A 72,089-nucleotide genomic window follows, 5' to 3' on the forward strand; every position below is an offset into this window, starting at 1 on the left:
TTATTTACTTAACAAACAATGTGCATGAGAAATGGAATTATGTCTCCCACTTCATTCCCCACACCTTTTTTCCTTACACCTCCATATTCAAAAACCTTACTAGATCTCAGAAGCAGATCTACTCAGCATAGAAAAAGTCCTAAATGTTTTCAAACCTTGACCAGATCCATTCCAGGTTGCTGGATCACCCAGGTTCTCCTATAGTAATCTATCTTCTTCAGTCTTGAATAGCTTTAATAAATGACTCAGAGCTGGGCAGGAACCTGGGGGAGTTTTCCCTCCATTCTTCATTTAGGTCCTGTGTATTTTAAGCAGATTTCCACTTGAAACAATACATCTTCTATCCTGTATTGTGACAGATTTCCAATAATTTTAATCGGCAACAGACAGGGTGTAATATGATATTTGTGATATTTAAATCTAAGCAAGGCCGAACTAATTGTTAAAAGTTCTCCCATAAAAGGTGTCAAAAATTAGGTCCCCAGTTTATAAAGCAATCAAGATGAAATTGGGACAATATAGGTATTATCTCTGAAATATCTGAAAGGGAAGGTTCATGCCTGCCTCTGAGTTGCATATTTCTACATGGCTCCCAGTGGATGGCACCAGGCAGCTTGAACACTTGCATGGCAGTTACAATTCAAAAAGAACCAGTATCTGCCATGTGCACAGCTTGTGGCAGTAAGTAGTACTAGTACTGGCCACTGCCACCCCTATTCATTAATTATCGGGCTGCCACAGGGAGACACAAAATGTAGGAAGCAGTAAATGCACCGCAACCTCACTGGCAGTGTGAATTCAGTCTTAGTAGGCTGGAACAAAGTCTCTATATTTGTAACATTGTTTAACACGTGGTTTTACAGGGCCTGATCTGCCTAATACATTTTTAAATTGTGTATAATGATATATTCTATTTTTGTCACAACGTACTTTCATTTTCCTAGGATGTGGTTAATTTGTATTTCATTGCCTCTAAAACAGTAAAGGAATTAATTTCTTTGAAAAAAAAAATGAGGCTTGCTCCGCGTTGCAATAATTATATTAGCTGCTCTTCCCTCAGGATAATGTCAAGTGAGAAATATGGAAGGGGCGAAGAAATCTGACATTTAAACATGGTGTTGGTGATAGTTTTACACTGACCTCTAGTAATACAACATTGGATGATTCTTAAGTATGTGGACAGAAGGTTAAGCTTTAACAATATGAGCACATATTACTATTGAGAACATCCCATCAGAGAATATGGTTTTGTTTTTTAATCATCAGGATTAATATTTTGTGTACATGTATTTAAGCTGATAAATCAAACAAACCATATTCAAAATGTTCAATATCCAGTATTCAATAAGTAAATCAACATGGAATGAAACTAAAGGTTTCTTTTATTAATCTTTAGTTTTAAAATGTTATATATGGAAAATAAGTGACTCTGTACCTCAGTAAACCTTTGTGCTCCAGTGACTATGGCATTCTAGTGACCCTGTGTGCTCCAGTGACCCCATACCCCACTGACCTTGTGCTCCAATGACTTTGTGATACAATTACCTTGTGCTGCAGTGACTCTATTCTTCAATGAAAATTATAAAATAATAATTTTTGACAGTTTTTTTTTTTTTTTACAAAAGTGCCTATTTCCACAAAATTACTCAAAATAATTCAGTTTACCTTATCAATGTTTGTTTTTATATTATAAAAGAATATGAATACCAACATCCCGGTCTAGGGGTACAAATAGGTCTACTGTATATTAAATACACTCAGTGGGTGTCATGAATACATTGGATTATCATGTGAAATCATAAACTAATTTAATGTTTCAGGAGGAGGAAAATCACTTGGAGACATTTAGGGTACTCATATTATAGCAAATAACCTATAGCAGCCTCTGCAAACAAGCGTTGACCATCATATGCTGTGGTATAGTACTTTGTAAAAGAAATGAAATATACAGACTACATTTGAACTTTCCTGATATGTCTAAATATATAGTATTTATTATCTCTTCCTTTTAATATAAAAAGCTGGTCTCTGTCACACTGTGTCAACAAAGGTGGCTCTGTCTTTCTGGGAGAAAAGAAGATGAAGGCATTGTAGAAATAAATACTATGATCACAGAGAGGTCAAATGTATGATTATCATTAGCATGTATGTACATAACAAGGGAAGAATATCTAATGCCAACTTTAATTTAAGTGTAACACTTTGTCACATTCCCTGTGAGATCCCACAGAGGCCCCATTGAACAGTCCATCTCACAGTGGTCCCCACTGAACAGTCCATCCCACGTTGCCCCCCATTGAACAGTCCATCCCACAGTGGCCCCCATTGAACAGTCCATCCCACGTTGCCCCCCATTGAACAGTCCATCCCACAGTGGTCCCCAATGAACAGTCCAGCAGTGTCCAGCTCTGGACTTCCTTGCACTACTACCATGCCTTTGTCTGCCCTGACCTTTGCCTGGACCTGGATTACCCCTATCATCCTTTGCAGAGTACTTACAGTACAGTGATGACCAGGTCATGACTTTGGGTGATCCCATGTTACCTGCCAGATAAGATTCTAACATATTTGTTAACTACAACATTTTTAAACATGCCTAAACAACAAGTTTATCTCAATTTGTTTATTTAGGCATGTTAAAGCATGATATACTACCATTCCTTTAGTGAAGTTATACAAACAGAACTTAAGGAAAGGCAAGAACATTGTTGGCAAAATACAAATTTTCCTACTTCCATTTATATACCTCACGTGGTATAGAAAAGGCTAATATGTGCAACCATTTTAGTGAGCCTCTATGCTACAGTGTAGTGGAGTCTCAGGGTGAAACCATAGGGAGCTGTATGGGATCAAGGGAACAGATACTCTTGTAGATGATTTTTTTCCTCAACAGGGACTAATTCCAAAAATCGGATCTGTTTAGCAGTGCAGTTACTAAGCCTCTTTTTACAGGTAAAATGAATTATTATTATACTTTTTTTGCAACAGGATCACGGCAATTCAAATTGTAAACATTGAACTCTACGTTCTACAAGCTTATGTTTGAAATAAAACTCTTCTTAAAACGCTTGTTTGAAGTAAATTTTCTTTTAGTATAGTATAATAACTCATTTCCCTCCCTTTTTTCCCTGCTTCTGAGTAACTATGGTCCCTGGAGCCAGGGGCACAGTTTCAGCTCCAGGGAAAGCAGTTGCTAGCAAATGAATTATTAGATTCCTCTTTAAGGGTCAGGAATGGATAAAGTAAAATACAATCATATTTGTTTTATGTATAAATATAATTCCTCTTGTTATTTTTAAATATGAGTTCAATTACCCCCCATAAATACCTTACACATTTTGTAAAGAACTGCATATTCCTATTGCCTGTGGCTACAGTGCATGCTCTGTTCAGAATGTTTTCATTTATAACCACGTCATTGTGTTATATAAAGCTAAAAACCAGGTATAAATACCCTCTTCCCTGATACCCAAACCAAGGAATCATGGGACATGTAGTTTTCTTATAAACTGGTAGCTAAATTGCAGCTGCTCTTCTGCCTCTGGTGTTCAGGTAGAAAAAAACTCTTTTACTTATACAGATAGAGATCTCCTTTACCTAATAAGGTTGGCACAAACCAATACTATGAAAAATCATTCAAGAGAGAACACAAAGCTACTACTATACCATCAAAATTTACCTGGTATGATTTGATCAAAACAAGCCTTGCTCCACAAATATCAGATAATTCTTATTGGCAATCCTACCTGAACAAGCCAGATAATTCCCACTAAATCCTACTTGGGTGAATTTGGCTATTTTCCTGCATGCTGACACATGGACCTTTTAAAAAAAATGATTGCATAATTTAAAAAAATTAACACAAAGCTTGAAGAGTTTTTGATCTGTATAGATTCACATGAGATTTTCGGTAATGATTACCAAAAATGGAGCTGTAAGAAATCAAAATGTATGTATCATTTCTTTAAAAGGGAACTAAACCCTTGGGATTTCCACTTATTCCTGTTGCATTATGGGCACTGCCATCTTCTCCCTTCTTTTCTTCCAGATTCTTAACCTCAGTCATTTTGTTTGGCCAGACTGGGATGATGTAAAGTCCCTACACCCATAAAGAAAGCAAGAATTCCCGGGCATCTCTGGCGACAAACGTTTATCTGTGCATGTGCAGTTCAGCAAGTTATGACAGCTGGGTGGTGATCCGGCAGGTAAGAATATTTAGTGCTAAATTTTTCAAGTGAAAATTTAGTTATACTTTAAATGTAACTTTCAGTTTAGTTTCTTTATATATATTTTTTTTAGTTTTGCTAATTATATATCCTGCAGCCACAATTTATTCTGACTACAGCAAATTTCAAAAGGTAACGATTTTATAGCCTGGTTTATTCTCATTAGTGTGTTTCTTTAAGGCATTTTACTGTATTGTGTGCTAAAGGGAAACGAAAAACACAGAAAGGATACCAAAGATAGAACACCAGAAAATTGCAGACTTCAACTTTTTCTTGAAATAAAAATAGCTATGCCAAGTCTCCTAAATGTTTAACCAGGGATAAAGAAACCCTTTATAGCCTCTGAAAAGTCACCTTCTTGAATGTAAAGCTGGTGGATATCACGCATATGTTGTAAAAACAATTAAACATGGTCATGATCATCATCACATACACCACCAGGAAGATTACATTTTGTTTCTGTTCTGCACAGGTTTTCCGGCTGGGTGAGCATAATCCACCGAAGAGTGGCGTGCTGAATCCAATTAACTACATTAAGCAGCTGTTATTGTGAGCAGTAGAATAGCCTGCAGATATGCACTTAAACTCATGCATCACAAAATTAAATGTACCCACTGCACTGCCCAGAAGCCCACACTAATAAAATAATTGCTAATCATTCAAAGATATATGAACCCTGACTTTGGAGGGAAGGGGGGTGGTTAACATAAAACCTGAGAAGGATTTCAGGCTCTCAATATAAAACTCACATTTCCTTTGCTTCCTAAATTGAAAGATACATGGAGTAGCAGCAAAGTATGATATAAATCAAAATGTTCTGGTTATGTGTCAGTGCTTAAATAATATAGAAGAATTCTGCTTCAGTGTGTCTTTTATATCAATCAGTTAAATAAAGACCTTGAAATCATATACCCTTTGTCATTAAAGTAGGATTTATTGAGTGTGTAAAAATGAAATGATATTACACCTTTTAATACATGGTATACACATCACAAATCAACATTATGTTATCCTTTGACTTTCTTCTTGATTTGTGAAACTTTTTCCATCCAGTATTACATGCACCAAATCTTATAATAAGTTTTTTTTATAGAACCCAGGTGGTATCCTTTTATATAATATTTTTCTGGTGTTTCCGATGAACAAAATATAACTTTTGAAAAAAATTTAGCAGCTGAAACACCTGCCCCCTCCCTTCTGCTCTGCTCAGATGGTTTTGGAGAAAGAGCCTAAAAGCAAACAGCAACTGATGTGTTCTCTCCATTTGTAAAATAAAATTTTATAAAAAGTAGCACAAAATAAACAGTTTAGTAATTAGAAACATTTTAACAAAATTAAACAACATTGAGTCCATTGAGAACATGTGAGAACATATGTCCATCACAATCCATTTTGGTCATTGGGCAGCCACTGATAATGTAACTCCTTTGCATGCGAAGTAAAGAAGGCAAAAATGTCTCTCCAATACTGAGAAATTACCAGAAAATAAAATAATATGTTTGTGGTGGACTGACCCTTTAAATACAATTCTAACTAAACTTTTTGGAACTATTTTGGATAGTGAACATAAGTATCAGAACCTCCACCATTTTTGTAAATAATGACAGTGTCCCCATTGTGGAGGAATCTCCCAACAGAGTCTTTTCCTGTGTTACGAAAAATGAATAAAACAATGCTTGGGCTGTATATAATATAATCAGCTTTCATAATATGTAATGAGTTGCTGTTTTAGCCTTGTTCTTTGTGTTGCATTCAGTTATGTTTTGGTTTTAAGCCATGGGTACAGATTTTCTAGAGGGTTTATGATAAGAAGCATAAGCTGTGTTTCCGGATACTGCACTCATTATGCATGCTAACAGGAAGAATAGTTCATGTAGAGTGAACAAGGGATATCTTTATCAAGCCACTTCCAACAATATTAGCATCTATTTGTGTATTCAAATGTGAAAAGGCAAAATACATGCCAGCCTGCAACAAGTAAACAAACACCAGTTTGATCTGACAGTGACTGCTTGAAGTGCTTTAAGTGTTTGTAGTATTGACCAGTGAGTACACTTAAGGGACAGATTACCCTTATGGTAGATCTTCCACTAAAAGATAAAAAGTAAAATAACAGGTCTCCTCCTACCCGGCATGGAAAAAGTTTATTGCACAAATTACCTCTGTGGTATGGGATGTTCTTGTAGGGCAGGGCATAGAACCCATTAATACATTGCTACTAGTGTTGGTCGAATATCTCACTATTCCATTCGACAGCTATTCGATCGAATAGGGGGATATTGTTCGGGTGATTGGATGTCGAATTCGAACACCAATAAAGTCAATAGTGGAAGAATTCGGGTTATTTTTAGGATCTGTGAAGAACTGCAAGAGCAATCAGGGGAGCAGAGCTGACGGCTCCGCTAGCCTGATTGCTCTTGCAGCCCCTTACTAGTTGTATGTGGTCTTGGATAGAGTTTCTCGATCCAAGAACACAGGGAGCTGGGTAAAGAAAAATCCTGATGACACTTGAGTTGTCATCAGGGTTTACCTTTCCTCAGCCAATCACAGAGCACTAGAGGTGATGAATGGGGAGACATTTAACCTCTAGTGCCCGGGGATCCCACACTGACAGGTGGATTCCCACAGCTGAATTCTAATTGTGTTTACTCCGCTTGAACCTTCACAAGGAGATGTAATGTTTGTGACCATTAAGTACTGCTTCAGTGTTAGTACCACGGGGTTGAAAGCAAATACAAAGCAAATTATTTCTTTATTTTCACAATCTGAGATTGCTCAAAGACACAACTTCTTTAAATAAGGGCATGGAATGCTGGGTACTGCTACAGGGAAGATGCACCAATGCAAACAAAAGAGAGTTTTTTTTTAATGTGGCTTTGAGAGAAACATTATTAGTAACATGCTTAGGGGATTCCTTAAAGCTTGATGAACAGTCACAGCTGGGGTGTACCCTGGAAGTGCACATTTAGCTGTGGAATATTTTCCTTTAGGTTTAACAATGACACACACAAACAATTTGCTATAATGATCTCTACTTTTGGTAATGCTAACTGACTTGCTGTTGTCCAATTTCAATTCATTTTCTTTATTAAGAAATAAGATGATACAGCAGTGTAAAATTGGACAACAGCAGGACATTTTTAATGGGAGACAACTGGTTGAAACATGCTAGAGAAAGAGAGCACAGACAGACTGCCAGTTAAGACCAAATTTACCAGTGACAATGAGCAGAGGTTGGGGCTTTACTTCAAGAACTTCAGTACTGCAAAGAATACACATCAGTGTAATACTGACTTTATTAAAGCCCCAATAATAAACACAAATAAAAGGAGGCTGGTTCCCTAAATAGATAGCAATAAAAAAAAGTAATTTTTTCTATCTGACTTATTTACCTACAGCAGCTTGCAATGCAGAGACACTATGTATTCTCTATGCCAGCTCCCTCTTTATATCAAGTGTGTTAGCTTTTCCAAAAAAACATTTTATGTGTTATACATGTTGTTATGAAATAAAGGCCATGTAGCGCATAATTGCCATTTTAACAGTAATATATATATATATTTTAGGCATGCAGGCAAATTTGCTTTTCAACTTTCCAAGGTGCTGACACCTTTCAGCATAGGGGAATTAGGTGTCTTTCTAACCTAAAAAGAAACATCAAGGCCTCCCTCCCCAAGCTAACCAGCCCAGCACACCAGGCATGTGGAACAAATTCTTCTATGTTGCTATGTTGATAGTGGTCCATATGCGCTTAAGCGTTGAAGAGGGGTTCTTCAAAATGGTTCGGAAAAAAACAGCAGCTACACCAATAAAAGAGGGTGTCTGAAATGGGGGGGGGGATTCATGTACCAACTACGTGTCTCCCACAGGGGTAGGTGTTTCCTTTCTGGTTAACCTGTGTTAGGGATCGCCAGTTCAGTGCTGTAGGTGGGTATGAATGTAACATATCAATAAGCATACCATCATTCCAATGTTTACCTTCAAGTTGTAAGGTCAATAGATCAATCTGTAGCTTGAAGGTGCAGAGTTAGAGCCGAAGGGGGAGCCCAGGTCTAAATTCTGCATTGCGTCCCATAGGTCTATAGGTATGCCACTTCCTGTCATTTGTAAAATAAGAGATTACAAGAATGCTCAACCCTTTTCTGTTAGATCTGGGGTAAGCTCAAGTCATATACAATTTGAAATGCAAATATAAGGAGAACCAGCCAAAAGAAACATCCACTCTTTTAGAGGGTGAACCAGCCTAAAACCATCCACAAGACCTGAGAAGACTATTGTAAAGTTATATATCAGGATAGATATTGTATTCACTCATATAACACATTTCACAGAACTTTAAAAAAAAGTTACAGAGAACCTGTAAGGACAGTAATAAGGAAGCTGCCATTCCCAACCTGTCAGCAACTGAGGAATGGCGCATCCACAGCATGGGGGCTATAGATTTTGGCATAACCAGGATGCCGAGAGTGAACTTGTACATTCATACTGTAGTTAATGTGACAATAGAAAAATACAGCACTATCAAATGGAAAGATTTGAAGGAATTGGAGCGTCTTCATTCTATAAGTAAAACATACTTGCAGTTTAAAGTTTAAGGTAAATTCTGCTTTAATATATACAGCTGTCCCTAACCTCTATTATGTAACTGAAATTAAGTCTTTTCTATATCTGTTGGAACTTGGAATGTTTTTGTGCCTTTAGAGTATTTCTATACAATTCACCTTGTAGCTTTGGGTGAAATAAGCAAGAGTTTTATCATGTGCATTATTTTGCCCAAATGCAGACTGTGTAACTGAAATTGTAATGAAATTGCTTTCCTTGAAGTAGCAAAGCAGCAAAGTGAAAGATAATGTCAACTTCTTTTCGTACGGGACAGGAGCACTATTGGATTGATTATGTTTTATATAGTGGTTTGAAGGGAAACATGAAAGAAAATAAGTCTTTTTTCCGCCTCTCTAGTTTAGTTGGCTTTTGAAAATGCACTGAAGTTCCTTAGTCTGAATACAATTTCACCCATGTACAATAAAGAAGCTTACCTAAAAGCAATTCAGGCCTTTGAAAACAGCAGAGTACATAGCCAAGTAGTCTCCTTTCGCTTGCTAATGCAATAGGATAGATAAGAAGAGTAGTCTTATTATTAAAAATGAACTGAATTTACCAGTAGTCAGTAACGACGAAATGACTTGAAAGCTCAGTACACCGTAATTCCTTCTATTTATGAATAACATTTATTGCTGTTATTATCTGATTATTGTGGTGTAAAAATATCGGTATAAAGTCTATACTGTGCTTGCTTTTTTGGAAGATAAATATACATTTTGAAAGAATGATTTATATGTCTGCAGTAATCTTTAATTTTTTTTAGATGTGAAAAACTAACAGGTTTATTATCCTGTTCTAGTGTGCATAAATTATGAGGTATTTTCAGTTTCTGTAACAAGCTAAGCCTAAAAAGGAAATCTGAGCTTTTTTCAAAGCTTCCAATTTACTTGGCTATTATAAGATACATGAATACAAGACCATTTTCACAGATAATCTGAGACAGAAGTATAAAGGAATACTAGAAGATTCCACAAGGTGGCAAAGAAGCCCTACAAATTACCATTACATGTAAATTCAGCCTTAAAGATGATAATTATAGTATTTTATAATTACTGGAAATCCATGTAGCATCATATCTTAGGCAAACCAAGAAGATAAAAAGAAAATAAAATTAACCTTGAAAACTCAGGTTAACAAAAAGTCATGGGAATAGCTGAATGAAGAAGAAGATGCACATGAAAACAGAATGCTGAAATGGTTGTACTTGCTAGTTTCCTTCCTAGTGGGGTGATGGGTGCCAGCTGACATTCACATTCCCTGGATCCTACAAACTTTGGCTTTCAATGATTTACCTTTGGTAAGGTGCAGTATGACTCTAAATTCCCATGTCACAGATAGAAGGGGAAAGAGTGGTGGCAGAAAGTCAGGATAAGGGAGCAACATAAAACTGTTTAAAGTTAAGAATAATATTTCTTTTGGGGTAAAGGAGTCTGCATGGGAAAAGGTATTTATATTTATTAGCTTAAATACAGATTTATTGGTTACAGTTACTCAATGAAAATGACAAAAAAGATTCTGGGTCCCAAGACAAAGGAACCACTACCTTAAAACTGCATTATGAGGTGGCAACCCTCCGATAGGACATAGATGATTTCTGATTAGACAAAGCTGTAGCAGGAAGAAACATGTAAAATATCATCTGCCTTCATATGCCTTCTCACCATCAAAGAGAAATAGCTGGGATCATTGGCTAGGAAAATCCATGTCAACTTGCTGCCAATCAACAAACAAATCAACCGCCTACCATCATCTGCTTGGATATTATGAGATGTCACTGTGACATCATGTTCAAAGAAATTATCCATCTTTTCATAACACTGAACATGTAACTGTAAGTTTTGTTGGGGAAAAAACACTTCTTTCTGTATCATTTTTATATTTCAAAGAATTAAAAAAAACTTTGCTGAAGATTCCTGCTTTATTCTTTCCCGAAAAATAGCTTTTGTTTTCTTTTTTCATCCTGATATCTGAATAAGGCAGAAAATCTCAGTATTTTAATGAGGATAATGCATTGCGTCATCCCTTTAGATGCACACAAACTTTAGGGAGCATCTCTTAAGAAATGAAACAATTATTGTGGCAAATGCCTACAAATTGACCTGTATCTTATTGAAAACTGTAAAAAGCAAGCAGGAAATGTATGTGACACAGTCATTTCACCAGCTGTATAATGGCACCCAAACTCATCCTTGCCCCATCCAGCATCAACCTGCTATTTCAATGGGGAAATTCCAAACTGGCCAGTGAAACACTGTATTGCTCCAGGTAGGCCCAAGCAAAGCAACGAGGCTTCAATAGGTCATGCACTACTACTACCCAACGACAACAGGGGTCTCAGGTAGCCTTAATCCTAGCGCTCAAAAATAGTTAGGCTCAGAAAGCCCTTCCAGCACACATCATGTGGGTTAGATGTGTTCTTCCTATCCTATATGGAGCCAGCAGAGTAGCCACCTCTGAGATCTTTTAGATCTCCCTTAGAGGTGCATGTGTTAAGAACAGACATGCATAGCAAGAGATCAGTTTATTTTGCCTAGTAGTTAATCACTGCAAAAACCTGGAGTTAACGCACTACCTTCTGACTGCAAACGGTTAGGAAATATATCTGTATATGCAATATTTCATATTTTCCTTACTAAAGAAAACAAAATAAATAAATTACATTTAGTCTTTTGCAGATAGCTCTGTGGAAAAATATGTTTATGGTAGTGTCAGAAAAAAAACATGGTCCTAATTACCTTTGACTAATAATATATAGCTGTCTTTAGAAAGCATAACAAAAAGGCCTTAGTGAAACATATATATGTAGCGCTTTCACAACGCTATGGATCTTGATTAGATACAGGACTGTCAAGTGTCCAGTGTGGCATGTCATATGTTGAAATATTTGGTTTTGCATTTGGCACAGTGTCCTGACATTTGCCAAAACCATAGCAATTGCCTTCATCAGTAATATTTGACTTTTGATTGAGGTCTTCTTCAGGATAAGCCAAATCTATAAAACTCTTTTTGAGCAAATAGTCCTTGTCACATATTACAGTGTCTTGAAAAATTTTCTTGCCTGCATCTATTATGACAATGTTTATGGGTACAGGATATGCCTCCAATACAGTTCCATTGGTACTGTTTCTGCTGATTGTGTTCTGATTGAAAAGAAGAAAAAGCAAATTGTTAAAAACTATTTTGAATATGTAAATCAGTATTTTTTTCAATTTATTCAGTGGTTGTTTATTCTTTTATTTACTGATATCCAAGTCACATTTATCAGAAACATTGATTAAAGTAGACATTTATTCTGCTAGTTCTATAGGAAATCACCTAAATAAAACTTTATGTATTTTTTTTTTTATTTACAAATAAAATTTACAGAGCTATTGCTTCCCCTAAGCTAACTAAAAAAGGTATAATTCATTGTCAGCAACAATGGTGGTGAATACTAAATACCAAAATTGTTAAAGCAGTTGGCTTGTTACCTTTGGAAATGAACTTTTAATATTTATAAGACCATTATGTGGCTGTGTTTGTCTATATAGACATCTGTATTTCTATATAGCTACAGGACCCCCTATGTCTTTTAGTTTTCTGTTAACAGGCTGATGCCAGACAGTTGCTCTCCACCTACTTCCTGTGACTGCAAGTCGCACATAGTTCCACCAAGTCGTACATATTTTTAATACGAAGATCCTGTGGATTCCTCTTCCTTTGGGTCTCACATAGTCATAAAACACTACAATATAAATGCTTGTGTAGCATATGATACTTACCAGAACATTTGGTTGATTGGGATTGTTGACGTAAATATACTTATGCACAGCATATGTTATAAAACTGAGTGTTAAAGTGGCCAGCACCAACGGCAATATACACTTTAACCATATCAAAATGTAGTCTGGAGGAGAGAAATATAAAATTACTATGTGCATATTCACTGATTTTTGAATAATATTTACCACATTTCATTAACACATACAATATTTACATTTACAGAACATAGATTATAAAATACTACCCACCAGTCAGCCAGGGATAGTGACCGGGTATTTAGCTATCTGTTAGTTTTTGCCAAACTGTGTACTTCATTATTCTGATATGTAGAGAACTAATCGTCCCAATTTGCTTGCATTTTAGTTGGATGCTGTACTCTCACTTTAAATCTAGGATACTAATTTTATATTAGGATCAACCACCGAACAAATCTCCATCATAACTGTACAGTCTACTAAGATTCTCCCAAGTTCTTTACCAAAAAGTGCACTGTACCAAGGGGACACTAGCCCGCACATTGCTTTATGGAGAGGTAAATGAGGGGACATCAGACTACATGGAGGACCTCTTTTAAACTCTACTAATATAACTAGATAAATTAGTGATCAGTGAAGGTCCAGACATTGTTTCTCATCATGGGCCTTATTTTCGGTGGTAGGGTGGGAATGTAAAACTTTAACGTCTTCACCTTGCAAACAAGAACAGTATTTGTCCTTGAAACTATGTCATAGTAAGCAACCATGGAGGTTTAGTAAGGTCTTACCACTTTTTGTTGTAATACAAGTTGTGTTGGACATACTGCTCTCTCTTCCAAATACTGACAATTTAGCAGTTATACAGTACTTTGTATGCGCTTCTAAATGTTCTTTTTCATAATAAGAAACCTGAAAATACAAAAAAATTGAAAGAGAGATTTCTTGCAGATTTCTTGAAATAGCATATCACATGTCTAGCAGATCTACTGCCTCTTACATTGCTGGCCAATGAGAAACTTTCATGAATAATTACCCACTTGAATACCATCATTTATTAATCAAATACATTTTAAAAATCAATTTAAGCCAATACACTTTTTTATTAACTCAAAAAAAGGTATTTAATTTTTTTTGGGTGGGTGGTGTTAAAAGTAGTCTGTTTAAGTTTGGTATTAGGATTGATATATTTGGGGCTACCTTGCATTGGTATTGTAATACTTCCTTTCTAAAATAAAGCCCTTTGATTATATGATTAGGCAAGAAGACTATTGGTGTAAGTTACACTGACCAGTGAGACACAAATTGCTCAAGGAACCCTAAGCAACCTCTGGAGGAACCCTAGGTTTCCATGGAGCACTGGTTGAGAAACACAGGTCTGGTTAAAGCTCCCCCAGTAACAGAATGGTTGTCCACTTTCTAGTTAGCTTTCCTGCCTGCACTGAGGCAGCAGACTGACTGAAAAGACCAAAGGAACAGCTGATTCTTATCTATAGGGAGCTATAGAAGATCTTATGATTGAGCTACCCTACAGGTGTCCAATAAAGTAGCTGACACAAGGAAAAGACAGGGAACATCCGATTGCCTCATGGAATCAGGAAGGAATTTTTTTCCCCTGTTGAAGCAAATTGTACCAGGGTTTTTTTTGCCTTCCTCTGGACCAACTATGTCCATAGGATTTTATATCTGGGATATGTTTATTTCCCTAGTGGTTGAACTTGATGGACCTATGTCTTTTTTCTACCTAACCTACTATGTAACTATGAAGGGCTGTGTGTTCTATTTTCCCTGTCAGAAACAGCAGGATATCATGCATTTAACTAATAATATTTAAATCCAAAACAAAAATATAATATAGTGTACCTGCACCAAACATTACATGGGTGGGTGCCTTCATTTTACATTTTAACATAAACATTTTTAAGAGGGGGGACATGGGAGGATTAGATGGAGGAGTGTCAGGTATCAATAAACTGATCTTTCTGGTCACTGGCCTCCCTAATTATTTTGACCCTTCATCCCTGGGCAAATGACAAATGGAATTACGTAAAATAAGCCACATTTGTTTTTTAATGAAATAGTTTCCATGCTTTTGTAGTCTTCCTATGGTAATTGTTTGCTAAAAAATCTCACGAAACCAGAACACATTCTAATAGAATAATTTACAATTTTCAGGTTTCTAAAAGGTTAGGGTGTTTTGCATACAGTTATTTAGATCTAAAAAGTTTTGCTACTGGCCTTTATAGACCTAGTTGGGTTCATCTGTTTAACATTGTGTTGGGCTGTTTTAGCTTGGGCTTGTAAGACATTAAAGAAAAAACCTTAGTGTTTGTTAGCCTCAGCTGCACAGTAGCTTTGATTGGTAGGGTTTTTTTGTCCAGTTCAGTGCTGAGGAGAAACCTGGAATACATTTACCTATCCAAGTGGACGTCAGAGACCATTTACAGAGGACCTTAAAAGAGTTCTCCAAGGTGGAGATGTTTAGAGAACATTTTGCTGTGAAGGCACATATTTCCTCCCTGTTTTCAACTGTAACAGTCACGTTCAACTCCTACCCACAAGGTTGCATGTAAGTGATACCAAGGAGGAGCCTTGGTTGATGAGGGAGGACGAAGTGGTGTATCTAAATGTATATGTACCGGAGCATCATACTCAGACACAAAGTAGGGGTAGATAAAGGGTAGAAAGCAGTATACATCTCCAAAACTCTGATCCACCCACCAATAAAAAGCTGATGGGTTCTCTATGCCTTGAAGGGAACAGGGGGCATTTTGGTATAGGAATCAGTGGCCTTCTGAGAACCTAACACTGTCCCATACCTTTAAGGAGTGTAGCAACCACATAAGGGATGTGACTGGATCACAATCAACGAGGTCCAAGAGCCACCAAAGTCATGTGTCCACAGTAGCATGTAATTGAGCGGCTTTGCAATTGGGCTGCTTAGTAATTAAATATTACTGGAATCCCTAAACCTCATCCGATATATAGCTCGCCAGAGGTCGGGTAAAGTTCAAGATAAATGCTTCAATCTTGGATTGAAGAGACCAGACCATATGGGAAAGTACCACTATTGGAAGGACCCTAAAGAGATTAGGAGATGGAGAATGCCATTTTGATTGCATTCAAGCTTCCAACCCCCAATATAGCAAGGGATTTTCATTTATTTAGTAAGGATAGCAACTGCTTAAAAAGTGGCAGAAAGATATCCTGGTATAGTTCCAAGTACAAAGCAGTCAAATAGACTCCCAGGTAGGGGAGCTTTTTGGTCCAAGTAAAATTAATTTTGAAAAGTTATCAAGTTTAGGATTGAGCACCAAATTAGAATCCCCACAAAGGAATTTTGTACCTCACTTGAAGTCACTGGAGAACCGGTGAGGATCTGGGGAGATGAACCTGGCGAGGGTTAAGAAGAATCCTGAGAGTCCGGAGTAGGAAGGGGGATCACTAAAACACTTTCTGGTGGTCTCAGGCAACCATTTGAAGATGTACAGGTGCAGACCCTATGGACCTTGTTAGGTTCAAGTCTGTCTAGGGGCAGTTCAGGAGCTTTTTCTGTGGTAAGTCTGTAATGGTGCTACACAGCTCACCAATAGAATCAGGGGTTCCCCCAATACGCAGGTTACTGCAGCATGATTGGGTTTTCCAAATCTTCCTGTTTGTCACACAGGTTAGAAATTCCATTCTGTAGGCACTCTAGATCATCCTCATGTCCCTCCAAAAAAGTGGTCACATCATCCATGCAAGATTCCTAACATTAGTGTGATGCCCAATCTCTTTAATCTCTCTCAGAAGTTCTGCAGCTAATTTCTGTGTATCCTGGAAGGTCGCATGCCCCACCACAAGAGGACATTTATCTACCATAGAGAGCTCACTAGTATCCACTTGTTCATTCGAGCCTAGAAAGAGGAAGGACTGGATGCATCAGGTGTGTAGTTTTCAGGCAGATCAGCATCATCTTGGAGAGGCTGTGGCTGTGCGGGCCTTAGTCACTCTGGGGTCCAGTCTTAAGTTTTGCAGGTGGACTCATCACAGATGTGTGCAGCAGGAGCTCCAATCCTATGGGAATCCAGGTGCAGCAAGATAGTTGAATTACCGGAGCGCTACTCAGTTTTACCCTAGGCCAGTGCGGAGCAAGCTCAAAACGCAGCCATCTTAGCTCACTGTGTGCATGCGACCCCCCACATTATCATTTTTAACTAGTTAGATTTGTGCCTTAAGGCTCAATTAACATACATTTGGGTCACCCCTTTAAACTTGATCTAATTGTGTATCTGTTTTTTTAAGGTTCATGAGATGTTTATTGCTTATAGCTCCCAGGTATCATCCCATGTAATGGCTTATGTATCTATAATAAATGTTCTATGCAGCCTGCCAGCCTCATGTTTCCTCCTACATTCCAAAAACATGGAGTTAGGTAAATTGATCCTAGACTGTTGTAATGACATATAACAATGGTAGGGACATTCGGTTGTGGGCCCCTCCGAGGAACAGTTAGTCACAGACCTATTCATTTTATAAAGCAGCACCAACCGGTGGTCTGAGCGGGGTCAGGAGAAGGACCCTTCTGGGAGGGGGCGCACCGGCCAGAGCCACGATTCATGCCTCCCGTATAGAACGCAGGCTCAGGGCAGTGGGCGGGTTGTGTCTCTGGAGTTGGCGGGTTCTGGCATCATGACGTCACTATAGGGGAAGTTTCTTCCCCTTTGAGTGACAGCCGGCTCCCCCACATGTGCGGTCAAGAGTCAGTAAATTTAGTGGTCCGTGGGTCTGAAAAGGTTGGCGATCACTGCTATAAAGAACAGTGTAATATGTCAGCATTATATAAATACAATATATTAATATTAGGTAGAATAAAAAAGTACAGGAGCAGTTACAATTTAGTTAGTAACCATTTAGATGTATACATAGGATAATAGAATCAGGGCTTATTGTTTACTTTATTCAAGTTGGTCATTTTATGTAGCAGTAAATTCACAACTTACTTTTGTTTCTTTGATGTGTACATTATTGAGGTAAATGTGATATTTAAACTGAGTAGGAACCTTTTCAACAACAGGTTGAGTTAAATTGATTAAAATTGAGTTTGCAGTGGAAAACAAACTGACTCGTGGAGGTCCAAGGACAGCTGAGAAAAAAGACAGAAAACATATTTAAACTAGACATAGAATATAAATTTGATGACCAAAGCCAATGGACCTGTTTGCTTCATGTCATACAAAAACTTAGTCGTTTTGGTTAACCAAGCATTTCTGGAGGGTGAAATGGCTTTTGTTCAACCCATGTATTACTTGTGAAGCAAGTGCATAAATGTACAGGTAAACATGGTACTATTTTGAAAACATTTCTCTGGTCATTAATGTACCTTTGCAGTACATTTGTAAAGGAAAACATTTCTAGGAATTTCTCAGTTCATGCATAAAGGAGAAATAAGTTATATCTAGTTCCCATCCAAGCTGTAGTGATTCTTAGATTCAACAATCATGGTAAATGGTAGTGTTATTGTTCAGATATTCAGTGATTGCAATCGGGCCGAACATCCAACATTAGGTTCTATTAAAACCAAATAACAAGTGTTCTTAAGCTAATTTTGTTAGCTTATTGTGTTAGTACTTATGGGGAGACTAAGAACTAACCAGAAACAATGTTTCTGCCACATACCTCTTCCACCACCTCATCCCACTTCCACACCACTCCCCACCAATGAAATTGCTGATTGCTTTACACCTTGGCACCTGGACTTACTATAATATTTATAGTTGGATCTACTGTTCACATTGATCAACAAAGCATTATCATGGCTACTATATGTAACTAAAAAAACAAATACAAACTTACTTTGAAAGCGAGGTTGAAAACCTTCTGAAACTTCAGAGATGGAACAGTCCCGACTGTGAACAGTAACATTGCCATAATATGTCAATAAATAATTGTTTGTTTCATTTGCTAAGTTGCACCAAGTCCAAGTGATCTTTGTGCATTCTAATTTTGTGTACCAAATGTCACTGCCATATCTGTATATAGAAATAACACAAAATGATGTGCTGTTACAAAGCTATAGATGACAGGTATAAATATACATATAAGAAAGAAAATGGAAATAGTTTTTCTTTGTTTTTACTTTTCTTCTTTTGTTTTTGGAATAACACTTTCCTTGCCTAGAAAAGCTATTCTGACTTACTACACTATTAGGGATGAGCGAACGAAATTTTAAAATTTGATATTGCGGCAAATCGGGCCGTTCTCGCTTAACCAACATGTAAGCGAGAACGGCCTGTGTAAATTCAAAGTCTTGGTGCTGTGTGGTTTTGGATACAGATCCTCATGTGTTTCTTAACAGAAGTAGTGCAAGACAAGGTTAGTATGAAACAGAGTAGGGATAGGTAGGGATGAATATATGCACAGCAATCACAACCACTAAACCTATAAAGCTCATGGTACATTGATGTGCAATGCATACAATGAAATATCTAATATAACGTGTTGAATATTCAAATAATGCTGTTTTTGTACCTTCACTTTCAATTAAAAAAAACCCACATTTTGTACTTAAAAAAATAAAAATAAAAGTGTGCACCATTAGGCAATGCAATTTACATTCATTAAGTAAAAGAGATGGTTTGACTAACTTTTATGCTAAAACAGTAGCAGTAGTGTTCATTTTTACTAGAATCCCCAGTATATGGAATCTCTCCATCCCATAAGGCGTGAGAGCTTCTGCACATGTGCACAAAAATATAAAGTACAGTATCTACTCTATGCTTTTGTTCTTTTGTTTTGCAGTTCCTGAAATGTTTAATGCATTTGTAATTCAAGAACATTTAATAGGAATGTGCATAGCATGACAAAATCAGTAAGTATCATTTCTCTCAGAAACCAAAGCCTACCATGAATAACCAGTACAATAATATTGTGAGCACAAAAGGTTAGGTTTTGTGATGGGGCAAACTGAACCCTATAGTAAGTAACCAGTCCTGTACATAGCAATTCATCACATTTGCTTGTTGTACCAAGGGAACTTTCCATTTCTGTTTCAATAACTATTCTTCATAAATATTCATCTTTGTTACACTTAATGCTATGTAATTATGGAAAAATATTGGGTACTGCCTCTGTATTCTATTTAAGACATGTAAATACAAAGCAGAGGTTAAACTTCATTCCTATATTCTCATCATGCAATGATTTATCACTTTGTGAAAATTGTTTACCATTTCCATAATGTAATACTTGTCTCCTATGTGCCAGAATTACTCCCCTTTAAACAAAATAATATTTTAAAAAGAACTCACTCTAAGTAAGTAACAGTATAGAAAACACCTTCTGCATTTTCTGGTGGCATCCAGGTCAGAGTAGTGTTCAAGTCCAGAGAGTAGAAGCTCAAGTTTCTTGGTTTTAGCAATTCACACTTTTTTGCTAAAAAGGAAAAAACAAAACGCATTAAAAAAGCTGTATTACAGTCATTTACATATTCATCCAAATGGTGACCTTGGGGTTGATTTACTAGGAATTTAGGTTGTATGAAGGTGACTTATACCCTTTAAAGCGATGTTTCACTTGGTTTTGTAAATGAGATGAAGCTCTGCTAACTTAAAGTAGACCGAAACTAAATTTTTTACCTTACATAAAAGGGTAGACAACCCTTTTATATAAGGTAAAAATTACCTTCTTTTTTAGAGAAGGGGTTGCTGGGTATTCTTTGCAAACTGAATTATTGCAACACTTAAGGTGCGTACACACTTCCAATTTTTATCGTTCCAATCGAACGACGAACAATCGATTGGGCAAAAAATCGTTCGTAAAAAAGTAACCAACGACGCAGATGAACGAGGAAAGTCGTTGGAAACGAACGACCGGACCGACGGATCGGATTGGACGACGATCGTTGAACATCGTTCATGTGTACGGTCGTTCGTTGATCGTCCATGTTCAGAGCATGCGTAATGAACGAACGTTCGTTCACTTTCCTGTCGTGCACATAGTTCCTCTATCGCTCAAACGATCGTATCTATTGTGTGTACAATATCTACGAACGATCGTGTCGTTAACTGTATGTGCAGGATCGGTGCTATACGATCGTTCATATATATCGTGCATGAACGTTCGTTGTTCGTTTTCCAACGATAATAATTGGAAGTGTGTACGTAGCTTAACTGAACTGTGTGGATTATCTCTTGCAAGGCAGTAATTGGTAAGTAAACCTTGGTAAGTAAACAGTCTCAATATCTTTAGTAAATCAGCCTCTTTTATAAGATTATATCAAATACTAACACATAATCTTTTTATTTTCAAGTGATCTGATAATTAACAGGATTGCAGAGTTTCACCTAATAGATTTTTTATATCCAGCTATTGATTAAGTTATTTTGTGGTTGGAGGCTGGAGGAGGAGCACTCCCTTTTTTTCTGAAAGGGAATATTAAAACAATATCAAACTTAATATTTTATTAGATACATGTGTAAAAGTAAAAGAGGCCAGCCTTCTATAAATAAAAATTTCAGTTCATAATAATGCTTTTGCAAAAAAAATGTATTGTAAAATCATATATAACTTGTACATATACAGACATGCATGTGCCTAATATAATTGAAAGTCTATGGGGGTCATTTAACCAAGGGTACATAGCCTGTTTCCCATAAAAATGGCATTATTTATACACAAATAACAGAGAATCTAGGAGCTGCATTGCGCTGATCAGTGGCTTCAGTATAAGTTGATACACCACTTCTAAATGTGGTAATATAGCCTAAAAAGGGTGGTCAACAATCTCCAAATAAATAAGGTGTCTACACACTATTTTAGGATATTTATGGTATGGCAATATATCACTGATCTCCACCATGAAAAACTGAATTACCTGTGGCAAAATAAAAGTGAATTTATTACCTGTGTGGCTATGATTATCTAAAAAATGGAAAATGCAAGTTCCAATGTCAAAGTCATGTCAAACAACACCTTTAAAGGTAAACTCTACCATACATAGCTGAAACTTTAATATACTTTTGTGCAAATATACAAAAGTAAAAAATACACAGTGTAGTAAGGCTATGTACACACGTCTTGTCCTGATTCTCACCTAAGGGCTAGTATCTGAAAGGAATGAGACATGTGTACAAGGCCTGCCAATGTTGTTCGTGGATCTGTCCTGGCAGATCCACGAACGCTGAAAGACAAACGATTGCAATGCAAGTGAAGGGGAGAGAGCGCAGTGGGGTGCCGCTTGCCTGTTCTTAACCTCCCCTCTCAATAGAGCAGAAGGACGCTGTCTTACAGCACTTGTTTATTCATCTTTTATATGTATAAATAGAAGAAGTGACCCCATCTGTGGTCTTACTGATACAGCTGCCAACCCCATGGAGAATCAAAGCATAAAGAGACGAGAGACAGGGATTTTTGGCAAATTTCTTCAGTGTATTTTCTAATAAACACAATGTGATTAGCACAAGAATGTAAATAACTGTCAGAATAATAGATTCTTGAGATCACAAATATAAAAAGAAAAAGGAATAACATTTCTCTGCTGATGAAAGAGGATATATGCGATACTCATGCAACAGTCAAAGAATGGTAACACAATGCTGCATTATCAAGGTGGCTTCAGATAGAATGATTATTCAGAAATAGAGTACCTGAAACAAGTAAGCTGCATGAGTATGGAATCAAGGAGAGCATACAGACCGAGTGGTCATCAGAAAGAATCATTAATGTCTCTTACAAAAACAGCAACTGAATCGTGAAAGATCCTTTCCAACGACAAAAATCCAACATGTGTACAAATTTAAAATGGAAATATTTGAAAAAAACTTCTAACTATGACTTGAAAAATGGTGGGAAAGACTAACCGTCTAGTTTTTTTAGTGTTATGGAAATTCTTTTGTAATGTTTAACTCATCTCACCACATTTTTTCAGAATGAGTCAGCCACTAACTGGCATTTGTATCATGTAAACTTTAAAACTAATGCCTTACATGTTTGTGAACATTGATATGTAAAAATATAATACTACAGTTTTTGGTAGCATAGAAAACAGTTAAAGCTTCTGCTTTTTGGATGACCATTGTCTGAGAAATGTAAAGGTAACTTACCCCTATGAAGGCAAAAACAAAAAGGGGGCTTGAATATTTTACTGTGCTGTCCTTGTTTCCAAATAAAAGCAGATCTAGTAGCCATTAGTCAACTGGACTATATTTTGCAGCTAATCCAAGCAGTTTTTTCAGTTCTAGTAAGTATCAAGAATGTACCCCAGCAATTATAACTATTACTTGTAGGGTTATTCATGTGGCTATAATTCCTGGGCTGTTTTCAGTGTCACATACTGAATGAGCTCTTTGGATAAGCTGTGAAACTCTTCCAAAAAACAAAAAAACAAAAAAAAAGATAAACAAGTCAGATTATATGTAGCTTACTGCTACTAGCTAAACAATATAATTGTTTTTCTGGTGTTACTTCCAAAGTATATGTAGACCAAAACAATGAAGTTCTCACCTTTGTGGTCTAGTGAATATACAATTAAAAGCGTTTGTTATACCTGTTTGATAAGTGCAAAAATTTCAGTGAATCATGCAAGAAATCCAGAAATTCTGTAAGGTCCTGGTCCAGCAGCATTACTTGCCAAATGCACGTCCCCCAATCTTACATCGTACTCTTCACCTATAGCAAAGCCCTCCTCAGTCTCCAGAGGCTAGTTGCGCCATTCCAGCACACGGCTGTCCCCCAGGACTTCTGTGTGCAAGGGATGGTGTCTGGCGAAGGACTGACAGAGGACCAGGAGCCCACAGATAATATCTGCAGTACTACAATTACTTACAGCCTTATCCAGGCCCGGTACTTTCTTGACCTGGTGAAATTGAGCTAAATGCTGCCAAATACCCACTGAATTTATCCTCACAGTTATGCCCATTATGCCAAAACCTATTAACTGCTGGTTATTAGAGGTAAATCTACATATGAAGGTTTTGTGCAGCAGTAGTTCTTAGATTTGGCATCAGAAGATTATATCTAGCTCTCCTCACAACCACTGGCCAAAAGTAGAACAGTTCACTGCTGATGTTGGTAAGCAATTGAAAGATGATGTTTACCTTGATGACCAGTTCATATTAACCTCCTGCAAGGACCTACATAAAACATACGGATCTTCAAGACACACAATGCAAACTAGTGATATTGTTTCATAGAACCCCAAGGTTCAGGTTCAGTCTAAGAACATTTGATCACTTGGATCATTTGGATTCGTATAATGTTCCTAAACAGCAAGATTACAAAATTTGGTATTTCCCAGGAAGAGCCCATGTTCATAACCCGTAACTGGTAAGAGTCAGGCAGGCCAAATCTGACAGAAAATGACAGGGTCAGCACTCGATTCCATGATACTTGTAGCTAACAAATAACACTGATCTTGATCAATAAATTGTTGTCTTTACTAGCTAACTTTTGCCAAACATCCTTGTTTTATTATACATGCACTTATATATTAAACATATATATACATTATGCACTTATATATTAAACATATGTATACATTATACATAATAAATTTTGTATATTACTGCTCCCCTTCTCAAGACCTGTCAGGGCATCAAAAACCACAATCTTTCTTTATTAGGTCACTCCAACTGGAGCAAATATGGGAAGGAGGACACAAGATGTTCACGTGAGCACAGGCTAGATTGTATACACAAGTCCACCCAAACATCCACAATATATATATTCAGTTTTCAATGTATTTTATTTTAGGATTGGTAAAAAAATCTTTTAAGTCTCTTACCTAAGAGGCTTTTCTTTTGCACACGCCTGAATAAGGTAAAAACAGCTTAATTTTATGCACATTAACTTTTTTACTGCCTTTGAAAACTTTACTCACGGCTTTATACACCGGTGGAAATTTTCTAAAGGATTTATTATGTCTGTTCAGTTACAAAGATAAATTATCACTCTGTAAAGGGATAATTTACGTAGCTGAGTAAACGTTTGATATTCATTTTGCAAAAAAATTCTGATCATGTGCAAGGAAAAACAAAAATCTTTCCATATGATTGGATGGTTGAATTCAGTAGAGCTTAATCTCATTTCTTAAGCTAAGTAAAATAACCCTTGCAATTGAATATGTGAGCAATCCATATTACTGTAGTAAATCAACCTCATTGTGTTTAATTAGTCTTGGTAAGTCTCCTTATGATCCTTGTTAGAAATCCTGCCTATGTTTGTAGCTGACAAGAACACAATACTCACACAGACAGAGTTTACCTGATGTTGACATAAGCAGAAGAAGAAGTAAAAGCAGCAACATTATAGACCACGCTGGCACTGCTGTTGCCTTGAGTCATTACAGCATTTGCATGTTCTTCACATTGAAAGGTGTAGAAATCATAAACCAGCCTTTTAAAAGAAAGATCTAACACGAACATTAAAGATGGCACTTCCACCTGTGAATTAGGTACATGTGACTTTAGTAACTTTTCCTGTTACTGCTGGTGGCTAAAACATTTCCGTCACATTTCTGGAGCTGCCCTAGACAAACTTTCTGAGTTTCTGCGTGTCTCAACCAGCATTCCTCTTCTTCGTTTGTTTCCTTTCGCCCTTGGCAAGAGGTGAACAACTAACATTCAGAAACACACTACTTAGTTATAAGGAAGTCTACAGAAAGCATTCATCTACGTTATAATCATATCATGCCATTGATTTCAGCTCTCTTTTTTTTTTTTTTTTTGTACAGGCATATAAGAACTCCATACCTATCAAATGTAAAGCACAGTGCAAGCCTTTAATATCTTGTAGTGTGCTTTCTGCATATTTTTTTTTTTTTTTTTTGTACAGGCATATAAGAACTCCATACCTATCAAATGTAAAGCACAGTGCAAGCCTTTAATATCTTGTAGTGTGCTTTCTGCATACCTTTGAAGAACACAGGAAATGGAAGAAAGTTTCCTCCTGCTCCACCTAATTCTGTTAACATTCATACATTCATAGGGCAAATACATTCACAGGCCAGTTTTTTAGGTATCCAATGGTCGGAATATATTAATGCTCTCCAAGACTGGAAAAGACAGACTATCAAGGGAGAACCTGGGTGGTTGAGCAAAACTGGAGTGGATCTGGTCTAGGACTGAAAACATTTGTCGTCTAATAGCAAATGATTTTTAGGAAACCCATTTCAGGTTTGCTAAAACACCCAGGTTCTCCCATGATAGTCTATGTTTTCCAGTCGTATGGAGCTTTAATAAATGAAGCTAAATGTCTGGGCAATCTTTCTGATAAGATGGCAAATGGTGCTCTGGAGGATCACCTCCCAGACCTAGATCAGTGAGTTTCTGAAAAGTCTGTGGTATACCGATACATAATGCCCCAGAAGGTCTCTGTTTGATTTAAATCTAGGGAACGTTAGACCATTACTGACCACTGCCAAACCAATCATCCCGGATGATGTTTCAGACAGCATAATGTAGACCAAGGCATCTTCAGGATTTTTCAAGTATGTCACATGCTTTGTGTGAAATTGCTCTCATTTGGTAACCTGCAAATCATGTTGTTTTCTGGAAAATGCCAATCAAGCTACACAGTACTGGGCTATGAGCACACGTCCCAAAACAGGATCTCACTGCCCACATGTCCCCTCATGTAGCCTGTTTTTGACAGCTTGGTCAGAAACGTGCACACATGTAGCCCACTGGAGGTCGTCATGTTGAACTCTGTTCCTCTTCACACAAAGACACAGATATTTGGTCCTGTCCTGTCCAGCTCTCTTTGTGTAAAGGCCCAGCTCATGATGTGTTCTGCACACTGTGCTAGAAGTCAAAGCAAACCTTCTTGCAATGGCAAACATAGATGTGCTATAATGGAGAATTTGGACTACTCGTGAAACCTGAGTTTGCTGCAGGTATTGCCTATGTTTTTGTACAGTACTGGCAGTGACAAGGGCACTAGCTAATAAAAAAAATGAATACATAAGGAGAAATAAATGGTCTTTGATAAAAATCATACCTTTGACATGGTATGTTTGGTTGATTGAGTGTATGTTACATGTAAGAATTCAATTATTGCATCATGGCAAATTAGCAACAAATCAAGGGCAAACAATGATGATTTTAGTAACATAAGTTATGATATGATTAACAGTGTGCGACCTTCATCCAAACTTAGTCATATGCCATGAAAATAACAAAATATTTAACAAAAAGAAGATTGTCATAATCCTTATAGACGTCATGTTGTTAACTGTAAATGCTAACAAATCAGTTACATACCACCTTAGTTTAGCAATAATAATGCAAATGTCTACCCACAAGTAATGTCTCCAGACCCAAAAGGATAGTTATATCTTCAATATGGACTTGGTGGTATCAGCCTTGGGTATGAGCAAGTCATGAAACGTCTAACTATAAGTGACATTCCTAATTTTAAGCATTGTTTCTTTTTTTTAAATAATTTGGTGCATGTTACATAACTATGTTACCAACTATCGTAGTTATATTACCTACTGATCCTGCCAGTCGATTGTTATTTTTCTATACTCTGTATATTGGTGACATGTGAAGATGGTAATTTTTGCATAGAAGCATATATTTAAATAGATGAGCAGTAAAAGACAAATACATAAAATCCAACTTCAGTTAACACTCTTTTAAACTGTTACAGAAATGTTTTTATTTTATTTTGGAAAAAAACATATGAATAAACAACCCCACCAGGGGGAATTGTTGGATCCAGTAATTGCCACTTTTGCTGGACAGCTTGAGAATAATAATAATAAAAAAAGAAATGACAGGTCTACTGTCAGATTTAACAGAAAACATTGTGCTGTATTTATGAATGAATAAATAGACTGTGTCATTAACAGGTGCATCACAATAAACTAGAATATCATGGAAAAGCAAATTGCAAGTGTTTATTTCATTAACATTTGCTGATTATGGTCTTCAGCAGTGGTCGCCAACCGGTGGTCTGGTGGAGAAGATTTTGGGGGTCTGTGGCTCTGGTCGGTGCACCCCCGAGCGGGAGGTGAAAGTCAGGTCAGGAAAAGGACCCCGCCAGGGGGAGGCACCGGCCAGAGCCACAGATCATGTCCCATGTGCAATTCCCAGGCTTAGGGAAGTGGGCTGGCTGTGTTTCACGACGCAACCTATCCACTCTCCCATCACAGGCTCAGATCTGCGATGGCAGAGTGGGCGGGTTGGGCGTTATGACATCACTATGGGCTTTTGACTTTGACTGACAACCGGCTCTCCACGCATGCGCAGTCAGGAGCCGGTAACATTAGTGGTCCACAAGACCAAAAAGGTTGGCGACTGCTGGTCTACAGGTAATGAAAACACCAAATTTAGTATTTCAGAAAATTAGAATATTATGAAAAAGTTCAAAATGGTAGATTCATGGTGTCTCATACCACTCAGCAAGTTAACCCAGAAGACAGTAGACAGTCCAGAAGACAATCATTATCACCCTTCACAAGAAGGGTAAAGCCACAAAAGGTCATTTCTAAAGAAGATGGCTGTTCACAGAGTGCTATATCCAAGCAAAATAATGGAAGTTGAATGGAAGGAAAAATTTGGCAGAAAAAGGTGCACAAGCAACAGGGATATCTGCAGCCTTGAGAGGATTGTGAAGCACAACTAATTCAAGAATTTGGGGTAGATTCACAAGGAGTGGACTGTGGCTGGAGGACTTCAAGAAAAACCACACACAGATATATCCGGGACATGGGCTACAACTGTCACATTCCTTGTGTCAAGCCTCTCAAGAATCAGAGACAAAGTCAGAAGCATCTTACCTGGGCTGGGGAGAAAATTAACTGGACTGTTGCTCAGTGGTACAAAGTTCTCTTTTCAGATAAAAGTAGTGGAAGAGTGGACATGCACAGAATCCAAGTTGCTTGAAGTCTAGTGTGAAGTTTTCACAGTCAGTGATATTTTGATGAGCAATGTCATCTGCTGGTGTTGGTCTACTGTGTTTTATCAAGTCCAAAGTCAGCGCAGCCATCCATCAGGAAATTTCATGCTTTCCTCTGCTGACAAGCTTTATGGAGATGCTGGTTTCATTTTTCAGCAGAACTTGGCACTTGCCCACACTTCCAAAAGTGCCAATACCTGGTTTAATGACCATGGTATCACTTTGCTTGATTGGCCAGCAGACTCGCCTGACTTAAACCCCATAGAGAATCTATAGGGATATTGTTAAGATGAGGATGAGAGACACCAGACTCAAAAATGCAGGTGAGTTTAAGGTGGCTATCAAAGCATCCTGGGCTTTCATAACACCTCAGCAGTGCAACAGGCTAATTGCCTCTATGCCACACTGCATTGATGCAGTAATTCATAAAAAAGGAGCCCCAACTAGATATTTAGTGCATACATGGACAAACGTTCAGTACACCAACATTTCTATATTAAATTAGTTTTTTTTTTGCCCTTCTGTAATATACTAATTTTCTGAAATACTGGTTTTCATTACCATAATCAGCAAAATGAAATATATCACTCTGAGTATAATTATTCTATACAATATATGAGTTTTACATTTTGAATTACTTAAATTAACTTTTCAATAAAATTCTAATAGTTATACTTTAGGCTATTAAAAGTACACATGCTTGAGAAAAGTTTAAGGCAGATATAATTATTTTATATACAGTGAATAAATACATATCTTTATTTAAATTTAGACTTGTGTGGGAATGAAAGCCCATCCCACAAAAATAAAAGCCAGTTGACAGAGGCTCTGAATATCTAAAATCAGTTCTTAATTATAAAAGGAGTGAAAACATAAGCCCAAACTTCACTGTAACTGGTTTCTTCAGGTATGGCGGATTTTGTTCTAAAAAGAGTGACTATTATCCTGTAAGAGAGGTATATAAAGCATTACCTAAAAAAGTAGAATGTGGATTCAGATTGTCATGTCTTTAAACATCAGGAACGAGGAAGGATTTTCCTTTTTTTTTCAATTTTTCTAATAATTTACAAGGTCTTTTTAAATTTGTCAGCATTACATAGTGGTCATGATGATGTATGTAAATTCAAGACCTATGCAACTGTGTAGGTAACTAATAGGTTAATGAATAATTGTGAATAGAATTGTGATTTTGTAATCCAATACATAGTTTATATGAGACATATGTATCATGTTTGACACTTTGGTATATTTGTATTACAGATTGCAACACCTATTGATGCATTATTAGATATGTTGATGTTACATAAAAGATTGTGAGTGAAGTCTTGGAAATAATATTCAAATAATTCTGTAAATCCTATTTTTCTGTGTCTGGTATAATAAGCCCCCATCGTTCTTCCAACTGTCCTAGTCTATCATCTTCAGCAGTTTCTTTCTCTTTATTCGGTAGGTAAAGCTGAGACAAAAGGCTCTCTTTTTCTTCTTGACATTTCCTAATGCAGTATTCAAGCTCTCTTTTCTTAGACAAGCTTGGTATGTAGAGAGGAGGTGTACTGGGACTCCAATCTATGAACAGCATACCAGACTCATTATGATCTGTGTCTTCTATCATATGTGTTTGGTTTATTTCTTGGTCAGTGGTGGAGTCTTCAAGTTCACAAAGGTCATCTTGTAGTTTGCCAATGGTGGGAAAATTACAATCACCCTGTGGAACATAAGGATAATTATCCATTTTCTTCTCTGATGTATATTCATTTGGCACAATATCTTCATTGTCATTTTCTTGTATAGAAGAAACACTAGCATTGCTTTTAATTTGTCCATAAAGATCTGTTTCTTTGCATACAATTTCTGTAGATTTGACAGATAAGAGAGGTCTAACTGGTTCACAAAGATTATGTGGCATATCATACGGTGAAATAGTGGGTCTTGCAGTTTGTACATGTTCATAAAGACTAACGTAGCCGTGGTCATCATCTGATTCTTCACCAGCTTCTTTTGTAACTCCTGAATCACAATTTATGTAATCTCCAACATGAATGATAGGCAGATCAGGCTGATTATTTAACTCTTTTGTTTCTTCTTTACCAGACATCATGATCTCTTGTACATTAGGCTTTCCAGGTTCAATGGTGATGAGGTTAATGGTTACAGTGTGTGCCTCAACCCAAATAGCATTTCGATTTTTATGAGCAGTAATGTTCTGAAACAAAGAAGAAATACATTTTTAAAATATATATATATTGAGATGAATAATAAGTCACTGTTTTGGCATTAGTCAAATATATTCACATGCAAATTGTGGTGAAGACTGAACATTTGCTTTCTCTTGCTGGCAAGGGACTGATGACATCATCTCAGCCAACGACGGTCAGGGGAGCCCCAGGGTAGCTAGCTTTTTATTGAAAAAATTATAGTGCTTCGGAATATAGTGGCATGTCTATATGTTTTTTTTGTACACTGGTAAAGGTACTCCTTAAAAAAGGCATAGCCAGAGAGTTTTTTAGTGTAGCACCAAAGGCTACAATCTGCAGTGTGACTCTGATATAGCTGTAGGGCCAGATTAACATTTTCTAACATACTTTGAAAAACGGCAGTAAAAATATCAAACATAACTTATGTGAGCAAAAAAGAAAAAAAACTATCCTTCTAGGGTGGTTGCCTTTCCAATAGTCAGAAAGGTATAAGGTATTCTCACAACTTTTATTTCTCTTATTAAAGTTTTCTTTCACTTTCCGTGTGGTTGCTGGAACAACAGGTGAAAATTAGCATTTACATGAGCTTTTAAATCAATGGGGTATGAGTAATAGTGAAAAAAGAAGGTCATAAGGAGCAGTCTCAAGTACTTCACATATTTCCAACAATGATTTTCAATGTTAAATATTAGTATAATGTAGTATGTTTAATATGGTATTTACTGTCAGCAACTTTAAGCCTAGAAGAATGGGTCAAACCCCACAATTCTTTGCATTTAGATTTCTAGTAAGAAGAAGTTTTTAGACCCTTATTTACAGCACTTCTTACTCAATGCTAAGGCTAATCCATGTTTTACTCCCTGGTACAAACATTCCAAGGGTGGTGACCAATAGGAATACATTAAAATATAAAGAACAGAAACTAGGAACATATTTTTAAACACAATACCAGAATATTTGGTTGCTTCGGGTTGCTGCCACTAATATATTTATGAATGAAATATCCAAAAGCAGTTCCTGTACAGATGATGAATAACATTGACAAAACATATATGATCCCTTCAACGGCTTGTTGAGATGTGCGATCTGCAAATAAATTAAATCATTTTCATTTTAAGGGTACATTTCTTACAGTTTTTATGTTTAATGAACAACTTGTAAACACTACAGGCTGCCTGCATTATTAAAGGTAAACTCCTATTTTTCCCCTTAAATGTATACAGAATGTGTGATTACACAGAAATTGCAATTCTTGTTTGCAATGGTCATAGCTTACCAATGCTTCAATGCTTTGTTCGTTAGAACAGCCTGGATCCAGGGACATGGAGACTGCTGCAGATACTTGCTCTGTATAGCTTGCAACATTGTGCATACCTTGTCTCCCCAAAAACAAGACCTACCCCGAAAAAAAAACCCTAACATGATTTTTCTGTATTTTTGAGGATGCTCAAAGTGTAAGCCCTTCCCAAAACTAAGCTACAATATATATAAATACATGGACAAGAGGTGCTCATTTAAGGAAAGTGCTATTGCTAGACATGAAAAACGGGGCTATCGGTTCTAAGGGAAATGGAGTCAAAAGAAATTCAAGATGGAATTCAAGGTTTGGAGAGTTATGATGATGTTCCAAAATGTGATGACATGACTTTATTTGATAAATGTTGAATTTTTGTTAAAAAATAAATGTCAATTGTAGTTCATGAAAAAATAAGACACACCCTGAAAAAAAGCCCTAGTGCATTTTTCTTTTATTTTCGGGGAAACAGGGTAGTTTGTATTTATTTTAATATATTTACCATAACATATGATAAAATCATTGGCTTAGTAGCTGTCATCGTCACACAGTATTCATGTCATATTGCTAATTTAGGGTCCTTTTGTAGCCAATTAGCTATGCATATACTCTGAAAATGAAAAAAACTACTAATAAGCTTGATAATGTGCAAAGCTCTTTACACTGCCACCCCCTTCCAGCCTTTGAGATTAGTTTGAATAATGACAGCCAGTAGTTAAAAAAACATTGTCTACTTTACACTCAATATAACTTATTTACCAATTAATTGAGTTATTAGAGCTAAAAAGAACAATCACATAGTTTTCACACAGTATTTAAAAAAAAATGTTACAGCCAAACAAGTTGAGCCTATTATTTTACCCATCATTGCAAGGACATCTAATGAGAACCTCTATAGTTAAAAGCAGCTTCATCTTGGTTTTCAAACATTTCAGCTGATCATTGTGAGATAAGCTTGCTATGAATCCAAGATACAATATTATTTCATCATTCTTACCTGCTTTTGTTGTAATACATGTTTCTTTCGACTTATGACCTGTTCTGGTAATCCAAAGCACTTGTGCAGCTATACAATATGTTGTATTTGGGTATATATGATTAATCCTATAATAAGGTTCCTAGAAGAGAAGTTAGCATAGTGGTTAATAGTAAAGTACAATGTTTGTACAAAAAATATGGATTGTCTACAAACAAATACATCTTTTGTATGCTAAACCTAGTGATCTACTTACCTTGAACTAGCCAAACAAAAGAAAACTTGGTAACAAAAACACAAGCCGCAGACCTTGTTGTTGGGCAAATTGCTTCATAATATTGAATAATATGTTTGATGGTAATGTGTTCTAAGATGTAAAATCCAGCCTGATTTTGAGAATGCAAAACAGTGGTTTCCATTGCTTCTATTATCTTTGTCTATGGTTTACCTGTATATGTAGTGACTGAGATCAGATGCAAATTTGGCTCTCAGATTGTTAGTGCAGACCTTGGGCCAGATTGATTGAAAGCTCCCCAAGACTGGAGAAGATACATTTTTCATCAGTGAACTTGGGTGATCCAGCAAACCTGGACTGCATCTGGTTCAGGATTGAAAACTTTTGCTAACAAACAGCAAATTAGGTTTAAAAATCCATTCCAGGTTTGCTGGTGAAAGTGCATCTTCTCCAGCATTGGAGAACTAGTTCCCTTATGTTTACCTTTATTATTGCCACTTAACCCATCCCTATTACCATTTAACTTGTCTTTTTTATCTTGTCTTTTTTTTATAAAACAGTGTCCATGCAGCTAAGGAGTGAACAACAAATCACCTGACTTGGAAACATTTATTCATTAAAGTTACACGTCCACTGTATACATGCAACCAGTCATTACTAGGAAACATACTTGCTATTAACAAGTCAATGGAAAAGGAGGAACAGTCTGTTCAGATGTTGCTAAAATATACTGTGTTTTAGCATAAGATAGGAAAATATGACTGCTAGGAGAAAAGGTAAACATCATATGCCAGACATTAAATGCACCCTTATATTTGTACATAAATATCAACCTATGCAGACGCCCTTTGACCATGTTTCCATTAAATAAGACTGTTTCCAAGGTTGTCTGTTCAGTTGATGCTCACAGATTTGTTATAAATGTTTATTGTAAAAGAACTATGGTATAATCTTCTGATCACCAACTCCAGCCTCAGGTATGAATAAAAAAGAGTAGGTTTTCCAACTCAAAAACCTAATGCACATGGATAGGGACATGTGCATTAGGGACAACAAATTCTTCCTAGGACATGTTATAAGTATGAGCACATCTGTATACCTCATGGGCTGCCATAGTGCATACCTTCCTAATTAGAAACTAAATATATCTGACATGCCATTCATGTGATTGGCACTTATTTCTTAGCTATTTTCCGTAATGCTCAACCCAACACACAAGGCATCTTGTGTTGTGTGCCTTCTGTATTAAACAGTGCAGAAAACATGCTGAGAATATTTGAAAGAATGAAAAAGGGGAGAATAGGCAACGTTTATACATAGCTCTTGTTAACTTGTCAACCCTGCAACTAACTGTTCTCTGGATCAGTGGTTACATCCATAATCTTTAAGCTGTAGTAGTTTTGTCGCTTCTTAACAGCCTACCTGAACTGCTTAGTACCTGATCTGCACTCTCCCCATATCGGAGTCCTTTGTCCCCCTCGCCCCTGGAGGGGAGAGCCTGGGGACCAGGTGTGCTCCCCACAGCAAAGTTGTCTGGTGGCTGTTAGGGTCACCAGCCCATCATCCCTCATTGCTCTAGTGAAGACCGGGAGACACTTTGACTCTGAGCCCCTGGTAATCCCGCGTCACCTGCCAGTTGGGGCCACCCTAACAAGACTGGTAATTGGCATAAGTGAAAAAACAATTTAGCTCTCCTGGCCAGAACTAGCATCAGCCAGCAATTGCACTCAATGAGACTGTCTCATCCAGCTTGTGTGGTACTGGACAACAAATGCATGCTTGGCTAAAGGATGCTGCTCTGCCCAGGGAGGAAGAAGTGAAGCAAATTCAAAAGATATTGATTTTCTTTTTTTTGGATGGGAGAGAGTTTGGTATTTACTATTGAGTGTGTAGGCAAGACACATTTCCGTTTTTTTTATGCACCAAGGTAGACTGATTACTGTTAGCATAATGTAGTTCAGCAAATAAATCATGGCTTTGGCTTAGTAGAAAATGGGTCTTCTGATTGTCTTGCTGGTTTACGGAAGGGTAGTTAGTACCCTGCTTGGGGCATCACAATGGCCAAAAATGGGTCTGGTCGTGGTTACATTCATTATTTTTTTAACTTCTATCATTGTATATATTTGGTATCTTTGAAAAAAGGGTCTGTTGTTTCGATAACTCACCTCAGTTTCCTCCAATAGTTTATTATTCAAGAATATTTTATATGTCAGTCCTTTAAAAATCTCATGAAGAAATTTAACAGGATGAGTCAGACTGATTTCAATGAAGTCATCACCAGGAAACAAATGGACCGTTGGAGGACCAATTTCCGCTATAAAAATATTGAGAAAAAAAAAAACAGAAAGCACATCACTTTTATTCTATGTTGGTGTATGTTCACATGAAATGAAACAAATAAAAAAGAATAGCTAGATAAAACTCTCACAACAAAGCAACTACTTCATTATTCTGTTGAAAAAAATTATTATGTCTCTCTGGCAGTAAGTGAGGGAAAATCTACGCAATGGGAACACACAGAATGAAAACAGGCTAAAGAACACTTCATACTGTGTTAAAACTAAAGAGACTTTTACTGGAGTTCTGAAAGGGTTAGTTTCTGAACATTTCTTTGCTTGGTTGATAATTAATTTTTCTTTTTTTTTTTTTAAAAAAGGGTAAAATGATTGAGAAACAATATTAACAAACCTATATACAAAAAATAAATTGTAAATGAGACATCTGAGTTAGGAACCAAAACGAGAAATTTGAATTAACAAAAATATAGGGAGCAAATCTTGTTTATAAATGTTGGACAAATGTAGGACTAATAATGCTAGCAATACACAGATAGGGCAGCATTCAATCTGATTAATTTGTTTTCCATAAATATCAGCCATAGATCAAAAAGCAAGCAATCACACTATCACACATTGCAATCGATGTACAGTCCAACAGAAAAAAGCACAGTAACAATATGCATATGTGTAAATCCTTCGAAATTTGATTCAACAGAAATTAATTGAAAGGTTGCAGAAAATTCATCAGATATGATTAATAGAAAAACATTTTTTAGGTAAAAGTCTATGGTAAAATTATCCAAACAACCTGAAGTGGCACAGCTTTTAAGCCTGTTTCCTGAATGGTTAAGTGTCAACCTCCTCCTGGCAGGTTTGCCAACAAAAATAAGAAACAACCTATAGTTCAGTACACCCTGTCTTTGCCACTTGTCAATCAAGTCACAATAAGCCAATAAAAAAAATAACCCATATTTCAATGTGTGTTGTGCTGTTAGGAAGAGCTGACAGTTCTGTGCAAAGTAGAATGTTTTTTATATTGCCGTTGGTACACATTCCCCATAGCAGTGCCCAGCTTTTTTTTTTTTTTTTTGCATTTCTTATTTTGCTGAGTGGCCCCACAATTGCTCAAAACTGAATACCAAAGCTCCCCCCTCTCTTTAAGGTTCAATAGGTTTCGCAGCATATTTTGCAAACTTCAAACAAGGTTTAAGGAACTGTTATTGGCTCTAACTGAGGAAAGGTCATCTATTCCTAATTTTTATGCCTTCATGTGCTATAAGGTCACTGCCTCCACTGAACAATGTAGTTCAGTTTCACCTTAAAGAATATCATTCTAGTACAGATTTTATTAAATAAATAAATAAATTAATTAATTAAAATACAGAAGTTGTCTGCAGTGCTTGCTAAAGACTTAAGATCACAAAAGCAGAGATAACTCAGATTCAAGAGTCAGATTCAAGAGGTGGAAAAAAATGTAATTTCTGTACAGGAAACTGTATTCATTCTAATATATGCGACCATTTTGTATCAAACAATACTTTTCCTCAGTTTGCATTTAAGTGTATTATTTCTAATATGTGTGACTCCCCTATTAGTGTGATGATCTTTGTTCGGTTTTATGCAAAGTAGTTTTGAGCCTTGCTGCATTCTCTATAAAATAAAAGAGAAACTCCAGCAGACGGCAAAAACAGTGGCAATGTGATCTTCAACACAATTGAGTGTAGCCTGAAAGGGGATCAGTCTCTACAGAATTCCTGGTGTGATAATACATAAAGTGTATTGTTGCAACAATGAAATTTATATAAACTTGATAAGCAATTCTATTATTAAGAAATTCCTGCTGAAAAATTGTGTAATGTTGGAATATTGTACAACTCTTTGTTGTTGGAAACGTATTTGTTTTTGCATGTGACTTCCCATTGTATCTGATATTGGTATAAAACCTTCAAAAATCAATAAAATATTTGAAATACAAACAGGAAGAGTCTTCTTTGGATTGGATTGACTTTTGATTCCGTCATAAATATAATACAAAACTAAATTAAGTATCTTAATACAAAAAGCTGTGACCAAAAAAAAAAAACTGACATCTGATTGGTTTCTGGTCAAATGAGGCCATTATACATGAGGCCATTGTAAAAAAAATATGGAATTACGTTAAGATGAATATACAACATACTATCATCAAATAAAATATAATGAAAAACAAAGAGTATATTTGCAAAAGTTGACAAATGCATACTTACTTTGAAACTTAAGCTTGAATATATCTGTGGTAATGTTGGTTGAACAGGTTTCATTCTTTATAATAACCTTACCAAAATATTCTATTTCTTTATTCCTTTCTACTAGTATTTTACTTGTTTCATTTGTCAAGTCACACCAGGTCTGTGTGATATCTGTGCATTCTAATTTCTTCTGCCATTCATTGCTTCCATATCTGTGGGTCAAGAACAAATATATCAATATACAGGATAAAGTTTGCAGTTTGAGTGTTACCACGTATCCCCTTGTTATGCCTTGACAGAGTCAAGGAAAGTTAAAGCATATATAAGTCAAAATAGAAATATCTCTGGAATACATGCACATTTCCATATATTCCATCCCTTTAAACATGTTGCAAGTTTAGAAAGGTAACTGTGGAAATGCCAGAAATATCATGTGCTTCAACTGTTCTCTTCCAATAACAACACAGTGGGGTTAATTTACAAAGTAGGTAAAGCATAGACAACCACTGCAAATGTGCAGTGGGATAGACAAGTTTTTTTCCCCAACTACGTCACCAGATTTCCCGCCTGGGTTGGGTGATGTAGTAAGAAGAACCAGGAAGAGGAGGAGAAGATTGCGGCGCCTGGAGCACCGGCCCAAAGACATATACCGAGACGAAGCAGGACCCGATGGAAGAGACCTCCGAACCGATCGACTGTGCTGCGAGATTGAAGGTAGTGTATTTTTTTTTTGTTTTAGCTGTATTTGAGTTTAGTTCCCTTTTTAAGGCTAATCACCTAACAAAGTGACATCCTCCTGCAAGGGATTTTTCATGTTATAGATTGGTTAGCAAAAATGTTGAAAAATCACTTACAAAGAATACCCAATCATGCGCAAGGAAATCTAAAAAAAAGAATAGATTTTGTTTGCACATACTTGAATGTTTGAAGTCAGCAGAACTTCAACTCATTCACTGAGAAAAGTGAACTATTGCTTGAAAAAGGAAACTATATATACTTAAGTACAAACCAATAATTTTTCCTAAAAAATGACTGGAAATAAAATCTGGCTTATAATCAGGTCACACCAGTAGATAGTGTGTATACCATACTCTTGTTTTTGTAAATATGAGAAATGTGTTTGGTAAACACAATACATGAAGACACATCACCATCTACTGGTAGTAACAAATAATGCACAAGCAATTATCTAAGAGTAAATGACCCATATTACCCAAATAAGTAATATATATAAAATATTAAAAATAAATTATTTTTAAAAAATGAGACCACCATAAACCATTTTAAAACTTTAAAAAAAACAAACAAGTTTAAAAATAAAAAAACATACATAAAGATCATTGTAAACGTGGGCACACTATTAAAATAATGATTTGTTGAAGCCACTTCTGATTTAATTCAAATTCAGGCATTCACTCTTCTTTGGTACACAACTGTTGTCAATTAAAGAGACTCCTATTAACTCCAAATAAAGTTCAGTTGTCCTAGTAGGATTTTCCTGACATTTACTAAGTTGCCTGCTGCAGCAAAAGCCATGGTTCCCAGAGAGTTTACAAAGCATCAAAGGGATTTCATTGTTGGAAGGTATCAGTCAGGGAAAGGATACAAAAGCTTTCTACACCATTGGATATACAATGTAACACAGTGCAGAGTCATCAAATAATGGAGAAAATATGGGACAACAGGCATATTGCGAAGAACTGGATGTCCTTCCAAAATTGATAAAGTTTATTAGACCAAGCAACCTACAGCAACACTGAAGGATCTGCAGGAATTTCTGCAAGTACTGGTTGTGTACTACATGTGACAATATTCTCCTGTATTCTTCATACGTCTGGACAATGAGGTTGGGTTGCAAGACGTAACCCTTTTCTTCCAAAGAACAAACATCCAGGCCTGGGTAAAATTTGCAAAGAAATGCATAAAGTCTCCCAAAAAGCATGTGGGAAAATGTGTTATGGTCTGATGAGACCAAGGATGTACTTTTGGGTCATATTTCCAAAAGGTATGTTTGGTGCATCACCGAAAGAACACCATTCCTTTAGCCAGGGAAAGTTCCAAATACCAGTCCCGTTTGGCCCAAAACCCTCAGGCATCTGCTAGAAAGCTGAAAATACTTGCACACAACACAACAATGACCCCATATCAACAAAAGAATGGCTTCACCAGAATGAAAATTTGGGAATTTCCAAGCCAGAGCCCAGACCTAAGTTCAATAGAAAACCTGGATAGGGCTTGCACAAGATTGTACAAGAGATGCAATTGTAATCTAACAGATGTGAAGGGCTTTTTAAAGAAAGAGTGGACAAATATTTGCAAATCAAAATGTGCCATGCTTCCACAAAGTCTTTTTTAGGGGTGTGCACACCAGTACATTGTTTTATTTTTTATATTTTATTCCCTGGCAGATTTGTTTGTCTTTCAATTGAATTGTACACATCACAATAAATTTAGTAAATGATTTTTTGGGGTCTCATTTTTTTTAATTTTACGTTTTCCATATATTTGGTGAGTATAACATGGGAAATGAACAATACATAACAGGGCACAACAAAATAACAAATCAATCTATTCTATCTACAGTTAAAAACATACTGCATCAGCCCTTTTTTTTACACATTTTTTGTCTATTAGTTTTTTAAATATCCAAGTGAACTCAATCGACATACATATCTTTAACTATAGATGAACTTATTATAGATAAAACCAACTGTCTCACATATCTTTTTTCTCTCATAGGTTTTTATAGTCTTTTTGCCTCTTGCACACATGATTTGTGACTGATCTGTGCATGGAAATACCTTAAAATACTATTTCTGTCAGTGAACGTGCTGCTCCTTGCTTCACACCGCAGGGCTCTGTGCTGAGTAACAGCCATACAAGTGCAACGCCACAAGTGCCCTCTCACAAACTTGTAGAGCAGAGGAACAGAGGAGGCTTATCAGACTAGTTTTGGTACGGAGCTATTATTACTAATAATGCACTGAGTTTTACAGATGCCTATAGAATTGAACACTTTTTTTGACACAATGCACAACTGCTGTAACATGAAAGAGAAGGTAAGTCTATGGGAATTGAAGTTGTTAGTACAAAGTGTTCAAAACTTAATATCAATTTATGTGGATTTAGTTCAGCTTGTCTTTAGAAATGTCATCAAAGAATATTTTGAATTAGTTTTTTAACACAATGGAACATAATTTGCATATCATGACAGTAATATAATGCATATATTGACAGTAAGAATGCCCTTTTAATGACTAAAGAGCAGCATTGTTAATATACAAAATACAAAAAAAGTATCACCATTAATAGCTAACTGTAGTTGAAATTTTTTATAGAAAAGGTTTAATCTCCACATTGTCATTATCAAAAGTTATGCTACCACACAAGCATTTGTGGTTCATCACTTTGAGTTGCATTTAAGTTTAAAGGCAGAACCAATTAGAAAAATAATGTATCATTTCAATTCAGTTAGTTACCAATGTGATTGGTACAGGAAATGATCAGACATCCACAATGCTACAGCTGGAGGCAGATGGGCATCCCATCAATGATTTGCTGGGGTGGCCCTATGATTTTTATTTATGCCGACAATCCTGACCCTCTGGCTTTAATACTGAGAATAGGCATCAAACACAGCCACAATTCTTTTTATTACTCTGTCTCCAGACCAGTGACTCAAGAGGTATTAAAGCCAATGGATCTGGGGAACAGAATAGAAACAAACATTTAAAAAAAATCCAACAAGAAAAAAACTATTATCTCTAACTAGTGACATAAAACTAAAATCACCATGTTATCACAGGGTTTGGACTTACTCTTTGTATTCCACTGAGTACAGTAACCCTTTTGAATTCTCTGGAGGTATCCAGGTAAGATTATTGTTAAAGTTCCAAGATGAGAAACTGGCAGTTATTGAACTTTGGAAATTACAGTCTGATTCTGCAAGTAAAAATGATACAAATCAGTAGAAAAAATATATATATATTGTAAATACAAACAGTAAATATAACATGTCTATTTCGCAGACCTGCATTATAAAATCTTTATAAAACCACTCAGTTCAGTAACAACAAAGAAAATAATAGAAATATATTATTTTTTCTTAACTCTCAATTAGAAATGTAAAAAAAGCTGTATTTGTAAAAAGTTCAGTGATTGATTCACACTACTACATATTCACTCATTGAAGCTCCCCAAGACTGGAAAAGATAGAAAATCCTGGGAGAACCTAGATGATCATGAAACCTGAAATGGTTCTGGCCTGGGATTTAAAACTGGTTTTAAGAAATCCATTCCAGGTTTGCTGGTTCACTAATGTTAATAAATCAGACCCATTGAGTAAGGTACTTTTAAAGTACATTCTCCTCCCACACCTTTGCTGGGTCAGGATGAATTCACTATTATTCATTGCAAGTCTGGATTTCTCATAATTCATTCTAGTAATATGGAAACTGTTTTAGCTCCACATTCTTCTAGCATGCATTTGCTACTTGAAAAAAACAAATATTTGCTTCCAATGGAGAACCCACTCTGTCTGCTCCTACATAATGCCCCAAGATACCCATCATAAAAATGTAGGGGCAGATAGGGCTCAAATGCCAGATTACATGAAGATCTAGCAGGAAATTGTGCCTAGATTTATGCCTATATTATATATAAAAAAAGATGAGTGGATTTTTTCTTTTAATTGTAGTTTGTTGATTTGTGGTGGAGAATTTAATTTTCATCTAATCTAACTGCTAAATGTTAGTGATTTTTTCTTCTAATGTGCTGTAAAACTGATTTGTTTTTTGTTTTTTTGGATGTCCCTTTTTGCTATTTAAATTTAGCTGTTGTGTACTGTTAACTATTGGCTCATCACATTTATAAAAATGGTGGAAATATTTTTCCCAGAGCAGTGTTTCTCAACCAGGGATTCTCAGGAGGGTGCCAGGAGGAGAAAAATTAGCAATTTGTGCCTCTCAGGTCAGTTTAAGTGACACCAAAAATCTTTTTGGCTATCTGTCTATCTATTCCCCCTACTGAATACCACAATAATGTACTGTGACCTGTGGATATTGTAAATATTTCTAAGACCTGAAAGTTTTTTTTAAGGGTTCCCCCATGATAAAATTTTGGTAAGCAACACTACACTAGAGATTCACTAGAAACAGGACACAGTCAGTAGTCTTTGATTTATTGATCACTGTGGGGAATAAAACTGCCAAATAGAGGATATATAATGATTTCTGTAGTCCATCAGATAAGAAATGAGGTTGGTTTAAGATACCTGCTATAAGTTTTAGTGCTTCTTGTGTGGACAGTGAAGTGGACAGTGGAGAGTGATGTGAACTTAGAAGTGAGCCTATTATACCCTTTCATGACATGAGAGGTGTTTGTATAAGTGTGGAAGAAGAAAGGTAAGGCTGGAGTTCAGTTTTAAAGAACGAATATAAAAATGAATTGTGGGAGCCTTATTACCTACCTATCTTCAAAAATGTTTCTTGTTATACTTGTAAAACCACTGAAACAGGAAATTTGTTAGCAATATGACTACTATACCCATTTGGTGAAGATGTTGTGGTTTCCAAAAAGATATCCACAACCTTTTTACCTCTGTTTTGTTTAGTTTTTTTTTTATCTTAGTCTCGTGTTGTGTTTTTCTAAACCACTGAGACCAATATTCATTTTGGGTAGTAACAACTTAATTTCTTTTCTCTGTAGGAATTATACTACAATTTCAAACAGTGCTACACTGTCAGTTTGTAATAATTATGAAGGTGAAATACTGTGCAGCAGCATGTGGAAATATTTAAATCAGCATCAATATAGTAAAATTCAAAAAACAAAAGAAAAAAGAAAAAATCACAACAAAAAGAAGATTCCACTGGTCTAAAAACTAGCTAAATACTCAAATGCAAAAATAACATGTGCAAATGCATTGGCCTTCAGTGCGGTTTGGCACTCTTGGAGGAATGGCAGCATTTTGTTTTGCATCTGGGACCGGCTAACCATTAGTTTATCAAGTCTGAAATGGGCCTTACATTGCTCTTCCACAGCCCTGTCTGGCAGAGCAACATTCAATGCTGGTGTTCTGTCATGAGGCAGCTGGAAGAGATGAGCTTGACAGATACATATCTTGGGAAATTGAAGGACTGATTTGCTAATCCAACTCTAATAGAGGAAGAGGTAGGCTGAGGATACAGGGGAACCACCCACCTCTTAAAAACACAAGAGTTGCATTGGCAGATAGAGAAGCTTGATCTTATAATGGGACATTTTGTTTTGGATGGATTGGTGTATCCCTGTTGGGGACATTCACTTTCTATATTTGTCCTAAACACTGTCACAACTGAAGGAAAATCTTACCTCCTTGATAGCACATTGCTAACAAAGATGCTATTGGAACTGGTCTTGACATGTGCTTTCATTGGTATTGCCAGTGACTCACTTTTACAAGCAAGCAGCAGACAACTTTGAAGGATTAGTAACAAGTATGCTGGACTCTATAATTTAAAGGTTGTTAGCCTTATACTATTCAAACCAGTGTGTACTGTTACCTGTATTATGATACAAAGTGTTATAGTAATGTTAAAGTTAATATGGTTTTTTGCTTTGTAGGTGTTAAATGATTTTACAACAAATATGGTAAAAAAAGTTTTTTCAATAGCAGTAGTATTTTCCAATACAGAAAAAACTAAAAGTTCCAGCATGTTCTTCCTCATTTAGTTAGTTCTAGAAAACGTGTTCTTTATTAATAATAATGCTTTAGCTGTGGAGAGAACTGCGACTCCCATCACATCCCACACTCTGCCCAACCACTACAAGCAAAGAGTGGTATCCCTTAAATTTTTAAAGTATATGTAATATAACTGTCATTTTTTATATACATGTTATTTAGTATTATACTTTGCTTATTTCTATACTTTGGAATCATAACTTCAGATTGCAGCTGTTCTTTAATGATGATTAAATCCTGGTAGTAAAAACAATCTGCTTTGAAATGTTACGTTGGCAGTTCTCCTTACAAAGATCAACTCTCCACTCATCATACTTGTGCAGCTGCAAAATATGTGTAGTACTGGACCTTGACCATGTTTATAATGTTCAAGACAAATGATAGGAAAGGGAGTGGTGTTGTTTATAGTTTGTGCTAAAACCCACACACCTTTACTAAAGTTGTAGCAAAAAAAAGAAGCAAAGAGAACAACAGCAAATCAGTCTTTGAAAATGATGCCAGGTTCATGCCCATTCAGGGCAAATCAACATGTTTAACTGGCTCTCACTATAACTTTACTAACCCTTTTCATTCCACCACCATTCAGCCACTAGCAGCAAATAAGTAATCCTTGGTAGGCTCCGAATGCAAACTGAAAAATAGTATAGGGCTTTAGACCCTCTTTCAGTATCCATAAGGCATTCATGTTTACCTATGCAGCCAGTGAACAAGTACTAGTGTTATCACGTGTAATAAAATAGGGGTGAGTCACATGTTCCCCATTATTTATTGCACCAGGTATTTATTTTTGTCCCCAGCGATGGAGAAGAGGTTAGTAAAAAAAGAAGCAAAGGGTAGATATTTGTTGGTCCCGTTTAAAAGAAGTGCAAAACAGGACTAATTATATTGTAAGGAGGGATTTTCAAGGTACCAAGCATATAAAAAATGTAAAGATTTATACATAAACCACTAAAATCAGTAAGTAGATAGCTTTGTTTCAACAATATCTGCTGATGCTTTCAACATGAATAAGTCATCAAAGAGAGTACATATTTATTATGGTTGTTACTGTCAGTGAGAAATCAGAGGTTGTTACTTAGATTATACACTACGCTTTTCGCAGATCTGTTCTGCTTCATCAGGAGTTAAATAGCAACCAATTTTCAAAGATACAATACCATTTTAGCCAAACAACTTAAAAAATGTCAAATAGGAATGGTAATAGGAAAGTACTGCTTCCTTGCAAAGCAGCCAACCCTAATAAATTTCTAGCTTATTAGCTTTGACTTATTCCTGTTGAATGCATCAGTAGATAATGTTTAAACAATGCTATCTACTTAATGATTGATTTTAGTGGTTTATGTATAAATGTTAATAGGATGTTTTAATGTTTTGTAAAATAAAAAATAGTTTTTTTTATGCTTGGTACCTTGAAAATCCTTCTCTACAATAAATGTAGTCCTGTTTTGCACAGAACCAACAATTATCATTTACCAAATTATAATTTACCAATTAGTTTGGGGTGAGGTACCTTTGATTCAACTTGATATGTAAGTGGGTTAAGTAATTTTTTATGACTAAAGAAAGAAGTAGTAGTTGAGGCAGCATGTTGACCACAGTGTTTTTGCCGCAGACTCTAACGTGTTCCCAACAGCTCTTATTCATCCTATTATGAGTGCTTGGGAACCATTTTGTGCACCTGTGTGCACATAGTTTCAGTGGATTGTGGTGCAGTTCCTGAAAGCAACAAGTCAGTTTGGATTGCACGAGTGCTTTTACTAATCTGAAACAAGGACTGCAATGTAACCGTATCTGCAAGGGCAATGCTTGCAAACACATTAGCCTGAACCCTAAAATGGGCTTTAAAATATAATACTGTATTTAAACCCAAGGAACCAAGATGACTGCATTAGGTTTCTTTTTTAGACTGTATGCTTTCACCCTAGGCTGATGACTTCTGATTTGGACTATATAACACCCCTTTCTTCTCACTATAATAAAAGTAGTAGTATTCTTCAGTGCAGCAGAAACACAGCGTTTCAAGCTGGATTTCTGGCAAGCTTAACTGTTATTTTTCAGTACTATAAGACAGCAAACATAAGGAAATGTGATAAATCGAAGGAAATTAAGAAAATAAAGGAAAGAGTAATGTGATACCATTTGCAAACAATGAACCCCTGCCTACTGCTTATACAAAGCTGATGTACAATACTGTATTATTCAAAATGTTACACAGCTAAACAATAATTTGTTACGCAAGTGAATATTACACTGATTCTGGGAACAGTTGGCTTTAATTGGGAACACAAAAGGCACCTGAAACAAAATAAACAGAAAGTCTTGCAAGGCACAGGTCCAAATAACAGATGGAAATAGCCAACGCGAACAGACAAAAGGCTTTTTACTACCCAAGTAACACTATTAGATGTAATTTGGAGTGGGTAAGAGGAATGGTTAGTGGACTCACTTCAAGCAACATTTTATTAACTAATATTGCTAGCTGGTAACAAATTGCCTGTACAGGTCCTAGACATTATATAAAGATAAGGTTCTGGCATTAAATCACTTTGGGTTCGGATTGGATCTCATGGTTTTCCATATTGGTGAAGTTCAAACTTGGTAGCTGAAAATATGTATCCAAACCCACAATACACGGCATAACCTTTGTCCCTGGTCAGATAGATCCTTAAAATACCATAATCTGAGAACGGACAAGCCCTTCCCTGCATAAAAAAGGCACATTCCATACTGCCAGTGGGTTCTTGAACTTGTTAGTGGGAGTGTAGGGAGAGGTGGACTGTGAACTGCAGTATTCTGTTCTTACTACTATACCCTTTCCACCCCCCTCACCACCACCGCCATCAGGTTTACAGTTTGTAAATCCTCATTAAGACTTTTTTTCTGTATCAACTGTAAGTGTGCTGGCATGCTTTACTCTGTGCCAACCATTTGCAGTCTTCATTTTCAGTGAGGAAGAGATGGTGGAGGATGTGGTGGTAGACTACTTGTGGAAGGGAGAGAAGGAAAGGTCAGATGAACACTCCTACCTCTAGGCCTCTGCAGTGTGGCTCTTTTTAAATGTACTTATTCCGACAATTTTGTTCTGATTTGCAGCCTCTGATGGAAGTTCACTAATAACTACTTCATGTACTAGCATTATCTACAAAGATATGACTCTGCAACACAAAGTCAGGTAGCCACTCCCTAGTTTCTATGGCCAAAAGAAAGTGTTTCAGAAGTATGCCTAATATCCTAAGGCAGGGGTCAGCAACCTTTACTATTAAAAGAGCCATTTTGCCTCCTCTTCCACTAAAGAAAAATAGTCTGGAGCCGCAAAACATTATATAAACTTTTAAAAGTTTTAATATTTTTTTAATTTTACCTGTTACAACAAGTGTGCATGTGTAGGCCTACTTTGAAATAAATTAAACACTGAACTTTGCCCCTAGAAGCCTCCAGCTTCTAACGTATCATCCTGTTACATTAGAAGCTGGAGGCTTCTAACGTAACAGGGTAGATTTTTTTAATGGGCAGAGTTCTTTATGTTCTGACGATGCCTTAGTGATGAAATTTTAAGGGGTGTTAGCCACAGGTGTCCCTCATTTGCAGCTTTAATTTTGTTCACCTGTACCCCCCAATCTTGAGTAATTGGGGTTCAGGTGCTAGAAGCCTCCAGCAATGTGTAACAGGGTAGATTATTTTGATGGGCAGAGTTCTTTATTTTCTGACGATACCTTAGCGATTCAATTGTAGGTGGTGTTAGCCTTAAGTCCCACTTGCACCTCTATTTTGGTCACCTGTACCGCCTCCCCCCCGTTCCAGAGAAATTGGGGTTCAGATGCTAGATGCTTCCAGCAATGTGTAACAGGGTAGATTTTTTTGATAGGCAGAGTTTTTATGAATTTTTAGGAGGTGTTAGCCACAGGTGTCCCGTACTTGCACCTCAAATTTTTTTCACTTGTACCCCCGTTTCCAGATAAATTGGGGTTTAGGTGCTAGAAGCCTCCAACAATGTGTAACAGGGTAGGGGTTTTTTGATGGGTGGAGTTTTTAGGAGGTTTTAGCCACAGGTGTCCCCCACTTGCACCTCTAATTTTGTTCACCTGTACCCCCTTCCTGTTTCAGAGAAATTGGGGTTCAGGTGCCTCCAGCAATGTGTAACGGTAGATTTTTTTGATGGGCAGAGTTCTTTATGTTCTGATGATAGCCTAACAATTACATTTTAGGGGGTGTTAGTCACAGGTGTTCCCCACTTGCACCTACATTTTTGGTTTTGTACATCTCCCCATTCCAGAGGAATTGGGGTTCAAAGGAGGGGGATTTCATTGTACACACCCATTTGTACACGCCCCGTGGTAGATTTATTTCACTGGTAGATTTTTTTCATTAGAACACCGGATAGGGAATCCCCCTCCTCCGCAGTGTCTTGGGAGGAAGGGGATCCCCCATCAGAGATCTCCCCGCGGCAGCCGAAGGGAGCCACAACAAGGAGGCTAAAGAGCCGCAGGTTGCAGACCCCTGTCCTAAGGTAAAGTCCTGTTTAAAAGGGAAGCAAAGCAGGACTATCTATATTGTAAAGAGGAATTTTCAAGGTAGCAAAGTCTTAAATAAAAAAGCAAATTTTTATTTTACAAATTATTTAAACATCTTATTGAAGATATAAATTAGCACATATACCATGATAATATCATAAAATCAATCATATAGATATAGCTTTGTTCAAACTATGTCTGATGCTTTTAACCTCCCTAGCGGTTCATTTCATGAAAATTTATTTTACAGTATAATATAATAGTATGAGTATAATAAAGTTTGAAAAACAAAATCATTTAAAAACAATAAATTGAATAAATTAAACAATCTATAAATTTAAAATAATATATATATATTTTTAAATTTAAAAAAAAAAATACAGATTATACTCATACTATTATAGATACTATAAAATAAATGTTCTTGAAAACAATGTACTGCTTTTACACATAAAAATCCAATATATTGCATTCAATACAGTTATTGTGTATTGAATGCAATACAAATGGCTTTTGAATTTCCCGACCCGCCCGGCCGGGACGTGCACACGCACTGATGTCACCGGGAACTCCCCCCGTGACTCATCGGATGCAGAAGCAGGAAGAAGAAAGTAGATAAAAAATGGAGATCGCGGCACTGGACGGCGCGGGACCCCGGCAGATCAGGTAACTGCTCTTTTTACTAACCTTTCATAGGTGTTCCAACCCCGAGTGTTACCACTTTTAGCAACTTTTTTTTACTTTTTTACTTTTAGCAACTTTTTACCCCGAGTCACACTTGGGGTTAGCGCTAGGGAGGTTAACAAAGATGCATATAGATTATGGTTGTTACCATCACTGAAAGGACACTCCTTTTGATGACTCATCTTTGTTAAAGGCATTGTATTTTGTGGCGCTATCTCACAGTTTGATGGGAGCTGGTGGTGGTTCTGTGGGCTCTACCTATCATCCTATACACCCAGTCTTCAACATGAGGACCAACCGTCCCCTTCCTTTTAAGACCCCCAGAACCTATGAAATGTTCCAGGCAAAATGCTTCCACACAATGTGGCAACTTTTTTACCTAGAGGAAAGAAGCTACAAGGCAAGAGATATTTTTTCTCCAGACAGGCTAAAAAGTAGCCTACCCAATGCTAATCAAAAAGTGCTACAATAGAGTAGGAAGGGTGGCATTTAGGCACTATATTTTTATGCCTAAACATGCTTTTTCTTCTTTTGTATCCTTAATGTGTACGTGTAGAAATCAATTGTGAGCCTATAGCAGTGGAAAATTGGGATGAATTCTCTGATTCAGATTCATCTTCCATAGCTGTGTCATCTAATTATGATGGGGCAGTTGGATTCACCCCCTCCCCTTTTTGTGTTTTTTTTAAGGCTATTCCATTTGTAAGCCCTACCATTATCAAATGCTTGTTTCTTTTACATATTTATTGTCCTTTTTCTGTAATAACTCCTTATTAAATTTTAAAAAGAAAGGTATTAAGTTCTAGTTTCTTATTTGCAAAATGTTCTGATTGCAAAATCTCTTTATATTTAGTCTACAAATCACAAATTTGAGAATACAAATCTAATAATTCTGTTTGATAATACTTAATTAGGATTTGCATATGTTTCTGTGAGGTAGATTGTAATACCTTCTCTCATTCATCCTTGATTCTATCCACAAATTTAACATAGGAAAATACTTGTATTCACAATCTTGCAATCTTTGCAATCTTTGCAGCACTCACATAACCACACTTCAAATGTGTTACAATAGTACAAATCTGCTTTGTGCCCTTTGGTTAGTAACTCACACATGTGTCCTGACTGGTCCATGTCCCAAACTTTACAGTGCAGCACTTCCTGTTAAAATACCATGTATTTCAAGTTATACTTGAAATACCCAGGAGGTATGCTTCTGCTCTTCTATCAAGCAATGGGTTTTTTGGCAGCAGTGTAGAGGCAACACCAGCTGCCTACCATTAATTGGAATTTTAATGCTTTAGAGCAGGGGTGTCAATCTCAAGTACACAGAGGGACGAAATTAAAAACTTAGACCAAGTCGGGGGCCAAACTTGAAATGTATTGGTTTACTATTTCATCCATAACTAACAAAAACAAACCCCTCTATACACACTTTAGGGTTGAAAAGACTATTTCTATCTATCTATGCAGGCTGTGTGTTCATCCTCTAACATCACACGTTTGTCTGACACTAAATATTACACTATGCAGTCTCTAATAGATTGAAACAAACACAATGCCCCTGGTAGTCAGGCACCATGTGATCATTGCCTAGGCTTTATGTCACATGATGGGTGTACAGGAATAATGTCTATGTATTGCATGTATTAAAAATGATGATGTGAGGTGGTAACGTGGGCGGACGGGCCAGATGTTGTTCTTTTTCAGAATTCTTTGGGGGGCCAAAAAAAAGGACCTTGAGGGCCAGAGTTTGACACACCCTGCCTTAGAGGTTACAACATTGGCATCAAGCAACGACCCAGTACTTCTGTGAGTATGGGTCAAGGAGAGGATCAGGGAAGTTTGGAGATTTTTCACTACAGCAGTGGCCTCTTTGAGAAGAGTGCTAAAATGGTAAGCAGTGATTTATTAGGAATACACTCCACAATTTTTCCTGAAATACACAATGTTCTGCTTCAAAGAGCAGCATTTGTGCTATCCCAGGGCCACCAGAAACCTATGTCCACTGCTTCTGTCCCTGGGATGCTGAGGCAGCAGAAGGCTAAGAAAGGTTCAGAAGACATTTCAGGGAATTACCCGTCCCAGACACGTGGCATTTTATATTACTTGATGGAGCAGTTGAAGGACATCACTGATCTCAGTGACAATTAGGACTTCTGGTCCTCAGACACTGGGCATCTGTCAAATATAAAATCCTTTATTCCCCAAAGACTTTAATGACATTCTGGGAAAAGTTCATCCTTTATATGATTTGGATCACAGATCCAAAACAATGTAAAACTGTGGCCAAGATATGCAACTTCTCATCCATACCTAGAGCCTAGCCCAGTTAGCAGAATTAGTAGTGGGACCAGAGGAAAAAACTTTTAGATGAGTAAACCAGTGCTGACCAACAGTGTAATAGAGGGCATTTTTTCTGACCCACCATATCAGATGATGCATCCTTTTCCAACAAAACATTAATTTAGGAGGGGACATTGTTCGTTTACGACAAATGTAACATTATTCTTTCTACTGACCTGTAATGCTTAAAAGGGCATTTTGCCTCCAATTAAAGAGGGCATACGTCTTCCCTCTGAACACCAACATAAATAGGTTGGTTATCCTTGGAAGTACCCATTCCCTTCAGGTTTGGTTATCGGTGGAAAGAGAAATGCCCCTATATACTTTCTCCCACTAACTATAAAAGAAAGGAAGCAGTAGCACTTCAAAGGAACGTACCACCAATGTTACTGCAACATTGACCATGACCTCTATTGTAATGCAGGCATTGACACTGACCACTAATGTAACAGTAACTTTTTCACTTGCTTACCAATATAACTGGAACATTTAAATTGATTGACAGTGCAATTTAGGCACTGACCAGCAATGGATTTGGGGCATTATTTCTACCACTGTCCATGAAATTAATGTGGTCAAATAAACTTATCATCAGTTTTGCAGGGCATTTATACCGGTCAACAATATACCAAGGACAATAACCACCAATGTCACAAATAATGACACATACAATGCAAAGAAAACATTGACAATTGTAACTCCATTAAACTGAACATACTAGTTACAATCAGATTGTGCAATTGCCTAAAAACTAATTAGTGTAAGGACCTTACTGATTTAATAATAGGTAGGCCCCACATAAAATATCTTGAATACCACCTTAAAAAGTTTCATTTAGAGCTTACCTGAAAGAGATGGTAGTGGAGTCAAAAGCAGCAACAGAAGTAGGAACATTATAGTAAAGAATGCCACTTTGTTTTGCTGTAGAATACTTCACATCTTGCACATGGCTCTGGTATAGGAAACATCAGATGAGGTTTGAAGTGGTTCTGTAAAAAGTCAAATGTTGCTGTTACCTGCATTGGTAACATGTGTGATTGCCGGTATATGTATGGGTATCTCCCCTCTGCTACTGTTACTTCCTATTTCTTAGTAGGAGAAGCTAAGTTTCGCTGTGTAACATGCCTCACCCTCTGTGTGGTAACACCTGAGATAGACGAGTAGGAGGAGGCATACAGTAAAAGGAGGAGGCCTGCCTGTGAAACAGGGAATGAGGACACCTTTTACCTATGAGGAAGTGTGCTTACATACAATACTAACACAGAATGCTGTACAGTAGTTATTAACCTATACTGTTAATTAGATACATTGATAAAATGTTTGCTACAAGTAAATGTCAATCTGAACTACAGCCAAATAAATGAATTTTTATGTACATGGCTGGCATGTCTATCTATGCAGTCCTAGGACTTACATATCTGTGTAATTCAGCTGTATCTGTCCTGGTTGTTCTGGTGACTTGACTTGCCTAATAAAGTTATTCAGCACAGCTAGGTTGCCATACTACTCCGGTCTATAAACAAACAGTGAAGAAGAATCAGCAGACTTAGGAGCTCACCCGTCTGCTTTCTCCTTCAATCAGAATGCTCCTTGTCGGCACATGTGTATAGTAGCACAATTGAATGGTTGAGAGTTCTGTCCCCCTCTTCCAGTCTATATTATATAAAGGTATATCACCAATGAGAGTGGATAACAAGAACCAGATTTTAAAGTACCTACTCAAATCAAATTGAATTCGCAATCAATACATGACATTTATTGCTCTTTTGGCACCGCCTGAAGTTCCAATTCATCATGTGTTTAATTCTCACTTTTATATGTACTGACATTCATCCTAGATACTCATTGCATTGTACAGGTTCATTAATTTTCACTCCTCAAAACATGTCTATGAATCATGTTTCCAATGCAGTATATGGAAAGCCAAAAGTAGGTGTGTTTTTTTTCTGCATATGTATGGACTTTAGATGGACTTTAGAGTCTCATTGATAAAAAAAAGGTGTGAACCCCACAGTACATACAACATGTATTGTTGACCTGTATTAAAATGTTAAAAACTGGGCCCTGCATTATATTCGCATTTACTCATTATGCATTATATTCGCATCTAATTTATGCTGTATGACACTTGCTGTAAACAGTTTTAAGAAATTGCCTGGATTAGATCATGCACCTGATTTATTTATTGTGTATGCCATACCAGTTCTCTTCAGTTCTATTATATACAGCTTGCCTGGTTGTTCTTATCCCCCAACCCAGAATTGTACACAGCTCAGACGTTCAGATAATTGTCATACAGTTGTCTGAATGATTATTTCAGGTGTGGGATTGAAAGATCACTTTTACATCCAGGGAATTTATAGTTTTTAAAATTTGTATTTGTACAGACACCATTCAGGTTCCATACTCTATGTTTAGGTGTTTTTGCTATTTTGCTACATAACTTGCATGTGACGAAATCCCACCCTACAGATGTTCAAATAACTTGAAAACAGGAATTGAATTCTTCTTTGAACTTTGCTTGTGGCAGCTAAACACGCATATGTGTAACCTACAAAGATAATTAGGTGGGTTTCTTTTGCATGTTAGAAAAAGTATCTGTAAATACTTTTAAACTCTAGTTTATAAAATAATCCATTAATATTTTGACAGATAATCCAAATTTATTGTGCGCTGTTACAGAACAACCTGCATACAGTTTTAGCCTCAGGACAAAATAACCTAAACATCCCTGTAATTCCCTGAATACAGACTAATCCAGATGAAACGTGTCATAGAAAAGGAGCAGGTGATAGACCAAAGTTGTCGAACAAATTTACTCTCTTCCTATGAGGAAGTAAGTAAACAGGTAGACAGTGGAAAAGCAGTTGATATAGTATACTTGGACTTAGCTAAAGCATTTGACACTGTAGCCCACAGATGGTAAATATGCAAGTTAGGGTCAATGGGTCTGATTTCATAAAGCTCTGGAGAGGATACACTTTTATCAGTGAAACTGGGTGATCCAGCAAACCTGGAATGGCTTTCTTAAAAGTAATTTTCTATTTGTAGACAAATGTTTTCAAGCCTAGACCAAATCTATTACAGGTTTGCTGGATCACCCAGCTTTCACTGATGAAAATTTATCCTCTCCAGCCTTGGAGAGCTTTAATAAATTAGGGTCAATAGGTATAGAAAGTCAATCTGTAAATGGATAGAGAACTGGCTTAAAGATCGCATCCAGAGAGTTGTAATAATGATTTATACCCTGAATAGTTGTTAGTGGTGTACCCCAGGGTTCAGTGTTGGCATCTTTACTGTTAACCTCTTTATAAATTAAGTAGAGTTTGGGAATAAAAGTACCATTTCTGTGTTTGCAGATGACACCAAACTATGTAATGGTATTATGTCCATACAGGATCTCTATAATCTACAAGCAGACCTGGATGTACTGTTTGATTGGACAGCCAAGTGGCAAATAACTAAATAAATAATTAATAATAAAAAATGAATAATAATTTATTATAGATAAATGTAAAGTTTTGCACTTGGGTCCTAACAACATGCATTCTTCATACTGTCTAGGGGGAATACATTTAGGGGAGTCAGAAATTTAAAAGGATCTGGGGGTTCTGGTAGATCATAGACCAGACGTGGGCAAACTACGCACCGGACTGAGCCTGCGATGGGACAGTGGGCGGAGTTATGCCATCATGACATCATGTTCAGTGGCGTCATGATGGCATAACCCCGCCCACTCTCCCATCAGCCTGGTCCCTCTGTCCAATTTTTTTTCAGATTGTGGCCCCTAAATCAAAAAGTTTGCCCACCCCTTTCATAGACTTAATAGCATGCAATATCTAAAGCCAGTAAAGTATTTTCTTGTAATAAATAAGGAATAGAGAGAAGGGCAACCAAACTATCAAAAGGAATAAAGGAACTCAGGTATGGGGAGAGATTAGAACTGAACTGAATCTATTTTACCTTGAAAAGAGACGATTAAGGGGGGATATGATCACCCTGTATAAATATATAAATGATTCATATAGAGAACTCTCTTCCCCATTATTCACTTTGAAATCCAAAGAACAAGAGGGCACTCTTTGCGTCTGGAGAAAAATAAGTTAATCCTTGGATAAGGAACAGATTCTTCACTGTAAGGTCTGTGAAAATGTGGAATTGGCTCCCTCAGGAAGTAGTTTCAGCATCTACTATAGATTGCTTTAACCTCCCTAGCGGACTAATTCTGTCCAAATTTCCATGCAAAAAATGGTACATTTATTTTTCATTGTAGTCTGTAATTCTTAGGCATAACTCACTGATATTTGTTACATTTAATATTAAACTTTAAATAAAACACAAAAATCTGTTAAAAAAAAACAACAAAAATTAAACATGTAATGTAACTGAATTGGAGCATATATAATATATATATAATATATTTATATAAATATGATATCAATATTTATTTGTATTGGACTCAATACAGCTATTTTGTATTGAATCTAATACAAAATTATTTGAATTTCCCGGCGCCCGCATCAATGCATGTACCAACGTCACCGGGAAACCCCGTAGATCTTGTCTCTGCACTTCGCGGCTGGAGATGGGAGGACCGGGATGTGTCCCCAGGTAAGCGCAGCGGGATTACTGCTTTTTACATGTAAAGTCCACCCCGAGTCACACTCAGGATTACCGCTAGGGGGGTTAACAAAAAGCTGGATGTTTTTCTAGAAGTACAGAATAACTGCGTATTAAGGCTTTAAAGTAAAAATAACAGTGACTGTTGATCCATGGAACATCCGATTGAAATATGGAATCAGGAAGGAATGTTTTTCCCCTGTTGAACCCAATTGTACCAGGGTTTTTTTTGTTCTCCTCTGGACCAACTATGTCTTATAGGGTTTTATATCTGGGATATGTTTATTTCCCTAGTGGTTGAACTTGATGGACTTTTGTCTTTTTTCAGCCTAATCTACTATATAACTATGTAATGCAGTGTGAGTTTCAGAGAAAATCAGGCCAGTTTTACTATTTGCTTTTTAAATATATATGCAGTTTCATATATTTTTCATGTATATATTAGAATGTCTTATAATTCACATCAGAGCTACCTGAAGTTTGTGATTACCTCTACTTTGTTTTCTTTCGTTCTATAGGAGCAATTATCTGTCCTTTTGATCAAACTTAAAGAAGCGGTTACTGATAACTACCAGGAAGGCCAGACTGGAAACCTGGGGTCCACCAGGGAAAGCAAGAAGGAGGGTCTACCAGGTTCACCCATAATAGTCTATCTTCTCCAATCTCCAGGGCTTTAATAAATCAGGTCCAATATGTACATAAAAAATGTACATTTTGTCTAAATTTACAACAAAAGAGGAACGGAACCCTTGTGGAATTCTTTACCAACCAGCAGCTATTGAGACAAGTAACACTCTGGCCAGGGCTATGTAACATACAATCCAAATCAGTTGTCAGGAGTATGTAAGCGTTCTTTAGTGTTCCAGCACTGGTGCACTTCTTTTTATTAACGCAGTTAGGGCCCACCAGATTATCCAACCCTGCAGTCTGAGGCTGAACCTAGGTTCCTAAGAATTGACATTACCTAGATATAATTATCACATTTTGTCAAAAATTAGCAATGCATCTTGTCCTTTATGTTGAAAAGAAAATCTTTTGTAGGAACCCCCACCTTCACTTCCCTAGTCAGCTGGGCTGTAGCCAGCTTAAGTTTTGTCTTTTCTGCTTGCTGTAGGTTCTCCAAGAACTAAACATATTGAATAATTCTGCCTGCTGCTGTTAAAGGTAGAGGCTGCTACTGCTGGACAGCTGCAAGAAGGGTTTATCAATTTCAAATCTGTGATTAGGGATGGGCAGAAGTGGACCTAAATTTACATTAACAACTTGCATTTATGGATGATATCTGGGCCTGGGGTAGTGAAAAGAGGACTGCAGGGGATCATGAGAGAATGACATCATCAGTCAAAAAGAAAAAAAACACTACATTTGCTGACCAATTAGGATAGTAGGAGTGATTTACAATCAATATCAATCATTTATCAAAGGTAAATTATAGCCAAGAATTTTTTTTTAATTTTGAATACAGATCTTTGGGGGGGCATGTTCATCATGCTTTAACTTTGATAAAAATTGCATGCTTTTTCAAACTCCACTTTTACTTTGGACATCTTCCCACAGACCACATTCCCCTAATTTTCTAAAAATGTCCCCACTTTCAACAATATGATTTTGCAACTTCACAAAAAGTGAAGTGGGTCTCTCTTGGTTTAAAAAGTTCTAAGTGATAAAGTTTTACCTTTTTTTACCATGCACCAAGGACCCATCACAACAGTCCTGTTTTTTTAATATTTAGACGTTTAAAAGGTCTGTGCATAAAAAGATTAATATACATTTTGTACAATCCATGCATTGCCGATAATGAAAAAAAATGTTTTTTCATAGTTGTGGTTAAATGTGTAATACAAGCATTACATTCTGCTTAATTTGCTGTTGTTGCTCAAAAGCATAAGGATCTGTTCTCCTCAATCAGCTACATTGTTCTCTCAAAGTAAAACCAGTTGTTAAAGTCAAAATTGGAATGTGTGCTTTGGTGTTATTTTTTTGTCCTTTTATTTCCTGTCTACTGAGAAAAGTCCTAACGTGTCAAAATAGCAATTTGGAGCCTATCTAACCAGGGGTTTCTGTGTTTTTTAAATGCTTTTGTATTGTAACTGATGAACTGACATTCTCAGTGTAAGGAACTTACCCGCCCTGCGAGCCCGCGGTGTCCCTGGGGTTCCCAGCCACAGAGGGAGACGCCGCAGTAGCAGGCAGCATGGCCGAGGCTGCTTCCCTGCCCGCAGCTTGTCTGTCTCTGCAGGCGGAGGGATCCGTCCTGGCCAAACTACTGTTCAGCCAGGCTGCAGCCCTTGCATCCCTTTAGATGTGGTTAATGATGTTCATGCTCTCAGCACTCCTTTGCAACAAGTGCAAAGTAGTGCACGTCCTAGGGGTGCTGTAGGGAGAGGTGCGCGTGTTACTATGCGTCCCTCTTGTACCCCCCGAGGGCGTGGCACTCGGCTGCCTCGCCCGGGGGCAGGACATAGTTAGTTTGAATTCCCTGCGGCCAATCAGCCGCAGGGGATTTACCCAGTCTCCTATCAGACGGTGCCAGGTGGCGCAAGGTCATTGGTCATCCTGGCCATTTAAGGAGAGCCTGTCCTTTACACCATTGCCCGATATAGCCTCTGTTAACACAGTGTGCTTGGGTGTGTCTTTATGTGGTTTAAAGTTTATCTGTTTGTCATTACCTTAGTGACCTGGTCTGAAACTTACCCTGCTTGAACTCTGCCAGCCCTGACCTCGGATTGTTACTGACCATTCTGCTTGCTGCCTGCCCTGACCTCGGATTGTTCTTGACCTGCATTTGCCTTATCCTCCTGTACTTCGCTTTATCGGACTTAACCCTTGCTGTGCTGTATGATTTTGAATAAAGCCTGATTTAAGGGTATCTGGAGTTGGTCGTGGTTTGTGTGCCCAGGCGCATTACACTCAGAATACTAATACTACAAGTGTAAAGATGTGAAGGTGGTGGCACAGACTGTCTTCTGCTTGTATAGTAAACCAAGGCCGCTTACCTGCTACAAAATTGCTAGGTAGGATAGTTAACAAGTTTCCCTTTTTAGAAAATTTGAATTTTATTGGTCAGTGTTAGAGGAGCAATAATTTGATACCAATCCTGAAAATTGTACAATGGCTTTCAGAAGTCCTCTAAAATCTACTTTGCTTTTGAGGGAAGAGTTTGGGGAGGTTGTTGTTACATTTAGGACCTTAAAAAAAAAGTATTCAACAGTTAGGGAGAAAACCTAGTGTTCTTCTAAATGTTTTTCTGAAAGACTGGTCGAGGCTTTAAGCTAATATGTAGTATGTTTTCTTTCTCCTTATACTAGATGCTTTAAGCTGCTTTTATGAACTAAAGAAGTTTTTAAAAAAAACAAAACGCGAGTCAGAAGCAAAATTATTTCAAAAAGTGTTTTGAAATTTTCTAGTACTGAGCTATCATGGCTCAATTGAATGATGATTAATACATTATTGTATATATTTTTTAAGTTAATATTTATGCATGGAATATATGTAATTAAGTGGTTTTGTATGCATACATTTGTGTAAATTTTAATGGTTATTTTTTGTACCTAAAAAGTCCTGTGGTTTCTGTGGTTTATTGTGATATGTGTATTTGGGATGTGGTACAATATTTTGAATATTGAAACACATTCAAACATTTTTTTTTAGATTACAATACATTTATTTGCAACAATCCTCACAAATCCATTTAGACTCCTGTTGTCATAAATTATTTCTTTCTACGTATGCTCTTAAAAGTAGGCTTTAAAAAATATTACATTTTAAAATGTGCGAAATACATAAAAAAAATTATTTTAGGAGATACTACAGGTAGTTTCTGAGTTAAGGAAATCTGACATACAGACGACTCCTAGATACAAACAGGCCTTCCTGCTCGTTCGTGTGCAGGACGGAGGCTTGATTCGGGGGAGGGGGGCAGTTACATGACTTGCAGAAAAAATCTTTTGCTAAACATAGCTGAGACTCTTTTGCAAAAAAGCTCTTTTGCAACATCTTGAAACTCTTTAATGACTAAGACAAACTCGGCAGTTGTTTCTGCATATTAAAGCACAGCTTGCTCCAGAAGTTAATGAATGTCTAGGCTCCATAAAGTTTTTTTTGCTTTGTTTGTGATTGAGAATTTTATACAGTCACCGATACCACGCTGCCTAATAATATGTTGAGACAAACATTTGTTCTAATTGCATTTAATAAAATATTGTACCTTTCCAACTTACATACAAATTCAACTTAAAAACAAACCTACAGTCCCTATCTCTTATGTAACCTGGGGACGACCTGTATAATCAAGCTTTGTTTACCTTGACCCAGTGGCATAAATAATAGTGATTTTTTTTTTATTTATGCTCACATTACAACAATACTCAGACAGATGAAACATTATAGGAGGTGTATTCCTTGGGATTATCAGTTCCATTCAAAATACTGTACTAAAAGGTGCCTATAATTATTTTTTAGTCACAAATCCCAAACCCATAAAGCCATCATTTCCAGATTTGGTGATCACTTTAGATACTTGAATACATTTGTGGTGATTAGGCAAAGCCTAATGATAGTATATGGAGAACACAAATAAATGTACCAAAAGTAATGTATCTAAATTAACAAAAATCTACATCTAAGTTGTTCATTTTACTAATTTCATATTCCTTATGGACAAGTGTTTAGTCGTGTCCCATACAGTTTACTAAAGATACGCATACTAATCTCAATATATTATTCTGTTCATCATGTACAGTACTACACTGATCAAATTAAACAGTACACAGACAGCAAGATGTGTTTTTAAATACTTACAGTATTTTATTAAGGCAATGTTTCAATTATACACTATAAAGTTAAACAGTACCTGTTTGTAGATAGAAAGCCATAATTATCAATGCTTCCAGGACTTGGTCCAAGAAGAATGCATGAATGTTAGGGATGAGCGAGTGATATTGTAAGTTTGATCTTGCGGTGGATCGGGCCTTTCTCGCTTACCAAACATTTAGGCGAGAACGGCCTTGTGATTCGCCATGAGGCCGTATTCTTGCCGAACAAACGAGGGAAAAAGCAGGGGGCAGGAATGCCCACTATTTCCGGCGGAAATGGTACGGCTGGGAGCGAATCAATTGATCCCAGGATGCACAGCAAGGCCCAGCAGCCAATCAGGAGAGATCTGAGCACAGGCATATATACAGGGAAGAAGGGAGGGGTTAGTCACTCCATCTTGTGTTTTGGTCCTACTATACATATATTTTAGTCTTTGATACCTGTTGGTATTTACCAAAGAAGACAGTTTGGTACAAAAACTTTCTGTTCTACTATAAAAAACTACAAATTTTTCAGTGTTTGATACCTCTTGCTATTTACCAAAGAAAACCATTTTGTAAAAAAACAATTCTGTCCTACTATATAAAAAATACAGATATTTCAGTGTTTGATACCTCTTGCTATTTACCAAAGAAGTACGTTTGTTAAAAAAAATATTCTGTCCTACTATAAAAAAAAAATATGGATATTTCACTGTTTGATACCTCTTGCTATTTACCAAATAAGATTTGGTACAGAAAAATTTCTGTTCTACTGAAAAGAGGGGGTTCCTTCTATCGCTAAATAAATTAAATAGGGGTGCGTACATTAAATAGCAAAGCATTCTTCTTCTGTTTTGACAGCAGAGAGTGTTGCTAGTGGGTTGAGTTCACCCTTTCTCAATGTCCCAGTGTTTGTGCTCCCTTCTGGACGCTGTCCATCACGCAAACATCCTATTTGCCTGCTGTCACTTTGCTCGCCATTTTCTGGAAAACCACAAGGTCTTTTGGAACTTTTGTACTTGTCCCTCGTTGCCACTGTTCTCCTACACTTACCTAGCACATTTGGTGGTTCTAACGTGTATAGGGGTTTTGCTAATAATGTTTAAATTCGGCCCATTGACCGGTCCATAATCGGTTCGCCGAAATTTTGCGGACCCATCGGATATTTGACTAATGAAAGGTAATCATTTGGAAAATGTAGCACTTTTTAAGTAAAATGTGTACATATCTGTAAACAATGGGGGTACATTTTTCACCATATCCTTTAAAAAGTCTTTTTAAAGTGTAAAAAAAAAAAAAAAAAAAAAAACTATTTACGAATTTCAGGCAGAGAACAAGCTTATGTTTAAGGTATCCAAATATGATTAGCATTCTCTCATTGAGCAATGCCAAAGTGTTGGTAACATTTGGATATCTTTGGAACCAAAAGATAACAACATCTTTTTGCTTGTTGCTTCCTTGACCCTCATATACAATAGATTATATGGTTTACAGTGTGCCAGGTATTCCATTGAAGACCCATTGAAGTTATTCATGTACCTTGACAATTTGCTTTTAAATATTCTAACTTTTCAGTGTTATTTAATTTTCTATACTGTTTGTATTCTGTAAAATTTGATCTGATTGTGATGATAAACGTGAATTTTAACCTTTTCATTATTCCATTTGATAAATCACTGACTATTTTAACTCAAAAAAGCAAAATTAATCAATGTAATACCTAACCATGCTGCCAGTTTGTTTTCCAAATTGCAAAAGAGCAATTCAGGACACCTTTGTTTTTTTAAGTTTATTACTTGTTAGGGAAGACACCATTTACTGTATATTATGCAGTATCTGACCCTCATTCTAGGGCAAGCTGCCAGCTAAACCACCAACACAGGAGATTGTGCCAGCCACATTTTTCACTTCTGTTGGTTCATTGACCTTTTGCCTTGTTTTTAGTACACCCTGTGGTAAAGTGCTTACTATCTTGGCTAAAACCACCTGTAATGCATCAAGCATCTGTTCTTTTCTATAATAGCACACTCCCACATATCTTCTTTTTAAAGCACAATACCCCATGTCAAAAATTCATACATGGGTATAATACATACAAACATTCATACCTCCCAGATGTCCCTGATATGGATAATCTTTTTTAGATGAACCTTTGTTCCTTTCTTCTAAATTGTCCCTGGTTTTGTTTGATATACACAAAAAATAAAATACAAAAAATGTATTAATATTACTAATAAAAAGTGTTTTTTGCAGTAAACCTATCATCCAGCTTCTAAATGGTTTTATGTGTTATTTTAGTTCTTCAAAAAAAAGCATGTTGAGGATCATACCAGTCTACACGTACGTGATACTGAATTCTTTTGCTGAACATAATGGAGAACATTTATTATTGCAATTGCACCTCAGTCCAGCAGTTTGTAAGTTCATTTGCCTGCAAATACTTTTATATATTTACCTAGCATTCATATTGTGTCTGTTTTGATACCAAAGCAACATTTAATTTTACATAGACATGCAACCAACAGTCTGCCTACTTTTTCTGATGTGCTGCATCTGTGAACATCTATTTCTTTAGCTGTAAGTGCACATAACTTCATATTGACATATTTATTAGCATATTCAGATGACCAGATACTTTTTTTGTATTGTTGCACACAAAATATGTATATGTATACCTATAAGTTTGGCCAGTTAAAAAAAACATATACATTGGATTTATATACCTGGTCTGCTGACATACATCTTGATATCTTTATGTAAACTCCAGTGTTGGTGATCATGTTTGACATAACAATCTGCAATGTGCTGAAATCTTGAATGCACAAACTGATGATGCACAATGCACAAACTGATTCCTATTCATTGAACCTCTTTTGCGACTATAACCTATTTAGAGACTATTGTGAGACTACTGTGATGTATGTTGTAATACACTGCATCATTCTGTTGTATGTTATATATTCTCTAACAAACTTTTATTTGCCCCACAATTTTTGGTTGCTTAGTCTTCCACAACTAATTTGATAAAGTTCTGCTCTAAAGTGGGACGAGACAAAGTGTAAGCTCAATGTCAATATTCTAGGTGAATAAAAATACATATATTGGAACATTGGAAATACATGTATTAAAAAAAGGCCTTTATGTATATTTGTAGGAAATTGCTTGCGGTAAAATAATTGGGGCATATATTTTGGGTGTAACAACTGTCATGTGTGTGCTGTGTATACTGAGAGAAGGCCTAGGAACTACTACAGGAAGAGGGATTTGACCCCATTCCCAGTGACAGTGCCCAGGTTTAACAGCCAATTGTTATGTTAGTATGCAAACAAATAATAAACAATTAGCCCTTCCTTTTACCAGCTGCAGCAAGGTGATAGAGGGTCTGTGAAACAGAAGCAGTGAGGGAGTTCCTTTGGGAATGAATGAGAAACGATGTTGCAGAGGGGGAAATGGGAGCAAGGTAAAAATACGCCTTTATGAAAATTATGGCCCAGACAAGGTTCTCCATTAAAAAATGGATATATGCTATAGTAATAGATTAGATTTACTCTGCAATTATGTGTCTGTTTATAAAACAGCAAATTCTGTCACACTTCATTCGGTATTCCTATTTAAAGACTGTGCACTTGTTGAAGAACACTACCGCAACTTGATATATGTGAAATTATAATAACTTGGAAAGTGTTATTTTATTTGTAAAGAGGTAATATAGAAACAACACAGAAAAAAACAATAGAAATTCTTTAAATACCTTTATCAAGTATTTTTGTCTACTTCCTTTCAAGCAAGAGAAAATGAGAGTGCATGCTTTTACTAAACCACAGTAAACATAGATACACATATCTAAAGCTGAACCACTACTAGATCTGGTTTTCCACTATATGTACTAGGCATTCTGTATTTTAGCAGACACTTATCACATAAAGACCACAACTATTAGGCTTCTGACACCTAAATTACTTGTTACAGAACTAAACTAAAATCTCCTTTATACCAGTAAACATGTATCGAATTCTTGTAGGCTCTCTGTAAACCTGGGCAGGGTCCTCTCCTCCTCCTGTGTCACTGTCTGTATCTGTCTGTCAATTGCAACCCCTATTTAGTATACAGCACTGTATAACATGTTGGCGCTATATAAATACTGTTTATTAGTAATAATATTAAAACATTTGGTTATTATGTAACAAACACAAACATATCGAGTTCAACCAATAAAAATCAATATATAAAATAAAAAATATAATTAAAATTAAAAATGACAGAACCCTAAACCAAGAGATGATCAAAAGGAAGGCAAAAAAAAGTATTGTCTATAAAAAAACCTTTCCAAACATATTTCCTAAACAACGCGATTGGATCCATGGATTAACAATATTATTTTATGTATAACATTTAGTACTTTTTAAATGTTTATAGCCCTTTATAATCTGTTTATTTAGGAATGCATTCACCCTTTTTAAACAATCAACTGAGCTAGAGAAGAGCTATCTATGGGAGTTTGCTTCAAATTTTTACAGCCCTTAAGAGAAGCCTTTCTGTTTGAAGATGTTAAAGCTCCCTTCAATCAGACAGAGTGTTCCATTGTCCTGTGCAATGATCTTAAAGTGAATGATATTGCACTAAGTCCTCTAAATTGACTATAGCCATTATATTTACATATCCTCCTGTATATGCCTCTTTTGAAGGACATCTAGAAAAGGGCCTGCAGTGGGGGGATTTAGGGCTTTTTGGGAGGTCTGTACTGTGGGGGCTTCTGGTTTGGGAGGTTATACTGAGAAAAGGCGGTAATTTTGGGTTGTACTCTGTACACTGGTTTTTGTATTACAGACCCTTGCCTTTATGTTCATGGCTGCAACAGGCAACACATCAGATTGTCAGTGACTGTTTAAAAAAAAAAAAAAAAGTTCCAAGATACATAGCAGTAAAAATAGTAAAGGTAGTCTATAAAATTGTGTAATGGTCTGTAAAATGTAGTTTTAAAGCTGCCTACACAGCCAGAATATGCTCCCTTCAGTTTAATTCCTCCTTCAAGGTCCAAAGAGAATAGTATGAAAGCTAATATTTCCCAATAGGTAAAAATCAACCTGGCCACATCCCTAACCTAAGACAGAAAACACATCCTTATTGGGACTTTTAAGGTCATTCTACACAGTCTGAGATCTTTTCAAATATTTCAAACTTTATTTATTACAATTTATAAAAAAATGGAACAATTAATACAAAAAAAAATTTTTCACGTGTCAATAAAACTCTCTTGAGTGGGATACCCCTTTAACCTCCCTAGAGGTAACCCCGAGTGTGACTTGGGGTAGAAAAAAGTTGCTAAAAGGGGTAACCCCGAGTCATACTCGGGGTATGTAAACCTATGGAAGGTTAGTAAATAGAGTGCTTACCTGATCCGCCGGCGTCCCGCGCCGTCCATCGCCATGATCTTCGTCTTCTTTCTTCTTCCTCCGGCCGGCTTCTGCACACGATGAGTCACCGGGGAGTTCCAGTCGGTGTGTACATGTACACTGAGTCGGTGCGTGTGTACGTTGCCGGCGGGGCAGGGCGGAAAATTCAAAATCCATTTGTATTGCATTCATTACAAAATAACTGTATTGAATGCAATATATTGGATTTATATGTGTAAAAGCAGTACAATGTTTTCAAGAACATTTATTTTACAGTACATATAATAGTATGAGTATAATGTGTATTTTATAAAAAAAAATTAAAAAAGTTAAAAAAACATTTTTTTAAATATATAGATTTTTTAATTTATTCAATTTATTGTTTTTACATGATTTTGTGTTTCAAACTTTATTATACTCATACTATTTTTATTATACTATAAAATAAATTTTCATGAAAAACAATGTACCGCTTTTAGACATAAAAACCGGAAAGAAATGAACCGCTAGGGAGGTTAATGTGCGGATGTCCCAACTTTTCGATGTGTTTCATGGAATTGACTCTTCTTCTTCAGAAAAACAGGAGATCTACAATTATAAAAGGTAGTTACATAAACATAGAATCATGATTTCGAATGTCAAAACCACCCCAATAAGTTCAGTTTGTTTAGCATCCAATTCAAACACATAAAGTAACTTACATAATAGTCCTGAATGAGGGCGACCCAACGGGATCCTTCCCACACAGAGTTGATCGCACAGAAAGGATCTGGCCTTAAAAGTCTCATTAATTGTGGATTCACTGTGTTTTCAGGTCCAAAGATAAACCAACACTTGTCTCCTGAAGCTCTTACTGGTTGCTGACTATAGTACAGTATGCGGCAGTGAAATGAACACCTAAACAATTTTGGAATGATATTACAAAAACATAGTATTATTGCTGAGCCCTGTCTGTGATTGTTTGGGTTTGTTAGAGCATCCTAAAGTGTTAATGTCCAATATTTATAAAATTAAGGAAGCCGAAAGGTTGTGATAAAGAATTATAGAGATGAGCAAAATCACCCAAGCCCCCCGCCCGCCACCACCACACACATTTTGAGCATAAAATTATCCTGAATCATCTAGTCTATACTGTGTGCATATTTACTAACACTAATATGGGGTTAATATTGAGGCTACTGACAATAATGATGGGGCTTATTTTACTACAACTTTCTCTTCAGTATATGTTGCTGTATAATCCAATCAGACCAGCAAAATCAATATTTTCAGGTATTGAGATATGTTACAGTTCACTCCTTTTTTGTATATCTTAATGCATCTGAAAATAATAACATATGCTTCTAGTTTGGGGGTCTCTTGATATATCTAGGGGGCTGCACTTGAGGTCCTGTATAATTTTCAACTTGACCACCAATGTTCTAGAGGCATAAAATTATAGTGGGTGTTCACAGCTTTAGGCTGTACATGCTAATTTGTATTTGGACTTTGAGTAACAAAAGTATAATTAATGAATCAAGCCTTGTGTGCTGATGTGTAGCAAAATAGCCTTTATTTAGGATTTATATTTGTTCTGCAAGACTGATACTTTAAAAGAAAACAAATAATTATACAAGTAACAGTTTTTAAAGCTGAACTCCTAGCAACTTGTTTCTCTGCTGCACTTATATTTATTAAAATGATGAATTAACATATCATTAACGTGGATAACCAGATAGAAGTAGGTACTGGCAGTATATAGTTCTGCAATTTATAGGTACAACATTATCATTACACCTTAAAGATAAATGGTTAGTGCATTTTGCAAATTACTAACTAGGGTATAATTATATAAAGGCAAAATACCCAAGGTATGTTAGAGTAACTGCTGAGTGGAAGGTGAAAAGAAGAGTAAGTAATAGGTAGGGTTTTTCCCCCCTTAAAAATATGATTGAGTAGAAGTCCAGATAGTTTACTAAAACATTACAGAATATCGACTCATGGCTACCATACTGCAATGTATTTTGGTGTGTGATTTATTAACCTCCCTAGAGGTATCCCCAAGTGGGTGGAAAAAAGTTGCTAAAAGTAGTAACCCCGAGTCACACTCGGGGTAAGTAAACCTATGGGAAGGTAATAGTAAATAGAGCCTTACCTGATCCGCCGGCGTCCCGCGCCGTCCAGCACCTCGATCTCCATCTTATTTCTACTTCATTCTACCTTGCACGCGATGAGTCACTGGGGAGTTTCCGGTGACGTTGGTGTGTGTGTACGTTGCCGGCGGGGCGGGGAGGGAAATTCAAAATCCATTCAATACAAAAAAACTGTATTGAATGCAATACAGTGGATTTTTATGTGTAAAAGCAGTACATTGTTTTCAAGAACATTTATTTTACAGTATATATAATAGTATGAGTATAATGTGTATTTTTCTTTTTAATTTAAAAAAATTAAAACATTTTTTTTTAAATATATAGATTTTTTTAATTTATTCAATTTATTGTTTTTACATTATTATTATTTTGTGTTTCAAACTTTATAATACTCATACTATTATATTATACTATAAAATAAATTTTCACGAAAAACAATGTACCGCTTTTAGACATATAAAACTGGAAAGAAATTAACCGCTAGCGAGGTTAAAGTATCTTCTTTTTTCTCATGGCATATAGCCAGATGTAGCCCTGTTATGGGGGGGGGGGGGTCATGTAAATGACTCCCACAAACCAGGCTATGGCGCTAACCTGTAGATAACAGAGAGGATCCTGGGCCTTCGCTATGTGGCAGAGTGAGGATACTAATAAAGTTGGCAGTGCCTCCACCCAGGACAGGGTCTCTGTTAGCAGAGGGGCTCCCTTCCTGGGACATTAACCAGAAATAATAATAGAAATATAAAACAGAATCCGAGGAACCATTACACCCAGCATGCAACATTAATTATTGCAGCTAAATGAACACACAGGTTGCAGTATTTGTAAGCTTTTTATCTCAAAACAGTAATAACAATATATACAATCAATAAACATCAATGCGTACACATATCAAGCACGTAGCAGAGTCCTGAGGAGAATTGTGCACAGATATACCCGGGTATATATATAGTCTATTAACACAAATACCTCCAGTAATGATCAGTGTCAGGATGAGTTGCAGAGGACTCTGGAGTTGATTGTAGCAAATATGTCCTCATGAGATGATCCTGGAAACAGCAGCAAGGAAATCCTTTGACAATTGGGCTGTGTATGCTGTGATCCTGGATTGCAGGGATGCAGGCAAAGTCTCTGGAGTTCAGGAACAACCTATCTGCACTACCACCCTAGCAATCACACTAATCTGCCAATGTAACCGGACCTCTGCTACCTATGGGCCATCGGATGCCTAACCTATGCTAGATGTAACTAGACAGGGGACGCAGATCAGCAAAGATAACTGAAAGGGCAAATATATATTTGTGTATGTAGCTGATACACTGACAGTAGGGATATCCCAAAGTGATCTCTGACAAAAGATATCACATATACCCCATTAATACAGAGGGTAATAATATTATACTGCACTACACACAGACACCTACCCTGGCTGAGCAAATGTTCTCATCTCTGTCCCTGTACTTCCTGCATTTTTTAAGTGATCTCTGATGGGGTTTCTAAGGCCACTATCAGGGGCAGGAAACACTTCAACAACTTTATTTGCAATTTACAAAGTTACAACTCAGCAAGCAGATAGAAAAAGCCAGTCCCCTACACCTATATCTGTCAAGCAAACCTTGGTGATTTTTCAGTATCCAAATATTGTGGCTGATAAGATTTGCAATGTAAGTTTAAACTGTGGTCTAAATAAAATCATGGTTGTTTGTTTACCAATCAATTTATGGTTTTAAAACCCAAGATGGTGTTTATGCGGATTGAAAATATTTGAAAGTCAAAACTCCATTACTATAGGACAGTATCCTATAGTTACTACAGTTCACATGTGTAGGTGTTTGCAGAACTCCTAAAAATGTTCTAATAAATAATTGAAAACACCTAATAAAAGGAGAAACATTTTCAAAGTGCCATTTGATTATTAGTGTTGATTTTGCAAACACTATTTAATGTACAGCTCTGCGTAATATATTGATGCTATATAAATCCTGTTCATTAATATTATTACTATTAATAATAATAATAATAATAATAATATTATTAACAACAATAATAATAATAATAATAAAGGGCCAAACACAAGAGGTGGTCAGCCAGGGGAAATGGTACCCAGGGGTCAGTGTTGAAAAAGTGGCTATGTCTAGCAGATGACGTGGCAGCAATTTAGAAGAGTCCGGTAGAAGGCAAAACTGACAGAAACAAACCCAGCAGTTTACAGGATTAAAGACTATCAGGAGCAAAACTCTATGAGCAGTCCTGGTTTAAATACTCCAAATCAAGAAATCATGATCCAGATAGGGTGAAGTTTAACACAGAGAGGGTGCAGGGTTTAGAGACAAGGGCTGGGAAAGCACATTTCCCTAACTTGAGTGCATGACCAACATGTCCAGCGGGCAACCCAGTGTCACTGTAAGCTGTATAGGGAGAGTGCATGCTCACACAGCTGAAAGGAGCTGGCAAAAAACAAACCTTCCGGAGGATTAACCACGGCTGCAAATGAGCACAAGATGCATATTAATTTCATCCAAGATGCATACACTTTTCTAATTTAGAAACAGACTCCTTGATATTACTAATTTAGGAAATAATGTAGATAACATAAATAACAGTGAAAAAAAACAAACAAACATACCATGGTATAAAAAATATTTAAGAAGAATTTATTTCCTAACAAAACAGTTTACAGCAAATGAAAAACGCAAAAAACAAAAACAAAACATAAGCTTATTTTCAGATAGGAAATCAAATTTAACAAACTATTTACACAATTGTAATCTGTTTACACATAAAATGGTACTTTTATGGTAACATATTATGTTTGTTTATATGCTGCTATACATGCTTATTTGTTTGAAAGTCTTCAGTGCTAGGTCATGAGTTTGGATTTTCGTACTGATGAAAAAAGCTGCAGGCAGAAAGGCGACTTTGTACAGATTTAGCTATGTCCTGCTGTGTATAGCTCTGAATATACTGCAGTGCAGACAGGCAGGTTGTAAACAAAGCAATGTTTACACTGGCAACTGTAAGTGCACCAGGCCAGAAATGTAGATTTAAGTGGATATAACAATAAGGAGGGAAGAGAAAAAGCTATATATATGACCATTTATCCGCCAGAACTGTCCCTGGCTTCTTTAAACTCTTCCAAGCTATTTCACAGACACTTGCACAATGCTAATATATAAAAAATAGAAACTTAGAGTCTATTTTATATATTTTTATTTTTAGATACAAACCGTTACTTTCC

The 72,089-nt window shown here is 36.6% G+C and overlaps 2 protein-coding genes across 2 annotated transcripts; both read right to left on the bottom strand.

Annotated features, from left to right (window-relative positions):
- Window positions 1–10,237: 10,237 nt before the first annotated feature.
- LOC140330096 (interleukin-20 receptor subunit alpha-like) lies at window positions 10,238–25,074 on the bottom strand. Its single transcript, XM_072410436.1, has 7 exons — window positions 24,803–25,074; window positions 19,852–19,975; window positions 18,398–18,573; window positions 17,545–17,687; window positions 13,354–13,474; window positions 12,590–12,714; window positions 10,238–11,968 (listed from the first exon to the last, which is right to left on the bottom strand). Exons 1-7 carry the CDS (start codon window positions 24,843–24,845, stop codon window positions 11,648–11,650), a joined length of 1,053 nt encoding a protein of 350 aa, XP_072266537.1. The 5' UTR covers window positions 24,846–25,074; the 3' UTR covers window positions 10,238–11,647.
- Window positions 25,075–27,181: 2,107 nt separating this feature from the next.
- LOC140328980 (interleukin-20 receptor subunit alpha-like) lies at window positions 27,182–53,138 on the bottom strand. Its single transcript, XM_072408950.1, has 7 exons — window positions 52,756–53,138; window positions 41,467–41,590; window positions 37,667–37,860; window positions 35,307–35,455; window positions 32,928–33,048; window positions 31,586–31,722; window positions 27,182–30,644 (listed from the first exon to the last, which is right to left on the bottom strand). The coding sequence occupies exons 1-7, from the start codon at window positions 52,802–52,804 to the stop codon at window positions 29,799–29,801; spliced, it is 1,620 nt and encodes a 539-aa protein (XP_072265051.1). The 5' UTR covers window positions 52,805–53,138; the 3' UTR covers window positions 27,182–29,798.
- Window positions 53,139–72,089: the final 18,951 nt, after the last annotated feature.

Source organism: Pyxicephalus adspersus, chromosome 4 (genome assembly GCF_032062135.1).
Source record: "Pyxicephalus adspersus chromosome 4, UCB_Pads_2.0, whole genome shotgun sequence".
Classification (NCBI taxonomy): domain Eukaryota; kingdom Metazoa; phylum Chordata; class Amphibia; order Anura; family Pyxicephalidae; genus Pyxicephalus; species Pyxicephalus adspersus.

Coding starts and splice junctions, on each gene's coding strand:
- LOC140328980 (XM_072408950.1), bottom strand. CDS start 52,804: ATGTTCCTACTTCTGTTGCTGCTTTTGACTCCACTACCATCTCTTTCA. Junction 35,456..37,666: donor ATTCAAGCTTAAGTTTCAAA/GTAAGTATGCAT, acceptor ATATTTTTATAG/CGGAAATTGGTCCTCCAACG. Junction 33,049..35,306: donor AACTATTGGAGGAAACTGAG/GTGAGTTATCGA, acceptor CTTCTCTTCTAG/GAACCTTATTATAGGATTAA.
- LOC140330096 (XM_072410436.1), bottom strand. CDS start 24,845: ATGTTGCTGCTTTTACTTCTTCTTCTGCTTATGTCAACATCAG. Junction 18,574..19,851: donor TATACTGTTACTTACTTAGA/GTGAGTTCTTTT, acceptor TTCTATATACAG/ATATGGCAGTGACATTTGGT. Junction 12,715..13,353: donor TTGTATTACAACAAAAAGTG/GTAAGACCTTAC, acceptor TCTCTCCTCCAG/ACTACATTTTGATATGGTTA.